The following is a 67,147-nucleotide window of genomic DNA, read 5'->3' on the forward strand; positions in this document are numbered from 1 at the left end:
ATCTACGTTACAGACAAGCACACTGTGGAATATTTGGATATGTTGCACAGCTGCAGTTCTTTGACAAATAAGAAATGACTCATGTGAAGCTGTCATGGCAGAGAGATCCAAGAAGAGATCTGGCACATGAGAAATGGCTTAATATGTTCGCCAGACTGTGGATAAATATGTAAAGGAAGAAAAAGAGAAGTTTAAGCTCCAGTAAGACAGAATGAAGCTGATGAAGGATGATTTGTGGTGGAAGTGCAGGATCAAAGGGGGAAGCTTCCTACATCGCCTTCGAGAATGCAGTCAAAGTTAGTGAAGAGCTGCTGGTTCTACAGTCCCTTTGACTCCTGCATTATGTTAAATAGGAGACAGATCTCATATACCAAATATCTCATAAATCGAAATGTGCATTTTCAGTTATTATGGTCAGAGTGAACAGCCTGCAGATTTAATGTGAGGCATTGGAAAACAGCTAAAGCTCCACATATAAAAGACTAGCTAAATCCAGATCTTCTGACTCAATGCTCAGTCGATTAAAAGGTTGTTTGGAGGATGGGACGTCCTCCTGAGACCTTTTTTGGACCTGCTAAAGATCAGTGAAGTGCCTACTTGGCTTTCACGCATAGCCAACAATTTCCAGTGTTTCATGGTGGACTGAATCTCTCACTTCTTATTCCTATTCGTTTTACTTTGTTTCATACATCATGTCTTGTCCCTGAAATTCTATGAAGGCTTCCTTGATGCCATGTGCCAACCCTGTCTGTAAAAAACAATGAATTGTGTTACGTTATGACACAAAATACATGAGTGGGTTCAAAAACATGACAGTGCAGTTAGCAGCACACTTTGAACTACACATAGGAAGCAGTACTGGGAACAACCAATGATAATTATTGATAATGAACAGATTGTGTAGCATGTAAACAAGATGATGTGTACCAGCTGCTGACTAACTCTGACTATGAGTTACTTTGCTCAGCATGACTGACAGAATGGTGACTTTGCCATCCTTGTAAACTGTTGCTATAAAAGTTGCATTAAAAATGATTTCACATATTTAATGTGTTTTTTCCTATTACAGTTTAGTATGTCTGTAAATAAGTGTCAACAAGCAGCATTACAACAACATCTGTTGAACAAACTGCTGCTGTTGGAACATCAGATATTCAACAACATAACGGTGCCTCTTCTGCTTCGTAACATGAGGCGGCACAGAGCAGTCAAATGGAGTACAGCCAGAACACACATGTGTGTCACAGATACGTGACAATGTCATGTGAAGAATAAATGTAACTGAAGAGCTTAAACATACAACTGTTACAGACTGAGAAAACTGAAGCGGTTTAAATAAGGACAGCCACTTTTGTTTTATGTATTTTGTCCGAACAGCAGGTGGCAGTAATGAGCGTAAACATTGGGTAGGCAGCCTTTGAAACAGAGAGATCACACTGTTAAACAAGCATGGCGGAGAAGGAGGCGAATGACCACGGTGATGCCAGCGGGTTGACAGATAATGGTGATAATTCAGCAGGGACTGAGTCACTGAAATCACCTGATGGTGGAAGCTCGGAGAGTCCTGCGTCTCACTATGCTCAGGACCTCAAAAGCGTCCTGGTCACCAGCGTTTTAAACCTGGAGAAGCTCGACATAGACCTGTACAGGTAACGTTTGGAGTTTGACACTTTCACTTCGCATTTGGCAATCGCCGTTTCCCAACTCGCGCTGACGTCACCGCTAAGGTCGCCACCACGACTGGGAAACAGAGATATTTTGAAGGAGCTAAGTTAGAGATGACCTAACAATTCATAACTGCTCGAACAGGATGTGTCTTAACACAGAGGCTGCTGGTCGAGGGGAGAGAAAAGTCACGCAACACATCACAGATTTGTAGTTCCTGCAGCACACTGGACAATGCCAAGGTGCTATCCGTTACAAATACAGGAAAAAAGTCATCACCAACAAAGTATTGTTTACTTACTATCGCTAAAAAAGTACAATACGGAAATATTCCCCACCCATCCCAGTGTGGTTGAGCTCAGCTCAGCTGCTTCAGGTGCTGTGTGTTTGTTTTTGACAGGCTCCTCAGGGCTCAGTGTTTTCTGAGACAATGGAGCCACTGGGCTGGTTAGCTCCAGCTATTTTAGTTTAACAGTTGGTGCATCTAATTACACAGATTAAATAAAAGAAAATTAGCAAACTGTAGCTCTTCCACTGTGTCACATTTACAGTACATTTCTCCTGCATGCAGTGTGCCAAACTCTGAGGTACTTGTACTCAAAGGTAAGATAGATAAAGTTTATTAATCCCCACTTGGAAATTCACAAGCAGCTCATAAGTCAAAGGTGGAGGAAGAGACTGATAAGTAGATCTGATAAACATCAGATATAACCATGATGGATACTGGCACAGAACGATTGCACGTATCATTGTAATATACACATGGTGTGAAGGACTTTACTGGAAATATAAAAATATTGTCCTCTAAATTCAATAACTTCAACATTTTTTTTATTATGCATTGAACTGAATATTTAAATTGTTTGTTTTTCATTTTATCGTGTTTTGTACTTCTATTTAATATATTTCAGAGGGAAACTATTCTTATTTTTTAACTGTTTATGTAGCTGCTATAGTTTCTGTTTGATTTTCCATGTGAAACCTATGATCAGTATCTAAAATATGATGCGTTCTTATTGATCAAAGGCACTGAACACAAACACAGGCACTTTCAGCTGAAATTGGGCAAAGATATGCTGGGATTTGCGTGGCACCAAAAGGAATAAAAAAACAAAAAGAGACTGGGAGATGCTGGTCCAGCCCAGTCTGTACATGTCCACATAGGACTGTCAACAGATCTACATTGCAATAAATGTACCTGTTAGACCTCAAGGGTGGCGAGTAAAACAGAAACTCATCAAGAATTACATCCAATATAAAAGAATCTACTTGTTCCTGAGCTGTATGTTGTGAAAAAACTTTTGATGAAGCTGTGGTGCTGCTGTGTTTGCCTGCAGTATGTAAGTAGTACTTACCAGTATGCTTATTCTTTCATTTCAAAATAAAAAAAGAGTGCCTGTCCAGTTATTTCTGCTTCCACTGGAAGTTTAGGAAGCTTATTGTTCAGTTTTTGTTCTCATATTTACACATGAGGGTAAAACCATATTAGAAACTCCCATCGCTATAATGTCTAATTATACACAGCCTCAAAAAAGCAGACAGCACCTTTGTGGTGAAGAAAAACTGAACATTATTCATTTCACAAAGGTTGGATCTATTATATGGCTACTACGTTTGATCACAACTCAGTGTAAAAGACCATCCATTCAGTCAAAGCTACATAAGCATCATCGATGAGACTGCATTGCATATGTTTCAATTGTTTCTCCATTTTTCCCTAGAGGGACGCACCACTGGGTGCCCCGCACCCAGCGTTTGTTTGGGGGTCAAATAATTGGGCAGGCCCTCGTAGCAGCAGCCAAATCTGTCAGCGATAAGTTCTATGCCCATTCTCTCCACTGCTACTTTGTACAAATAGGTAAGATGTTGCATCAGTTTAAAGGTCGTGGATGCTGCAGCTGAAATATTCAAAAATGATGAGCCTGCCATAATCAATGCTGTGATCAGAATCAGTGATCTGATGTGGCCTCAGTCAGTCCCAGTGAATGTGGTCTTGTGGGTGTGTTTCAGGGGATCCCAAGATTCCAGTGTTGTATCAGGTGGAACGCACAAGAGATGGTCGCAGTTTCGCAGTGCGCTCTGTCAAGGCCATCCAGCACGGACAGCCTATATTTATCTGCCAAATGTCCTTCCACATGCAACAGGAGAGCCCCCTGGAGCACCACTTCACCATGCCGGTGGTCCCTCAGCCTGAAGAACTCCTCACTGTAGAGGAGCTCATTCAGCTTTATCTCAGGTAAAGCTGCTACCATTAGTCAACTGATCAATCAGTCACAGTCTGCAGTTCCACCTGCAGCAAACATGTCGACTCACGCTGTAAATCCAGTTTTCCACGAATGACCATGAAGTGCTTTGCAGACGGGTGTGCTCAGCCACGATCTGTATTTCCTCCTGTCATTTCACAGTACACCAGATCTAGCAGAGAGTGCAAAACAAGGCCTCAACAAACTGCTGGCCAATGAGGTCCCCATTGAGATAAAGCCAGTCAACCCACCGCACTTTTACAGACTTGCCGCAGTTGAGCCCAAGAAGCTGTTCTGGGTGCGAGCACGAGGATATATTGGTAAAATGCAGCCAAAAATATTCTGTAATATGAAAATAGCTGAAAATGTAAATGTATATACAATCAGAGCGGTATGTGTTTGTACATTTCATGTGTGTGTGTCTGCAGGTGAAGGCAACATGAAGCTGCATTGCTGCGTCGCTGCTTACGTGTCAGACTATTCCTTCCTGGACACAGCGCTGCTGCCTTATCCCAACTACAGGGCCAAGTTCGTGGCCTCCCTGGACCACGCCATGTGGTTCCACAGCACTTTCCGCAGTGACGAGTGGATGTTGTACGAGTGCGAGAGCCCGTGGGCAGGTCAGCACGTTTGCTTCCTGTCTGCTGTTCTTTATATATTCTGTCTGCCAAGTATCCTATCAAAGAAATCTTGAGCTGGTGAACTCCAGACTGAAGAAGGTTCAGAGGACCTTGAGGTTTTATGTGAGTGGAGGTAACAGTACAGGAGAATCTCTCTGTTTCTTGCCTCCCCAACTGTGCTCCGCTTCCTCGCCTTTCCTCACCCTTAACCCTTAACTGGACCTATGAGGTTGTCTTTGTGTCCAAATAAGATTTTTAATTTACTTCCTGACACGCCTGACACTGAGCGCTGAATCTGCAGTTTACACAGACAAATGCAGAACATTGCAGCAAAACACACATGTTGGGTAATCTCGCCTGTAATTTGAAACAAACTTCATTCAGTGTTTATCCAAACACTTGTCCTTTGTTAATAATTGTGCTGTTTGCTGTGTTGCAAACCAGCTGTTTCATTCCTTCCCCTGAGAGTGGCTGGAACTTGGATTTAGTACGACACCCTAAGCAGTGCTGAAATGTAGGTTCAGAGTGGGGGGAGACAGTGGAAACAAAAGCAGAAAGTGTGACTGTGGCTGCACCTGAAGGGTCGTTCAGGCCCTGTAGGAGAAAAAGGATCCACATAAAATGAAATGTCGCTCCACAGTGTTTTGGTTGTTGATTTGTCCAGACACTGATTCTTTCACCGTGCTGTTGTACTCTGCTCGTTTTGATGCATCTCAATGTGATTTCATCATGTGTGTTTTTAACCACACCTGCAGTTCAACAACAACAACCTTAAGAATGTAAGGTTCAGGAAGCTTGTGTGTTTCGTGTGTCACATTTACTATCAGAATATTTATGTAGAAATACATATTTTCAGTTGTTAGTATGGATGCATTCAACAACAGGTTCAAGCTTTGAAACATATTTTTGAGCCTTGACCTGTATTTGTTTCATAATGAACAATCTCTAGAATATTCTGCTCCCTAACGTGTGCTTTGCGTTGTGTCCCATAGGGGGCAGCAGAGGGCTGGTTCAAGGCCGACTGTGGAGAAGAGATGGGGTGCTGGCTGCTTCATGTTCCCAGGAGGGTGTCCTGAGAGTGACACCTGTCACAAAGCCCAGCAGACTATAAGCACATTTCTCAAATTTTTCTTTTTCTTTTAATTATTTGCAGACATGCAAAAATCAATTGTTTTTCCAGTAATTAATGAATGAAATTGTTGTAATAGAGCTGATTTTGAGGGCCTGTAGGCTCTCCTTGCTCAGTGACAGGCGCTGCTGGTTGTAGAGTAACAAAGATCTCTCTGCTCGGGCATTTCATGAACTGTATTTGAGGAGTTCATGGATGACTTAACATTTCTTAAAACCACAGCCGTTACACACAGTGTCTGCCTGGTGAGCTTGCACTTTACAAAACACAAGGAAACAGTGTGAATAATTTATAGAGGAGTGTGAACAATGAAGTACACTGACATCAACAGACAGGGACTAGCAACTTCACTCAGTCATGGTTTGAATTGCTTTTTAATTTTCTGTTTCTCTGTAATTTACAGTACATTGATTATTTCTGTGTTGCCACTTTTCTTTTGTCATGCTGCCACTTGCAGATTTCAAAGCCGAATGTGAGGACTGTACTGAACTGGCACGACTGCAGCAAGTCATTGTTTAAGGCTGGCCTAAGGTGAGGAAGTCAAGTGATGTACAGCCATATCTGTTGGTGCAACATTAACTTGCTGTTGAGTCGCCACTGAGTACACTCAGCTCATGTCTGTCAGTCATGTGGCAAAAGAGACTGTTCCTGCCCCACTGCAGCCTGTTGCGTTTCCAGGGGCCCTTTCCAGCATGTGGCCGTTGACATTGTGGGTCAGTTTGAACATGGGGACTGTGACTGCAGAATTGCCATCACCATCACTGACTATTTCAGCAAATGGTCAGAAGTAGCCTTCAATGGCAACAACAGCTACAGTCATAACGTTCCTGGCCTCCATCTTTACCATTACTGAGACATGAGACTGTGGGTAGCAGAGAGAGACTGCTGTAAGGCAGGAGAGGAGAGGTGGGACGAGTAGAGTGCGAGCGGGAGAGTCGAGAAAAACTAAAAGAAGAAGCCGTGTACGTGACTGGTGTGAGCTGCTGCTGAGAGTTCAGCAAAGTTGATTAAATGTTCGTTTGTCTGCTTTGATAAATCATAAACAGAACACATGTATGTAGAATTGACCTCACTTTGCTCCTCAATCTCTTATGAAAGTATATCTTTTAATGTGATCAAGGCAGTTTAGGTTAAATTAATCTGGCTCTGTGACCATAGGACTTTATATGTATACACACACATTCAGAATAAAACTGCTGCAATTTGACTCCTGTGATTCTTCGTCACTATGATGCTTCTTCATCTTTCAATCTTCATTCAAGTTCTTTGCTGTAGTTTCCCCAAAATAATTCAGGGCTTCTGTGCTTCTCCAGCATCTTTCCTTTTAGCACCCACATACTCTTGTCCAAAGGTCAGATGTGGTTAGAATGGAGCAGGTGGGTATTCAGTGTTCACTTTAAGTTTGACACGTTGAAAGAAAAACGTTTTGATATTTTAAAAATACTTTCAAAAATATCAATTAAATAAATTAAAATTACGAAAAAAAAAGCTGTAAATCCTCACATTTAAGAAACATGAAATGTTTGTCATTTTTCTGCAAAAATGATTTAAAATACTGATCAACATATTAAGAGTTAATGTTTCTGTCAGTTAACTTACTGACTGATGGACTAATCCTTTCAGCTCTACGTAGATATACTGCACTGCATCATATTCGAGAATATTCCTAAAATGAATGAAATGGACATTTTTAGGTAAAATACAAATACCTCAATGTTGTACTTAAGTACGGCACTTGAGTAAATAATCTTGGTTTAGTGTGAGAGGGTAAACTCTATTTTGAGCCCTCCAAAATGTGTTCAATTTGAATGTGTGTTTTCATACAGTACACCATGCTGGAAGTGATGACATAAAAACCTGTTGGTGTCAGTGGTGGAAGACGTACTCTGAAGTACTTGTTTCACAAAACAATTCCAATCTGACTGATGTAGTATTAAATATGACATGCAGAGGTTAATACTGATGTATCAGTAAACATTATTTTGGGTAAACAGTATTTAACTGCTGTAGCTGGTGGAGATGGAGAGTGTCTGTACAATCTATCGAGCATCGATCATCGATCATTTCTCTGCAGATTTTTTTTTGCTGCATATTTTGCACTGTTTGCAGTTTCCGTAGTGTAGTGGTTATCACGTTCGCCTCACACGCGAAAGGTCCCCGGTTCGAAACCGGGCGGAAACATCTTCTTTGATCTTAAACGTTGCTTTTGTGACATAACTCACCAATTAAGCGCGTAATAGGCTAATTGGTGAGCTAATGAAATGTTGCAGTCGTGATAAAACTCACCAATTAGGCTCAGAACAGACAGACTTATGTACTGTACCGTAGATCGCTGCAACTTGTTTGCGCTATCGTGGTAAAAGCAGTGTTGTCATTTGAACAGTGACCTTACGTCGTCTTTTCTTCAGCTACTTTTTCTTTCTCAGTGAATAAATAGCAGCAGGAGAAAAGAACTCCCCGTCGGGGAATCGAACCCCGGTCTTCCGAGGGATTGAATTTGTTAATATGATAACAAATTCAGGATTGTCTTATGAAGGACATGCAAAAATCAATTGTGTTTCCAGTAATTAATGAATGAAATTGTTGCAATAGAGCTGAATTTGAGGGCCTGTAGGCTCTCCTTGCTCAGTGACAGGCGCTGCTGGTTGTAGAGTAACAAAGATCTCTCTGCTCGGGCATTTCATGAACTGTATTTGAGGAGTTCATGGATGACTTAACATTTCTTAAAACCACAGCCGTTACACACAGTGTCTGGCTGGTGAGCTTGCACTTTACAAAACACAAGGAAACAGTGTGAATAATTTATAGAGGAGTGTGAACAATGAAGTACACTGACATCAACAGACAGGGACTAGCAACTTCACTCAGTCATGGTTTGAATTGCTTTTCAATTTTCTGTTTCTCTGTAATTTACAGTACATTGATTATTTCTGTGTTGCCACTTTTCTTTTGTCATGCTGCCACTTGCAGATTTCAAAGCCGAATGTGAGGACTGTACTGAACTGGCACGACTGCAGCAAGTCATTGTTTAAGGCTGGCCTAAGGTGAGGAAGTCAAGTGATGTACAGCCATATCTGTTGGTGCAACATTAACTTGCTGTCGAGTCGCCACTGAGTACACTCAGCTCATGTCTGTCAGTCATGTGGCAAAAGAGACTGTTCCTGCCCCACTGCAGCCTGTTGCGTTTCCAGGGGCCCTTCGAAGTAGCCTTCGATGGCAACTGTAGCTACAGTCATGATGTTCCTGGCCTCCATCTTTGCCATTACTTCCTGTGCCTTCGCTGAGTTCCTGAGAAACTGGGACATCAAGCACATCAGAATGTTTGTGTACGCAGGCCTTCAATGTGGGGATGGGAGAGAGACAGTAAGAGACTGTGGGTAGCAGAGAGAGACTGCTGTAAGGCAGGAGAGGAGAGGTGGGACGAGTAGAGTGCGAGCGGGAGAGTCGAGAAAAACTAAAAGAAGAAGCCGTGTACATGACTGGTGTGAGCTGCTGCTGAGAGTTGAGTAAGTTGATTAAGTGTTTGTTTGTCTGCTTTGATAACTCACCAACAGAACACATGTATGTAGAATTGACCTCACTTTGCTCCTCAATCTCTTATCCATGACAATGGAAATCTTTATGAAAGTACATCTATTAATGTGATCAAGGCAGTTTAGGTTAAATTAATCTGTGTCACCCACAACATGACCAACCAATAATGTGACCATAGGACTATATATGTATATACACACACACACACACACACACACACACACACATTCAGAATAAAACCGCTGGAATTTGACTCCTGTGATTCTTCATCACTATGATGCTTCTTCATCTTTCAATCTTCATTCAAGTTCTTTGCTGTAGTTTCCCCAAAATAATTCAGGGCTTCTGTGCTTCTCCAGCATCTTTCCTTTTAGCACCCACATACTCTTGTCCAAAGGTCAGATGTGGTTAGAATGGAGCAGGTGGGTATTCAGTGTTCACTTTAAGTTTGGCACGTTGAAAGAAAAACATGTTTTGATATTTTAAAAATACTTTCAAAAATATCAATTAAATAAATTAAAATTACGAAAAGAAAAAGCTGTAAATCCTCACATTCACATTTGTCACTGTTACTGTGACTGCATGTCTGTCTCTCTGTCTCTGTCTCTGTCTCTCTCTCTCTCTCTGACTGCATTTCTGTCTGTCTGTCTCACTCTCCCTCTCTTGCTCTTCCTCTCTCAACCAACCGGTCGAGGCAGATGGCCGCCCACCCAGAGTCTGGTTCTGCTCGAGGTTTCTGCCTGTTAAAAGGAAGTTTTTCCTCGCCACTGTCGCCAAGTGCTTGCTCATGGGGGAATTGTTGGTTTCTTTGTAGATAAAAGAGCTTGGTCTGTACCAGCTCTATATGGAAAGTGTCCTGAGACAACTTCTGTTGTGATTTGGCACTATACAAATAAAATTGAATTGAATTGAATTGAATTTAAGAAACATGAAATGTTTGTCATTTTTCTGCAAAAATGATTTAAAATACTGATCAACATATTAAGAGTTAATGTTTCTGTCAGTTAACTTACTGACTGATGGACTAAACCTTTCAGCTCTATGTAGATATACTGCACTGCATCATATTCGAGAATATTCCTAAAATGAATGAAATGGACATTTTTAGGTAAAATACAAATACCTCAATGTTGTACTTAAGTACGGCACTTGAGTAAATAATCTTGGTTTAGTGTGAGAGGGTAAACTCTATTTTGAACCCTCCAAAATGTGTTCAATTTGAATGTGTGTTTTCATACAGTACACCATGCTGGAAGTGATGACATAAAAACCTGTTGGTGTCAGTGGTGGAAGACGTACTCTGAAGTACTTGTTTCACAAAACAATTCCAATCTGGCTGATGTAGTATTAAATATGACATGCAGAGGTTAATACTGGTGTATCAGTAAACATTATTTCGGGTAAACAGTATTTAACTGCCGTAGCTGGTGGAGATGGAGAGTGTCTGTACAATCTATGAGTGCATCGATCATTTCTCTGCAGATTTTTTTTGCTGCATATTTTGCACTGTTTGCAGTTTCCGTAGTGTAGTGGTTATCACGTTCGCCTCACACGCGAAAGGTCCCCGGTTCGAAACCGGGCGGAAACATCTTCTTTGATCTTAAATGCTGCAGTCGTGATAAAACTCACCAATTAGGCTCAGAACAGACAGACTTATGTACTGTACCGTAGATCGCTGCAACTTGTTTGCGCTATCGTGTTAAAAGCAGTGTTGTCATTTGAACAGTAACCTTACGTCGTCTTTTCTTCAGCTACTTTTTCTTTCTCACTGAATAAATAGCAGCAGGAGAAAAAAACTCCCCGTCGGGGAATCGAACCCCGGTCTTCCGCGTGACAGGCGGAGATACTGTCCACTATACTAACGAGGAAAGACAAAAAAAACATATGGACATCCAAACAGAACGCTGGAGCTGTTCCAGCATACAGGGACGTCACGGTGAAATATTTTTGTTGATGTTCAGCTGACCTGAAGCTCCCACTTGAGATTCTGCGTGGCGATGATGATGCTCAGGTAGCAGAAGGACTCACAGTGTCTGCTGAGGAGTCAAACAGGGTGGTGGGGCTGTGCTCTTTCTGAAACTCACAGCCATCTCCAATGTCTTCAGAGTTTGGAGCTCCAAGCTGTTCTGCAGGTTCAGAGTGGGGGGAGACAGTGGAAACAAAAGCAGAAAGTGTGACTGTGGCCGCTCCTGAAGGGTCGTTCAGGTCCTGTAGGAGAAAAAGGATCCACATAAAATGAAATGTCACTCCACAGTGTTTTGGTTGTTGATTTGTCCAGACACTGATTCTTTCACCGTGCTGTTGTACTCTGCTCGTTTTGATGCATTTCAATGTGATTTCATCATGTGTGTTTTTAACCACACCTGCAGTTCAACAACAACAACCTTAAGAATGTAAGGTTCAGGAAGCTTGTGTGTTTCGTGTGTCACATTTACTATCAGAATATTAATGTAGAAATACATATTTTCAGTTGTTAGTATGGATGCATTCAACAACAGGTTCAAGCTTTGAAACATATTATTGAGCCTTGACCTGTATTTGTTTCATAATGAACAATCTCTAGAATATTCTGCTCCCTAACGTGTGCTTTGCGTTGTGTCCCATAGGGGGCAGCAGGGGGCTGGTTCAAGGGCGACTGTGGAGAAGAGATGGGGTGCTGGCTGCCTCATGTTCCCAGGAGGGTGTCCTGAGAGTGACACCTGTCACAAAGCCCAGCAGACTACTATAAGCACATTCCTCACGTTTTTCTTTAAATTATTTGTAGTTATCATCATATACATGACCAGTCATGGTTTGAATTGCTTTTTAATTTTCTGTTTCTCTGTAATTTACAGTACATTGATTATTTCTGTGTTGCCACTTTTCTTTTTTCACGCTGCCACTTGCAGATTTCAAAGCTGAATGTGAGGACTGTACTGAACTGGCACGACTGCAGCAAGTCGTTGTTTAAGGCTGGCCTAAGGTGAGGAAGTCATCCCCCATTGATGTCTTGAGGTGATTCATGCGAGAGGAAAGAAGAAAAAATAAAGTTCTGATGCGACGTTCTGTACATCTGTTTGATTTTCAGACTTCTCTGAATTCGTCAGTGCATCGATCATTTCTCTGCAATGTTTTTGCTATATATTCGACATTAATTGTAGTTTCCGTAGTGTAGTGGTTATCACGTTCGCCTCACACGCGAAAGGTCCCCGGTTCGAAACCGGGCGGAAACATCTTCTTTGATCTTAAATGTTGCAGTCGTGATAAAACTCACCAGTTAGACTCATAACAGACAGACTTATGTACTGATGATCACTGCAACTTGTTTCCACTTGACTCAAGTGTTAAAAGCAGTGTTGTCATCTCAACAGTGACTAGGTCGTCTGTTGTTCAGCTCTCTCTTTCTCTGTGAAGGAAGAGAAGAAAAGAACTCCCCGTCGGGGAATCGAACCCCGGTCTTCCGCGTGACAGGCGGAGATACTGTCCACTATACTAACGAGGAGAGACATAAAGAACACATGGACATACAAACAGAACGCTGGAGCTGTTCCGGCATACAGGGACGTCACAGTAGAATAATTTTGTTGAGTTTTAGCTGACGTGAATTTACCTCACTTTGCTCCTCAATTTCTTATCCATGACAATGAAATGTTCATAAAAGTACATCTTTTAATGTAAACAAGGCAAGTTGTATCAGGTGGAACGCACAAGAGATGGTCGCAGTTTTGCAATGCGCTCTGTCAAGGCCATCCCACACAGAAAGCCTATATTAATCTGTCAAGTGTCCTTCCACATGCAACAGGAGAGCCCCCTGCAGCACCACATCAAAAGCACATCTTTTAATGTGATCAAGGCAATAACTGCTGTAGCTGGTGGAGTTGGAGCGTGTTTTAACTGCTTTATGCAGTTCAGTTCAGGGTCACAAGACAAATCTGAGGGGTCCTGAGATGATTCATGGAAGAGAAAAGAAAAAGCAAAGTTCTGATCCAATGTTCTGTGCATTTGTTTCCATTTGCAGACTTTTCTTCTTTTCTCAATTTTTGTCAGTACATGGATCATTTCTCCTTCGCAGATTTTTTCTGCTGCATATTTTATGCCATTTGAAGTTTCCGTAGTGTAGTGGTTATCACGTTCGCCTAACACGCGAAAGGTCCCCGGTTCGAGACCGGGCGGAAACATCTTCTTTGATCTTAAATGTTACAGATATAACTTACCAATTAAGCGTTTCACACCCAGACTTTACTGTACCTTAGATCGCTGCAACTTGTTTCCACTTGACGCAATCGTGGTAAAAGCAGTATTGTACACTGACCATAGCAGTGTAGAAACTGAAAACTTAAGAGGGATGACACATGAATGAGGGGGAGCGCTACATACAATGTCTTAAAAATACCTGCGTATACAGGTATTACAAACTAACTTGGCCATAGAACATTAGCCAAAAATATGTTATTGACGTTTTATCATTGTCAGATTTATCAAGGCTTTGAACCCTCCAAAATGTGTTCAATTTGAATGTGTGTTTTCATACAGTACACCATGCAGGAAGTGATGACATAAAACCTGTTGGTGTCAGTGGTGGAAGACACTTGTTTCGCAAAACAATTCCAATCTGACAGATGTAAATATGACATTATGAGATGTATCAGTAAACATTATTTCTTGTAAAAAGTAAAGGGAGAGGAAAGAAGACATAACAAAGATCTGATACAACGTTCTGTAGGAGACATCTGTTTTCGTTGTCAGACTTCTCTTAACTTGATCATTTCTCATTTGCGGGTTTTTTTCTACTGTAATTTGCACTACTTGCAGTTTCCGTAGTGTAGTGGTTATCACGTTCGCCTAACACGCGAAAGGTCCCCGGTTCGAAACCGGGCGGAAACATCTTCTTTGATCTTAAACGTTGCTTTTGTGACATAACTCACCAATTAAGCGCGTAATAGGCTAATTGGTGAGCTAATGAAGTGTATTGTAGATCGCTGCAACATGTTTGCGCAGTATTATCATTTGAACAGTGACCTTACGTCGTCTTTTCTTCAGCTACTTTTTCTTTCTCAGTGAATAAATAGCAGCAGGAGAAAAGAACTCCCCGTCGGGGAATCGAAACCCGGTCTTCCGCGTGACAGGCGGAGATACTGTCCACTATACTAACGAGGAAAGACATGGTGAGAAAAATGGACATCCACCACGAACGCTGGAGCTGTTCCAGCATACAGGGAGGTCACGATGAAATATTTTTGTTGATGTTCAGCTGACCTGAAGCTCCCACTTGAGATTCTGCGTGGCGATGATGATGCTCAGGTAGCAGAAGGACTCACAGTGTCTGCTGAGGAGTCAAACAGGGTGGTGGGGCTGTGCTCTTTCTGAAACTCACAGCCATCTCCAATGTCTTCAGAGCTTGGAGCTCCAAGCTGTTGGCTGTTCCCAGTCAGTGCGCTCTGTCAAGGCCATCCAGCACGGACAATTTATCTGCCAAATTTCCTTCCACATGCAACAGATCAAGGCAATAATTGCTGCAGCTGGTGGAGGTGGAGCGTGTTTTAACTGCTTTATGCAGTTCAGTTCAGTTCAGGGTCACAAGACAAATCTGAGCGGTCCTGAGATGATTCATGGGAGAGGAAAGAAGAAAAAACAAAATTCTGACCCAGCATTTGTAGTGTAAATTTTTCTAACAGATATGTGATGATGTCATGTACTCACTGGAGAAATAGAATATAGTGTTATAATCAATGGTAGCAAATGACTGAAGAAGATAGATTTGTTGAGCCTTATAGTAGCTCTGATGAAGTGTGTTATTGTGATGCACTGTCCTCAGAATGACACCTGGCCACAGCTGATATACTGTGTGTGAATCTGTGATACACTGTGACAGAAGGCGGAGTGATCATGGATATGACAGAAGGAGAATGCTCATGGTCTGAGATTTTGAGGATCATGAAGATATGACAAGAGAGTGCTCGTAGTCTGAGATCTTGAAACCCCCCTTCGTGGCCTTGCAGGTGTTCGGGCAGCTGCTACTCTGTGTGACCTAACATAACCTCTGCTACTCTGTGTGACCTAATATAACCTCGCTGTCCTGAAGTAACCTTAAAGCATGTATTCTTTATAACTGTGTGCTTAAAAGTTGTAAACCTTTTTCTTACTTTAGTATGGAAAAATACCAAAAGGTCATGATGTAATTTGGAAAGAATAGAGAGAAAATAAATGGACTGCATCCTTGGGATGCACCTTTGATGTAACCATGCAAATCTGGGAAAAACAGGGGATTTTAAGGTCAGAGCGGCAGCCCTGAGATGACCTTACGGTGTAAGATGAGAAGCAACTCACAAAAAACAAAAGCTGCCCTCAAGGCATGGTAAACACCTAGCTGAAGTGTATAAAAATAGAGCACTGACCATTGTACTTCGGAGTTCGTCAGGACTGCACTTTGTGTGTTTCTGGACAGGTTCCCCTTTGTTGTTGACAATAAAGTAATTTGCGCCTCGGACTTCTGACTCCCGCAGAGTTTTATTCTTATCGGACACCTTTTTAGTCTATTTGACACTTTTTATTGGACATCCTCTATTTTTATTCAACTCCCTTTATCTTTATTGGATTTTTGCAATTTTTATCTTTATTGGACATTTCTTTAAAAAAAAAAAAGAAGATTTCTCTGAAAGCAATTGGACGGCTGTTTTTGAGTGTTTGGGCCTGATTGTGGTTTGTGCATTTGGCCTTCACATTCCATGACACGTTATGTAGATTTGTCGTCATTTGTCAAATGTTGCAAATTCATAAGAAACATCACAACACAAATTGAAGGCAACACACCTGTCTCACTGCAGCAGTCTCAGTCCACATAAACAGCATCTGGCTCTGGCTCACCAGCTCTGGCTCACCAGCATCAAGGCCAGCCCCCTCACCAGTGGTTAGGACAGAGTTGAGAACTTGGCCAAATTCATTCCCAACATTGGTCATCCATGTGGCTGGGTTCTCAATGCCACCTGCAAGATTTTGGTGATCTACAGACAAAATTAACATACATCTCAAAAATTATTAAGCACGTTAATAAACATGAATGAAATCAAGTTTACATGTACCTTCTTAGTGGAGTCAAGCTTCAAGATTCTGCCAAATGTTTAATTAATGACTGTTACGGCCGGCTCATAGGCCGCAACAAATAAGGGAGATGCAGACAGGCGGCTCCAAAAATTAACAAAAGTTTATTAAATACTGCAAACAATAGATAATGCGATGGGGTGTGGAAATCAGTATCAGTGGTGTGTGAGGGTGCATGGATGTGTTGTATGGTATGTGGTGCATGTTGTCAGTGCAAAACCAAAAGACAATAACTCAAAACGCAAAAGGCAGCATGGCGTGGTGGAGACCGACAAGAGCGTGGCAGCAGCCCGCTGCTGCTGCTGCGGTTGACGAGCACGAACCCCCACCCCCACGCGGACTGGGCAGGCGGCTTAAGTACCCTGGGAACACTGGCCAGGTGTTCCCAGTTACTTGATGTCTTCCTAGCTCCACCCAGATGAGTACCTGCAAGACAGAGCACACACAGTACCCTCAAAGGACTAAGGCCCTGGGGCCGTCACACACCCCCCCCCCATAAAGTCAGGGTCCCAAAGGGAACCCTGGCACAGACCAGTCCACTACTATCATTACAGCTATACTCCATAATTACAACCATAACCATAACTGCCTTTTAAATAAACCCTGAATATAAACAAAATAACAGAATCCAAACTCTTAACATAATATAATGCAAAAGCAATCAAAACACCTCACCGCTTATGTTCCCCACAACCCCCTCAGCTTCCACTCCATCCCCTGCAACTGGATCCGTGAAGCTTTTAAGGAGAAGGAAGGAAACCTAGGAGGATGGAACACTACAGAGAGCACATAAACAACACTACACAACACGACTAAAAAGGAGCCCGGGACAAGGCATCCGCCACCACATTGTCCTATCCCTTGATGTGGCGAATGTCCAGGCTGTATGACTGGAGGAACAGAGCCCAACGGACGAGCCTTTGGTTAGGAGTCTGCAAAGAACTGAGGAAAGTTAAAGGATTATGATCTGTAAAGATGCATTAATCTCTTTCTCTTCAACTGACATTTCAGTTCCTTTCAATGCTGACAATAAGATTTACTGACACAATATTACTGACAACAACAACAAAAATGTTTAGAGATCAAAAAGCCTGCTTACCTATCGGAACTGAGTGGAAGGTCATTAAATATATATTTAAATATATATTGTCTTTGGGCAGCAATATTTCTCTTGTTTGTTTTCATGCCATTGCAGTCCAGCAGTTGACATGAGAGGAAGAAGTTTCTTATATGCGTAGTCAGTCTAAATAGAAGGATGAAAATGTGCAAATTAATACAGTTTAACAATTTGATGTGGCCTCAGTCAGTCCCGGTGAATGTGGTCTTGTGGGTGTGTTTCAGGGGATCCCAAGATTCCAGTGTTGTATCAGGTGGAACGCACAAGAGATGGTCACAGTTTAGCAATGCGCTCTGTCAAGGCCATCCCACACAGAAAGCCTATATTAATCTGCCAAATGTCCTTCCACATGCAACAGGAGAGCCCCCTGCAGCACCACATCAAAAGCACATCATTTGCAGACTTTTCTTAATTTTTGTCAGTACATGGATCATTTCTCCTTTGCAGATTTTTTTCTGCTGCATATTTTGGACCTTCTGAAGTTTCCGTAGTGTAGTGGTTATCACGTTCGCCTCACACGCGAAAGGTCCCCGGTTCGAAACCAGGCGGAAACAACTTCTTTGAACTGTGTAACACACGGACTTCACTGTACTGTAGATCGCTGCAACTTGTTTGCACTTGACACAATCGTGGTAAAAGCAGTATTGTACACTGACAATATGTCGTCTTTTCTTCAGCTACTTTTCTTTCTCGGTGAATAAATAGCAACCAAGAGTAGTACTCAATAAATTGTGAAGTGACCCAGTCCAAAAGGATGAATGTAGCTGAACTCCTGAATGAACTTTGAATTCTGTGTATGTATGTTTGAGAGAGAAAGAGAGAGAGAGAGAGAGATTTAATTATTGGTGAATCTTCAAGATAGAAATAGCAGTGTAGAAACTGAAAACTTAAGAGGGATGACACATGAATGAGGGGAAGGGCTACATACAATGTCTTAAAAATACCTGCGTATACAGGTATTACAAACTAACTTGGCCATAGAACATTAGCCAAAAATATGTTATTGACGTTTTATCATTGTCAGATTTATCAAGGCTTTGAACCCTCCAAAATGTGTTCAATTTAAATGTGTGTTTTCATACAGTACACCATGCAGGAAGTGATGACATAAAAACCTGTTGGTGTCAGTGGTGGAAGACACTTGTTTCACAAAACAATTCCAATCTGACCGATGTAAATATGACATTATGAGATGTATCAGTAAACATTATTTCGTGTAAAAAGTATTGCTGTAGCTGAGTTGGAGCGTGTTTTAACTGCTTTATGCAGTTCAGTTCAGGGTTACAAGACAAATCTGAGGGGTCCTGAGATGATTCACGGAAGAGGAAAGAAAAAGCAAAGTTCTGATCCAATGTTCTGTGCATTTGTTTCCATTTGCAGACTTTTCTCCTTTTCCTAAATTTGTCAGTATGGATCATTTCTCCTTTGCAGTTTTTTTCTGTTGCATATTGTGCGCTATTTGAAGTTTCCGTAGTGTAGTGGTTATCACGTTCGCCTAACACGCGAAAGGTCCCCGGTTCGAAACCGGGCGGAAACATCTTCTTTGATCTTAAATGTTACAGTCGTGATTCAACTCACCAATTAAGCGCGTAACAAACAGACTTTACTGTACTGTAGATCGCTGCAACTCGCTGAATCAGAGAATCCTTTATTGCCAAGTACAGTTTTACACATACGAGGAATTTGCTTTGGTGAAGTTGGTGCATGAAACATCTAGTAAAAAAAAAAAAGCTGTTAAAGTAGTGAAAAAAAAAAAAATAGCAATATAAATATATATACACAAGTCAAGTTTTTTTTTTTTTCTTTTCTTTTTTGGAAAACACAGTTTTCACAAACACATCACAGTCTGTTTTTCCAGAAAGAGGAAAGAAGACATAACAAAGATCTGATACAACATTCTGTAGGCGACATCCGTTTTCGTTGTCAGACTTCTCTTAACTCATTTCTCCTTTGTAGATTTTTTCTGCCGCATTTTTCCCATCTTTTAAGGTTTCCGTAGTGTAGTGGTTATCACGTTCGCCTCACACGCGAAAGGTCCCCGGTTCGAAACCGGGCGGAAACAACTTCTTTGAACTGTGTAACACACGGACTTCACTGTACTGTAGATCGCTGCAACTTGTTTGCACTTGACACAATCGTGGTAAAAGCAGTATTGTACACTGACAATATGTCGTCTTTTCTTCAGCTACTTTTCTTTCTCGGTGAATAAATAGCAACCAAGAGTAGTACTCAATAAATTGTGAAGTGACCCAGTCCAAAAGGATGAATGTAGCTGAACTCCTGAATGAACTTTGAATTCTGTGTATGTATGTTTGAGAGAGAAAGAGAGAGAGAGAGAGAGAGAGATTTAATTATTGGTGAATCTTCAAGATAGAAATAGCAGTGTAGAAACTGAAAACTTAAGAGGGATGACACATGAATGAGGGGAAGGGCTACATACAATGTCTTAAAAATACCTGCGTATACAGGTATTACAAACTAACTTCTTCAGTAATTGTTCCTCTCTTTTTTCTTTCTCCCGCTGCGCTTTCCTCTTTTGGGCCCCGCTATATTTTATATTTTATTTTATGTTACATTTTGCCGCTGTAGGACTGTGAGTGACAGCATCAACGGCCGCTGGTGACACAAGTAAACAAATCGTTGAGCGCTAGCACCTATTGACTGGATAAGAGTGACCCATGTCTGCCCAATCAGGTGCTTAATTTTTTGTGTCTGACCTTACGGACCAATAGAGGCCAATCCAATTTTCCATTGAATATATTTAAATTTAATTTTTTAAATTTAGTATATTTAAATTTCCGAAAATAGTCTGACCAATCAGAGGGCCCCTTCACGCTGCAGCCTAGAGCAGGGGTTCCCAACTTTTTTCTGATGCGAGGTTCTGTAGAATTGTCGTCATTTTCAGACCTCTCTCTAATGTACATCGATCGTTTTTGTGCAGATTTTTCCTGCTGCGTTGTATACCCTGTCATAAGTTTCCGTAGTGTAGTGGTTATCACGTTCGCCTAACACGCGAAAGGTCCCCGGTTCGAAACCGGGCGGAAACATCCTCTTGTTCTGATATAATTCACCAACTAAGCGTATAACAGACGGATATGTCCTGTACAGTAAATCGCTGCAACTTTTTGACGCAATCCTGGTAGCAGTGAGAAATAACTGTACGTCGTTTTTTCTTCAGCTGCTCCTCTTTCTCAGTGATTAAATAACAGCAGAAAACAAAGAACTCCCCGTCGGGGAATCGAACCCCGGTCTTCCGCGTGACAGGCGGAGATACTGTCCACTATACTAACGAGGAAAGACATAAAGAACACATGGACATACAAACAGAACGCTGGAGCTGTTCAGGTGTCATACAGGGACGTCACAGTGAAACATTTTTGTTGATGTTCAGCTGACCTGAAGCTCCCACTCTCAGTGTCTACTGGAGAGTCAAACAGGGTGGTGGGGCTGCGCTCTAACTGAAACTCGCAGCCATCTCCAATGTCTTCAGAGTTTGGAGCTCCAAGCTGTTCTGTTCCAGGTCTCGCAGTCGGTGTGATTGACGCTTCAACTGACTAATCTCTACTTAACTGCTTTCACTTGTCAAATGCAAAATGACCTTTCAACTGCCCTCTTCTCTCACTCTTCAAATGACAATACTGCTTTCAACACGTACAATCTCTTTTTCTTCAACTGACATTAATTCCTTTCCTTTCCTTTCCTTTCCTTTCCTTTCCTTTCCTTTCCTTTCCTTTCCTTTCCTTTCCTTTCCTTTCCTTTCCTTTGTTTACAATAAGACACAGTATTACTGACAACAACAACAACAACAAAAATGTTTACAGATCAAAAAGCATGTTAACCTTTCAGAAGTGGGAGGTCATTAAATATATATTTAAATATATTTTTTCTTTGGGCAGCAATATTTCTTTTGTTTGTTTTCATGCCATTTCAGTCCAGCAGCTGACATGAGAGGAAGAAGTTTTGTGTATGCATAGTCAGTCCAGATAGTAGGATGTAAAAGTGCAAACCAATACAGTTTAACAATTTGATGTGGCCTCAGTCAGTCCCAGTGAATGTGGTCTTGTGGGTGTGTTTCAGGGGATCCCAAGATTCCAGTGTTGTATCAGGTGGAACGCACAAGAGATGGTCACAGTTTAGCAATGCGCTCTGTCAAGACCATCCCACACAGAAAGCCTATATTAATCTGCCAAATTCACATCTTCTGTGGCAATTCTTTTTACCTGTCTGCCTTTTTAAATCTGATCCTGTGGAATGACGTTTTGAAGCAGTCAGCATTATTTATTTCTAATGTCATACTGGATTCAATTAATACATTTTAAGAAAAGTCTGCTTCCTCTTAATTTCATAAATAGGAGCACAATTTGCAGAAGTAAATAAAAAAGACCATATCACTGCACTCAGAGGCCTGAGTTTGGTTTTGACCTACCACCTCGTGGATGCACTCAGCAACTCAATAGAATCACATATTTGGAACATCACATCTACCACATATGAGAGAATTTTTATTCTCTAACTTCAGTAAGAGACTAATTATTCTCTGGCCACTTATAACCAGTACAGCAACCAATTAAAGCATGTGTCGATATCAGACATATTTCTAGGATGATGTGATAATCAGTCAAAGAAAAACTATTGATCAGTCATCTAACTGACTAGATATAAACATACATCATAAGTCTCTTTCGCCTGTCAGATTAAAAGCCCTACACTCAAGAAATGAATGGGTTCCCCATGATAATGATAACAATAATTAATAATCCTAATAATTATTATAATAATAATGTTTTTCCCACTTCTCATCTAAATCTAGCACTTAACCCTGCCACCAACATATGAACTGAATAACAATCATGTAGCATTAAGTGAAAGTCCATTCTTCAATGTGGCAATTTGAAGTTTGATACCTTATGCACTGTAATAATTACTAACATAATGTATCAGTAGTAGTGGCATGGTATTGTAGTAATTTTGACCGCATGCCACAGTAAATTCTTTCTGTTAATTGACATTGCATTTGTTTTAACACTTAATGGCCATACTGTATTTACTTTAATTCCCTAATTTATACAGTATAAATTTGTGTTATAAATGCTGTAGCTCCAATCACGGATATCTACTTTTTTTTTGGGGGGGGGGGGGGGGGGGGGGGGGGTTTCTGTCTTACACATCAGATATGTTTCTATGGACCTTTGCAGTAGGCTACTTGCCTTTTTTTTTAATTTTAGCTTTTTTTTTTTTTCTTTCCATTTTACTGTGTCTAACACTATGGCAGATTTCTGCATGTGAAAACCTACATGTCAGTCCGCTCTACTAATGTTAGTCTATAGGTGATGAGTTACAAAATAGTTTACATTTGTTTTGCAAAGCTCATTATATAATCAGTCACTAAATTAAAAATGCGCCCAATAGTTCTCCTTTAAGTCCTTTTCTGTGTGCTCGCTATACACCGTCCGGATGTAGCACGGTGCCCTCGCAGTTGAGTTCCGCTCTTTATCGTTCCGTCAACATAACGTCAATAACTATCTAACGTCATTACAAATATCGGTTTTCAGCATTTCTGAATCAGTTTAGAATTGTGGATAACTGCCGTCCTTGTGTGAATCCATGTCTTCACCCATCCCTGACGTTCCTGGTTTTGCCACAGTGCTGCACGAGCTGTGTGGTTGTTAAGCGGTTAGCGCCCTTGGTTACCACTTTTCACCCATCATGCACCACTGCTGGGAGAGCTTTGAAAGGTAACTTGGGCAACGTCAACCTGTTAAAATAAGACAACACAGCGGAATTGGTGGAAATTAATGTTATAGGTGAACAGTCAGCGTAGCTTTCTACTATCCACTTTATTAAATGCACAGAAAAGAGAAACATTATCAGTAAGCCTCCACCTCCGACGGAAGTTAACGACGCCTAGCTATTAGCTACATGGCTAGCTAGCGTCGATGAACGCAAGCCGTTACTTCAGTGCCCAAGAATTAGCTCGTTTGTGAGTCAATACTGTTCGAATATTCATGGGAATGTCACCATGCTAACTCGATCACAAATTAGTTAAAGTAGTTTTAAAGTACTGAAGACTATACTTAGCAAATGACTTTGACTTTAACTTAATGTCACAACCTGTTTCAGGGTGCATGGATGCAAATAAGAGCGAACGTTGGTAAGTGAATCCAATCAAAGAATGGAGAAGGAGCAGTACACGTCTGTTGTCTTCAATTTTTCGAAAAGAGAGCTCTTTTCTACGAACAATGGATACAAATCCCTGCAGAAAAGACTAAGAGCTCAATGGAAAATACAAAGGTATGATGTTTGGGGTATAACTCTACCCTGTCTCTACTCTCTCGGGCAACTTTCTTTGACTTAATTGACATAATTTTCCATAGTTTTACAGTACTTTTGAGGAACCCCTCAGTGGCTAATTATAGCTATCTTACCCAGTATGAAGGAAGAGCTGTCTTTGGAGAAGCTGAAGGGTGTCAAGTTGTGGATAACTGCAGGCCCGAGGGAGAAGTTCACAGCATCAGAGGTGATGTATCAAAAGAGAAACAAAATGGCATTTTACAGTTAAAAGTAATATCATAAATGTGCTAAAATACATGTTGTTAATTTCTTTTTAACAGCAATTGACATGGGAGATGGTAGACATGGTTAGCTTACCAGCCACAGCAAAATGAACTTTTACTGTGCTGCTTTTAAATTCTGCACATTTCCACACTGTTGTCCCGCTTTCTCTCAGCTGGAGGTACTGAAGCACTACCTGGACGGAGGAGGAAATGTCCTGGTCATGCTCGGTGAAGGAGGAGAAATGAAATATGACACCAATATCAACTTTCTCTTGGAGGAGTTTGGAATAATGGTCAACAATGGTGCATATTGGGATTTGTTGAAATGACAGTTGACATCATCTGTGCACTTTGGTGTTTGTGTATTGAATTCTGTGCTGTTGGATTTCTTTCTCTCCATCGCTGCTGCAGATGCTGTTGTGAGGAATGTGTATTACAAATACTTCCATCCTAAGGAGGCGCTTGTGTCCAATGGTGTGTTGAACAGGTTTGTTATCACAGCATGTTTTCTTTTTACAACACACCCATTTTGTACTGAATATTCCAGTATGCCTCTGAGTGTTTGTGCCTATAAATATGCATTCAAATTTAGTCTAATTAACATACTTCACTTAAAGTCACAATGTTCTGCCTTTTTTTTCTTCAGAGAGATTAGCCGGGCTGCTGGTAAAGTGGTCACAGGAATCATTGAAGATGAAAATGTTGGAAACAATGCACAGTAAGAGATTTGCTTTCATTCCTGTCTTCTATGTGATGTACTGCAGCTAGTGTTTTGCAGAAGCTTTGAATGCAAACTGTGGTCTTTGTGTAGGGCTCTTACATTTGTGTACCCATATGGTGCCACACTGAGCGTGATGAAGCCTGCTGTGGCTGTTCTTTCGACTGGCTCAGTTTGCTTCCCCCTCAACAGGCCCGTCCTGGCCTTCCATCAAGGAAAGGTCAGAGGCACAATGTTGTTTTTATATTCATTCCCAGACTGTATAATACTACTTAGGACGTGATGTTGGAAGATGTTTTATCTCTTATGAAGGGTGCTGGCAAGCTGGCAGTGTTGGGTTCCTGCCACATGTTCAGTGACCAATACATAGACAAAGAGGAGAACAGTAAAATCATGGTGAGTGCAGTTAACATTTAAATATGCTTGGTCCACTAATATATCAGACAGGTAGAAGAGTATTCTGCTCTGTTGTGGAGCTTGTCAAGCGTAAATGTGCTTTTACATTCCAGGATGTTGTGCTCCAGTGGCTCATGACTGAGAATATTCAGCTCAATCAGATTGATGCTGAAGACCCAGAGGTAAGGAAGTGTTCTTGAGAGGAGAAAGCATCACTAATATTGTCTTTTAAATAAGCCAACACCCATCTTGTCCTTTTGCCCCTTAGATTGCAGATTACACCATGTTGCCAGACACCGGGTGCTTGTCGGAACAGCTCAGAGTGTGTTTACAAGAGGGTGATGAAAACCCCAGGGACTTCACCTCTCTCTTTGATATGTCTCTGTTCAATTTGTCAACTGACACCTTACCCCAGGTCATCAGGTGAGAATGCAAAATACACCTGAGCATGTCGCTGCTCTCTGATTCTTTAACACTGAAACATTTTTAAAATGTTTTCTGCAGTGCTTATAAGCAGCTTAATGTCAAAAATGAGCCACTTCAGCTGATCACACCACAGTTTGAGACCCCTCTGCCTCAGCTTCAACCTGCTGTAAGTTTCAGTCCCATCGTTAACATCCATTTCTCCAGTCATATGCAGCTGAAATGTTAAGGAAGTAAACATTTTGCTCTTAAGTCCAAAAACTTTAAACACAAGAAGTGGGTGTCGTCTTTTAGGTCTTTCCACCAGCCTTGAGTGATTTGCCTCCACCCATGCTGGATCTGTTTGATCTAGATGAAACGTTCTCTTCTGAGAAAGTGCGACTGGCACAGCTCACCAATAAATGTAAGTTCAATGTTTTACTTAGCAAAATGATTCACTGGTTAGATTTAAACAGATGATAGAAGGTCCTACTACATATATCGGTTTCCTTTTTTTTTTTTTTTTTTTTAAAATCGGTTCCATTCACAGGTACAGACGATGATCTAGAATTCTATGTGCGAAAATGTGGGGAAATTCTGGGGGTGACACCAAAGTTGGATAAAGATCAGAGGGATGCCAAGCACATCTTGGAACATGTTTTCTTCCAGGTTGTAGAGTTCAAGAAACTCAATCAGGTGAGACATTCTGAAAACTCCTGCCATTAAATTGTATCTTGTATTGAAGGCCTCCTCTAAATGTAAATTTCCCCCCTGCAGGAACATGACGTTGACACAGAGGCACGATTCACTCCGTTGTGATTGGATTCATGAAACATGATTTTCAACTCTGCCTTTCAATACAGTGTACCATGACCAAGCAGATGACTATATTTTTTAGTAGAGGAGGTAAAAAGACTGTTGTTGTAGTAGTAGTAATTGAGGACTGTGTATCAACATGGCACTGTGCAGATTAGGAGCTGTATATAAGTTCATCTTTATATCTTCTGTTGTATTCCATTTTGGAAAGAAATTGTAAAATACATTTAAATAAAATAATACTTTTATTATTGCTTGCTTTGCTAAAGACATTTACATGAATCTTTGTTGTCAACTAAACAGAGCATCTTAGCTTCATGTGTACATGCAGAGTTTTAAAATCCATGTCAGATTATCCTCAAGTATGGTGGCTGCAGAGGCAGACAATCATGTACGCCTGATAACCTCCTACGTCTTCCTTCCAAACCTTGGAATTCTTCCATGTTGAGGGTTGTGTAGAGGGACATTCTTGGCCACGTCAGGGAGAAACTTCAGCGACTGAATGCTGTGAAGACTGGGGTTTTGGACTTGAGGTTAGCTCCACAGCGCTGGACTCCATGTAGGGTTTGGGGCTGTTGCTCTCCGGTTTGATCAAAGACACATCCCATGGCATTTGAAAAGCCGGGACATCACTGTACAGCTGGTCAAAACAAGCAGCATTTTTCTGCTTTTGAAGGAGCATGAAGGGAGTGGAGGACTTTCCCTGTGAAGGCACAGCCAGGAGACAGTTGTTCATCTCTTGAGCGTTGAAGCTGCTCATTGAAAAGGCCTGAGAGGGAGAAATGGCGTCTGATGACAGGCAGAGAGAAGCCAGGATGGACTGTCTGCCGTCAGATCCATCAGCCACGGTATCATTTGCTGCTCTTGTGGTGGACAGTTGTTCCAGTGACAAAGCAGACAGCAAACTCTGTTCCTCAAAAAACCTTCTGTCAAGCACTGATGGAGATGAAAACTCAAAACTTTTCATATCTGGGAGGTAAAATGTTTCATACCAGTTGGAATTAGATCATTTGATAAGACTATAAGAATGAATAAATACATTTCGGGAATAAAACCAGTTTTCTTACCTTTAATAGCAAAAGCTTGCTCCATTGTTTCCTTTGGGTCTGTGAGTGTCGGCTGAACTCCAGGTGGGTTTTAAACTGCAGAAGCTGCTTGTTAATTGACCCAGCTGGAGGCTGAGCAGGTCATCAGACTGGAGGAGGAGTGGAAGCATTCAGCCTGGTGGAGCTGCCACATTTCATTTGTGATCACTTTTTGTTTTCATGTTTTTTTGATTAACATTTTAAATAAAAAAGGTATTTGGATTATATATGTTACGTTTTTAATTTTTTGTTGTTCTAATAAACCTAAACTTTTGGCTGAGCACTCAAGTAAATAAATCTGGGACTCAGGACAACAATTTATATAACATTATCAATAAATGAGATTACTGATTTTTCGTAATCCTAACTGATATTATAAACATTTAATTGTTTCTTTAAATTGTTTTCCATTTTGCTCATTTTACCTAGTTTTTATTTAGTGTGTGTGTGTGTGTGTGTGTGTGTGTGTGTGTGTGTGTGTGTGTGTGTGTGTGTGTGTGTGTGTATGGGGGGGGCGTTATACATGGAAATGTATAGGACTGAGCATGTCAATATGTCGTAAAAGCAAAAGTAGAGCTATGACGCAGCATAACCCTGCCGAGTAGTCCTTGGAAATTTAACTTTTTTGTCAGGACAATAGGACGAGCATTTTTTAGTGAAGATTTTATTTTGAAGCTCGTACCGGAAGTTCTCTGTACAGCTGCTTGACCCTACGCGCACATCTAGTGCGCATCGACGTCACTATCCGGTTTCGACGATAGAGAAGGGCGCGAGATAGGAATCCAGGAGCGCGGACAAACTGGGCGCTCCTCTCCAGCAGGGTACAAGCAGCAACATTACCATTCAACACCACAGCTCCGAGAATCCTTCACCACCACTGACCTCTTAAAGACGAGAAACCCGAGGAATACGACGGTATAATACCGAATGTACATGTACATGACGGGTAACGGCAGCAGGACAAATTACCGTCTGACCGTAAACAACAGAAACAGAGGGAAATGTCTTGGTGGTCGCGCGGGTAAGATGTTGATCTTTGTTATCCGAATTGACAGTAACATGAGCAGTGTTTATTTTACCACAGACGAGTTTAACGTTAATTCATGTCACAGTGTTAGTGGCAGTCAGTTGGCTCAGGTGAAAGGTTTGCTTTTTGACCCGTTCCTGTAGCTTCTGACGACTTCACGGACTGTGCCGCCCTTTTCCGGAGAGTCACGATCAGCAGGATTCAGTGGCCGATTTAACGCAGACACTCTTTGTGTTAACTACAGTTTTCTCAATGACCACGTTACTTTGTCAAACGGAAGTTCATGGCAGGGATCGCCGCTAAAAAATAAACCTGATAGTCAACTTTTCCTCGCCGCACCACAAGGGCGGGTCACAGGCTAGTCTCTGCTTTCACTGTCAGCTTTATCGGGCTCATCACAGCTGTGTGTTTCTCAGAGAGGATGGAGAGGAGGCCATGAATCAAGACACCGACTCTGATGTGGCAGAACAGAGAGATGGTGGGAAAGTGAAGGTGAAATGGACACAAGAGGAGGTGATTTACTTGTCTCACTCGTTTGCATGCCTGTCAAAGCAAGTACTGGCTCAGTAGGACAGCAGACATAAACATGCACATTTGTTTGTGTTTACAGGATGACAAGCTCAAGGCACTGGTTCAAAAACTGGGAACAAATGATTGGAAATATATTGCCAGCTACATACCAGTGAGTTTGATTGCCTTTTTGTGGTTGCTCATAGTAAGCTTTATAGCTTAGCTACTTTCTAATCCCATCCCATTTGTTTTTCTCAGAGTCACACTGAGCACCAATGCCAGCACCGTTGGTATAAGGTCTTGGATCCAGAATTGATTAAAGGTCCTTGGACCAAAGAGGAGGATGAGAAGGTAGGTGACATGTTAGCTTAGCAGTGCGGGTTTTTAAAATCGGACTGAGAACAGCAGATCCAGCGCGATTCATCAGGAGTTGTGACTCAGATGTCTTCCCCTCATTCCTCAGGTCATAGAGCTTGTGAATCTTTATGGCAACAAACAGTGGGCAATGGTAGCCAAACATCTGAAGGGCAGACTGGGGAAGCAGTGTAGAGAGCGCTGGCACAACCACCTCAACCCCAGTGTGAAGAAGTCATCGTGGACGGCAGAGGAGGACCTCATCATCTACAAGGCTCACTGCCTGCTCGGAAACCGCTGGGCTGAGATCGCCAAGCTGCTCCCTGGAAGGTAAAAACTCCTCATCGGTGCTATGGTCAGCTCAGAGGATGCCTGTGGAGGCGTTGCCATGGTTTTGTGTGTGTAAAAAAAAGCCTCGCCTCCTGCAGAGGATTCATGTTCCAATATTTATTCACAGGACTGATAATGCAGTGAAGAACCACTGGAATTCCACCATCAAACGCAAGTTAGAGATGGGCTTCTATGCCGGTGAGGTCTTCAGGCCAAATGAGCTCGAGGAGCTGTTGGCCCGTGTTAATAAAGACGTGCAGGTGAGCTGTCTCTCCACGATGTTCTCCTCCAATATTGGATGCATTGTTAAAACGTACTGATAGAAAATCTTTTTTTTTATGTAGATGCCCAGTTGCTCTCAAGATGGAGCAGAGAAGGACCCAGAGCAGCAAACACATCCTTCAGTAAGCAAACAAGCACAGCAATTTGAAAAATATCTCAGTTTATACACGGGGTTTAGATCATTTCATCTCTGCCAACAGGCTGGTTTGAATGAAGTCTACAGAAAGACTGCCTGTGCTACACAACAGTGATCATGTCTTTAATGTCAGTGTTATAATAGATATCTACCCTTTTCCAGCAGTTGCAGGAGCCGCCGGTCTCAGCCTCTGTTAAAGTCGACCCAGGCGAGGCAGGACCGTCAAAGTCTGTGTCCTCCCCAAAGGACAGTTTAAGCCCCAAGAATGAGACGGACAGCACAGGCGAAATGAGCTGCTCCAGCTGGACGGTGGACAGCTCCGGCTTTCTCTCCCCAACTGGCCCAGCGCTGAAGGAAGTGCTGGAGATGGTGGATGGCGTAAGTATCCCTAATAACCGACCAATAGCACATGATTTAAGTATGTATGCTGTGGCTGATACTACTCATCGTTGCTGCTGCAGTGCAACCTCTTTTTACCCATCAATGACAAATGGTGCTCGGATACAAAAAGGGACTGTTTACTAGTTTGTGCTGTGCTAATATATTGCCATTATTGCAAGATGCAGTGGCATGAAAAAGTTTGGGCACTCCTGGTGAAAAGCATAAAGTTAAAGATGAAACATAACCTCTATGCTTTGGTCACAGTCATCATCAGGAGAGGCCAAGTGATGCAAATTTCGAGGCTTTAAAAATACTCCTACTCCTCAAACTCTGTCCCAGCACTCAACAGCCATCGGCCCCTCCAAGCCGCTGCCCAGCACCCTGACCACTCTCACCACCAACTGGACTGGAGGGTTTACTGCAGGAGGGTTACATGTGATTGTTCACAGTTAGCTGTGAGTTACTTAACATTATGGTAAATCGCCCTCAGTGTTCTAATCTGTCAAAATGATGGAGGGCTGTCAGGTTTTTGTGTCGCTGTTTTAGAAAAATGAATCACTGGTGGAATGTATTCAGTTAACATGACCCCTGCTCTGGAGTGGTGGTGCACTGTTCTGTGAGGCAACACCTGCACGAGTATGTCCTTCGTGGGAGAGTCATCAGGAGAAAACTTTCCTGCATCTGAAGCACGAAACTGAGCAGCAGATGTCTTCAAAGGAACACCTTTTGTTGGTGTCAGTGTTACTGCGCACTGGCCATGCAGGGTGCCAATACTTTAGTTTTCTGTTTATTTGAAACTGTAAAAGATGAACATTAACTTTTATGACCTTTTACCTTTTACTTCCCCACATTTATCTAAGCACAGGAAACATGTTAAAACACAAAGCTGTAATATTCCAGAATAGTGACCAAAAGTCCAACTCACAAGTAAAATGTCTCCTCTGCTCTCAGGACTTCGATGGTTGGTGCAACCTAGCAGCCTTTGACCTGCCTGAAGACAGTCCGAGCCCGGAGCGCCACCAGTTCCGCCTGGAGGGCAGCGCCTTGCAGGAGCTAAGCAAAGGCAGCAAGGGGGAACTCATCCCCATCTCTCCGAGAGGGGTCACACCGCCCTCCATACTGAACCACCGGAGCCGAAGACGCATCGCCCTGTCTCCTGATGCCAATAACTCCATGACTCCCAAGAGCACTCCTGTCAAAATCTTGCCCTTTTCTCCATCTCAAGTAAGTCCTTTAATCCTGTAGCACTGACTCATTGCTCATGATGTCACAGGAGATGGTCCTCTAACTAATGTGTTTTTTCAGTTCCTCAACATGTGGACCAAGCAGGACACGCACGACCTGGAGAACCCGTCCCTCACATCCACACCAGTGTGCAGCCAGAAAGCTATTGTTACTACACCGCTACAGCGTGATAAGACTCCGCTCACTCAGAAGGAGAACTCAGCGTGAGTGGTCTCTACCTAGGGCCTGATTCCACTTTGAAATCTCTGATCAAACCTCCGGTCTCCTCTCATTCTTCTTTATTAGCAAAGATCAGCTGAACATCTCATGCCAGTGTATTTCATATCACATCAACATCTGAATGTGATCAGCTTCGTACTTCTGAATCAGGATGTGTTGCTTGTGATGTGCAGGAAGCTACAGCTGCTCATTGAACGTGTCGGATACATTTCATACATTAAGCTGCATTTTGAGGTTGTAATGCAGGTTGTGGACATTAGTTACTTTCAAGTGTCTAAAGGTGAACCTAATAAGATTCACATTTTGTTTTCATGTAGATTTGTTACACCCAACCACAAGTCCGAGCTCTGTACGACCCCACGAACTCCAACGCCATTCAAAAACGCCATGGAGAAGTACGGTGCTCTGCTGCCTCTGGTGAGTGCCTGCGACCGTCAGTGAAGAGCAGCGAGTTCAGTTTGTTTTCATCAACCCTGCGTTAACATGGTTTTTCTGTGTAATTGTAGCCTCAGACTCCGAACCTTGAAGACGACATAAATGAGGTCATCCTAAGAGACGCTGGGATTGACTTGGTTGTCGTACGCTCGACTCCACCTGAGCAAAGGCGCAAAACAGCGGTAACTATGACTCTACTGTAACACTTAACAACAAGCAAAGTGGTTCAGACTGAGCTGCACATCACTATCTCAGCCAATCAGCAACAGGTGGTGTTCATGCTTTTGTTCAGAACAAGGGGAGGGCGAGGAGAGACAGGGGAGGGGCAGATGGAAATATCATCTCTCACTAATGCTGTTGACGGTTTGTAGATGTTGAATCGGAAAGTTTGACTGCTTGGAAACCTTGAGCGCTTGCTGATTTTCAGCTCTGTACAGCTTCACACCTTGGAGCTGTACATTACAATGACAGTTTTCCACTGCTGATCAGCAGGCGGCTACACGGGAGCAACTCAGTGAAATCCTGATTTCACACACTTAACCCAACCAGATATTTCTACCTCTCTGCTGCCAGAGCCATTCACAAATGCTTTGAGCTAATATGTGTTAGTTTCCACACCAGAACACTGATGAAGCTAACGGGAACAGCTCAGTGGCCTTGCTCCATTTTTGCCTGGACAGAATTTGTACCTTAGTATTGCTTAAGCTGTTTATTCATATCTCCGTTTTTTCACCATCTTTGTCCCCAGCATCGGCCTCCTATGAAGAAAGTGCGTAAATCGTTGGCCCTAGATGTCGTGGACTGCCCGGTGACATCTACATCCAAACGCAAATCCCTCAAAACTGAGGCCAAATACAGCATCAAGGTAAACAGCGTGGAAATGTGTTATTCGTCTGTCTCGAGGTTGGATGCAGCCTAATTCTTTTTTGTCCCACTTCTTTGGCCACAGGAAGAACCTGTGATAGTATCCCTCAGCTCCTCCTCATTTTGCACTAAGCAGCATGAGAATATTTTGGATCAGGGCTTTCTTTTGGGGCCAAGTGACAGTGCCATATTTCCCAGCATGGGGCCCCCGATTCTGGTAAGTTCCACCTTTAACCTTGACTAATCCTCATCAATGGAGTATTTTAACATGACTTTTCTACTTGAACCTAATTCTGTGTTTTTTTTCTCTCTCCTCAGATGTCAAAAGAATGGGAGACAGTCGTTTGTGGACAAACTAAAGACCAGCTCATAATGACGGAGAAAGCAAGACGCTACCTTCGCTCGCTAAAATCCCACGCTCCCAACCGGGCCCTGATTCTGTCCTGAGACACCAACATGTTCCACATACACAGCTTCATCTTGTTGTTTAGTCTCCCTGCTGTTTGCTGTTGTAATCTGTGGTGGAGAAAAGAACATGCCATGTGTAGGTTTAGTAAAGTTTTTGAACAAGTCATCAACAATCAAGCTCTGCCACTGAGAGAGAGAGAGAGAGTGATGCTTTCAGGTTTAGTCTCATTCCTGTGGCGTCGTGTGAGACGTTAATCACAGGTCATGGTATTGTTGGCACCTAAACATGTTTGAAAAGAGACGGTAAAATTGAAAAATCACGGTTATGTACTTTTGCTATCATTGAAAAGACGTGCTTTTACATTGCATAATGTGTCTGTAATGTAACAGTTTTTTAAAGTGTGGAGAGTACAGACCCCCCCGGTTGCACCTCTGTATCTAAAGTGCTGCTGTAAAACTAGAATATGGAGTGTGTTCAGCCTGGTTGATCAGTAGTGCGTCTAGAGATAAGGGATCCATGTTGAAAATGTTAAGTGAACATTGTCTTGTTGTAACAGCAGTTTAACATGTGTATAGATTTATATGTCTCAATATACATTTGGAGCAAAAGCCTCACATGGGGAAAATTAGACATCTTCTCCAGATAGTAAGTGCAGCACACGTCAATAATCCATCAAGGTGGCTTTCTAATTATTGAGGTCAGTGATGAATATACTGGGAACAGTTTTCTGCTGTATCCAAGTAGCTGAAATGTAATGGAGGCATGAAAGCCTGATTAATGGGGTGCCCAATCTTTTCCACTTGTATTGTTATGATGTTATGTGGTTCCCTTAACTGACCGACTTCCTGTGCAAAGTGTCACTGCCCGCTGTGCTGGCATTATGAAAAATCATTAATAATTAGGAATTTGACATAAAGAGCATTGCACCTCACAAAAAAATAAAACAGCATGAACAGCAATTTATATTGTATTTTTAAGTTAATTTTTATGTTTTTTGTTGTTTTTTTCTGCTAGAAAAATCTAGCAGGCCAAATCAAACCTTATGACATATTTCCCGCTGGCCCAATCTGGTCAGTCCTGCTCTGCCAGTATTGATTTTGAGGGTATTATGTTCTTTGTCACTGTTTGGAAGTGTCTAGCGTTGTATGTTTTTACTTGATCTTACAACATTTTGTTAAAAACTTTAATAAAATGCCAATATGTCCAATACACATTTTCCCTCCTAATTATGAGCACAGAGCAGCTTAATAATTACTGCATTTTAAATGTAAACCTGCCATCTGACATTTGAGTGGTTGTGTTATAACAGGCTCAGCTAAGTGAAATGATGTGCTCAACAGGTGAATGAAGACTAACAGGATTGTCTTTGACAAGACTAGTTTTCCAGCTTTTAATCAGCTTTTTTCAGAACCCGTCCATACTTTCCATCCACATGTGATTTGAATTCAACAGACACTTTCTTCAGAGAGATTTTTTATACAGTACATATAATTAATGTATCACAATTAATCACAAATGGTTCTTAACATAAAACATTACGCCAGTTTATCAAATGATTCACGCTATTACCATCTAATTATCATAATAATTATGGCAATAAATTGGTAATACAATTGCGATTAAATCATCATTCTTATTTTTAGATGGCACAGCCTGATGTTGTGTGTACGTGTACTTAAATCGCTTTTATTTTGAAATGTCAAATATACAACCGGATATTACACTTCTGGTGACAGCTCGCTCTGTGAGACACCGGAAGCAATCGTCGGTTTTGGTGACGCTGCATAAGACGGGAAGACATGGACCGGTTTAGTAAGTGAATTATTTATTAAATTTTTAATATAACGATAGATAGGCGTTTTCGTCGTGCTATTTAGATATTATATGATATTACGGAATTGCCACTTTTAGATTTGGTGGACAATATCCCTCACGGCGCAGTCTGTTGCCTCCTGCTGACGGTAGCTAGCTTGCCTCGCAAGTTAGCTCAACCTGCAATGAGCTGGCGATCGTTATTTCAATGAATGAATACATATCGTAATAAGAGAGTGCAAAAGAAAAATGCATTATTGTTCCCTTTTCTCTGTGGTAATAGATAAATACACCTTTCGACCAGCCCGAAAGTTAAACTGTGTAACTGTGACCGCAGGGCTGTTCGGGTTGTTCCTCCTCAGCCTGGCTCTTGCTGGAGCTCAGGCGCTCACACCGGCGCACTACCTCTCCCTGTCTGATGTGGCCCGACTGCAGAACCTCCTGAGCCAACAGTCCACCGACCTGGAGTCCGCATACTACTCTGCTGTTGGACTGACCAAGCTTGGAGCAACTGTTCCCGATCACAAGGTAAGAAAGTCACGCCATTATGCGGGTAGTAGTTCTGATTATAGAAGCGTGGTCTCTTAAGATGAACACTAAGGCACCATTCAATAGTATCATTAATGCATATAACACGAAATGTTGATCTTTTTTGCCTTAAATATGTGGTTTTTGTTCGTAGGGAGTATGCCAGTTCGTCAAATCCCAGCTTGACCCCACTAGTATTGACTCTCTGTTCTTTGCTGCTGAGACCAGTCAGGCCATTTCAGGATGTGAGGTATGAACATATTGTTCCTGCTTTGGCCTTCATATCTGTCCCACTGCCATTCATTATATTAAAACGTGTTTTTTGGTGTAGATAAGTCTTTGGTTTGGGCAATATAGAAGAATTTCATTTCACAATATTAAGAAGACCTTGCTCTCATATGTAATTGCTTCATGGCATGAACGTGCAGTGCTATATTGCAAACCCATAAGGGCCAAACTTTGAAATGAGATTTTTGTTCACATAGATCCCTGTGTCCAATGAAACCCGTGACATCCTCCTGGCAGCAGTCAGTGAAGACTCGACCATGACTCAGATTCATCGGGCCGTGAGCGCAATCAGCTCCCTCGGTCTTCCTCTGGCCTCCCAGGAAGTTGTGGGTGCCTTGACGGGTCGCATCAACAAGGAGGACAATGTTATGGCGTAAGTGTTAGTGGTGCTGGTTAGGCAGTGCAGTAGCATTCTGTGTAGAGGGTCCTGCAGTGGTCACGAGCAAATAATCTGAGCAGTTTAATTTACAATTATATGTTCTCTTTGGACAGTATCACTTTGGCTCTGCACACAGCTGCCCGTCTCTCCCAGCAGGCAGAACTTGGAGGAATACTGGAGGAAATTGAGGTGAGCTCTTTAAATTCCAGCAGGTGGTGCTGTGTCACTGTTTTTTGATTTACAGCAAGATAATTATGTACAGAGGTGTTTTTTTTTGTTTTTTTTTTGAGCATAGTCAAGTTTTGACACATTTTTTGCATTTTTCTGCTCAGGACCTGACGGCTCGTTTGGATGATCTTGGTGGCATCTACCTTCAGTTTGAAGAAGGACTTGAGGCGACTGCCCTGTTTGTGACTGCTGCTTATTCCCTGTCAGATCATGTGGATATGGAGCCCCCTCTGAAGGAGGTTTGTTATTTGTTCATCAGATGTTACTTCAAGTTTTGGCTTTTCTCTGCATGTATTCTCTTTCTTTGAAACTGACAGAAGATGTATTTTCCACACAGGACCAGGTCATCCAGCTGGTGAACTCTATCTTCAGCAAGAAATCCTGGGACTCTCTGGCTGAGGCCTTCAGTGTGGCAAGTGCTGCAGCTGCACTCTCCAACAACCGCTTCCATGTGCCGGTCATCGTCAGTGCTCAGGGACCAGCCACAGTGTCCCACAGCCAGCCAACCCTGCAGGTACGGATGTTGCATCTGGGCCTAGCGACAGTCCTCTGCATGGTTTCTAATCACCTCATAGTGACACTTTTCTCTGTCCCATTCACAGCTCCTTGTTACTGATGTCATGTCTCAACCTCTGGCCTCTGCCAACGTGCTGGTGGAGTCTGCGTACGCTGTGGGCTCCAAGAGCGTCATACTCAGCCAAGCACCTTTCACACTTAATGAGTATGTATCATTAGAGAGACAGCTGTTAGCTTTACACTATTTACCCTGAAAATGATCCCAAAAATGAAGAAATATACACACATGACCATTTGTACCTCATTGCACAGCCCACAAAATGTTCTCAGAGTTCACACATCACATAAAGGTTACTGTTGATCCATTCAGATTATGTTTAAAGGTATATTATGTTTAAAGGTATATTGTACAGGATTTACCAAAGGGGGCGGGGGGGGGGGGGAGCATAGTATACCTTTGAACCAACCACATTCAGTTACTACAAGATATACCATTGATCAGTACTTCCTGGTTTTAATAGAACATACACTATTATTCTTTTTTTCCCTGATTTTCAGTGGCATCTTTGAACTGAACTTCATGTCCAACCAGCCAGCCAGTGGGTATTACCAGTTTACTGTCGCAGTGACCGGAGATAGTCGGCTGGTTGCCAATCATGTTGAGGTGAGGTGACAGTCGATATCAGAGACATAACAATAAGTAAAGTGGAATCTTTCAGCCAGTGGTTCACTGGATACACAGTGCTTTTTGTGTATGTGGTCATACTTACCTTTTAAAGTGTCTTTGGTTTGAATTGCCTCTGTGTGGAAAATGATGTAAATGAAAATATGCCATTCATCACAGGTCAGAGGTTGTGGCTGCATTCCATTCTAGAATGGCGGTCAACCTGAAAATCATTGTAGTCAGTCTTTGTTGAGGGATTTCTATGCCTCTGTCATGTACTTAATTTTTTAAATTTGTGTCATGACTCTGTCCACCTGTAGCTTAAAGTGAAGGTGTCCACTGAGGTGGCTGTCACTAACATGGACCTGTCTGTGGTGGATAAAGACCAGAGTATCGGCACAAAGACCAGCAGGTAAGGAGACAAGTTTTCCATGTGAAGCCCTTCTCTCTGACCCCGCTTAGCATGAAAACATTACATTAAACGCTTTTCTTTTTTGCAATGACTCAGGGTGGACTATCCCTCCAAAGCCAAGAGCTCCTTCACAGCAGACAGCCACCAAAACTTCGCTATGTCCTTCCAGCTGGTTGATGTCAACACTGGAGTGGAGCTTACCCCTCACCAGGTGTGTTATCATCATCAGACATCAGCACTTCATTTGGTTTCATAATCACTTTTACCTCCATGCAGTTGTTTTATTTTACACGCGGTTGGCCAGAGCAATCATGAAAACAGCAAACCACTGTGACCAGTTAGGAAATATTGAGCTCTATTTCAGATTATGACCTATTTATCGTCTCTGTCCCAGACTTTTGTCCGGCTGCACAATCAGAAGACTGGCCAAGAGGTTGTGTTTGTGGCTGAACCCGACAGCAAGAATCTCTACAAGTTTGAGTTGGACACAGCAGAGCGGAAATCAGAGTTTGACTCCATCTCTGGTACCTATTCCCTCTACCTCATCGTTGGGGACGCGACCCTGGAGAACCCCATCTTGTGGAATGTGGTGAGTGTGTGTTCAGACGTGGTGGTGGTAATGAGGATCAGGCGGCTGATGTTTGGCTCTAAAATTGAGTTGTAATCTTTTAAAAGGCTGATGTTGTCCTGAAGTTTGTGGATGAAGAGGCTCCAGCTACCGTTCAGCCCAAGACTCTTTATGTACCCAAACCAGAGATCCAGGTAACACTCACATACTCCTTTATATCAGAATTTCTGCATGCTGATGGGAAATCAAGCCGCATGCGGGAGCTCCCAGTCCAGCAGTTTAATGTCTCCTCTTGTCTCTGCAGCACTTATTCAGAGAACCAGAGAAGAAGCCTCCCACGGTGGTTTCCAATACCTTCACTGCACTCATCCTGTCTCCCTTCCTGCTTCTGCTCATCCTGGTAATATTGCAGATCTTGTGCACAGTGGCTTCCTGTTTTAGTTAACTGTCGGGCAACTTATTTATGGACATTATTTAGAAATTAATTGTATTTAGAGGCACACCTAAAAACAAACCTACTTCCGTTATTGATCAAAAGCTGTTTTAATCGAGCGTTAAGCTTTGTTATTACTGTTGTATGCACTGTGTTCCCAGAAAAGCTCTTCAGTCAGAAGCCTTCATACGCAGTGAATGAGGCTCCAGTACTGTGTGAATATAATGCTTGTTTTAATTTGGAATCACAAAAGCTACGGTGTGTTCTTTTCTCTGGCATTTGCAGTGCTGAGTAATAGTAATTGTTGCAGTGGATCAGTGCATTGTGTGTTAGGTGGTAAACAATTTTTCAGCCCTTTTGTTTGCAGCCCTTGCAGGGGATGAAAATCACATTGTCTTTTATTCCCCCTCTCGTCTGTAGTGGTTTAAGCTCGGAGCCAACATCTCCAACTTCAGCTTCTCTCCCAGCACCATTCTGTTCCATGTAGGACACGCAGGTTAGTCCCAATCTCTGAGATGAAGTGTTTATCACAGACGTGATGAATTGCAGTAATGACCGTGTTTGACATTGTGCATTATCATAATTAATTTCAGAAATACATTATTCATGAAATTCCACAAATTAAGTCTCGTTCTGAATTGTCCCCACCAACTGCAACCTCTCACAAACAGCTGAGCTTTCAGCCAAATTTAGCAAAAATTTTCACAGAATTTCCAGAAAATCTGCCAAAGAAAAATGTAATTAATGTATGTTTCCGTTCGCTATACATATTCAAATCATTATGCTTATTCTAGAAATGATTAAAAAGTTATTTTCCAGCAGCTGTTTCGTTTGGATGTTCATGCTCAAGCTTGCTGGGTTGTTTCTTTTCAGCCATGCTCGGCCTGATGTACGTCTACTGGACCCACCTGAACATGTTCCAGACTCTGAAGTACCTGGCGATTATTGGCGGTGTGACCTTCCTCGCTGGGAACCGCATGCTGGCCCAGAAAGCAGTCAAGAGGTATGTCTCCCGATGGCGCCTGGCACAAATAGTTCCTTGTGATGTTGTCACCATACCAGAAAAAGTATCAGTACTTTTGACAACTGTAGTTCCTCGAAAGTCTTAATCCCAGAGAGACAGCCTGGCCCCTCTCAGACGATGAGGACTCTGGTGCTTTGAGGCCTCTTGGTCGTTGTAGCCTTAAACCTGAGTCAAAGTGCCTATTCCACATCGGCAGCTCCTCAGTGGATCCCCAGAGACTGATTTCAATGCCAGGCTCTCTGCCAGGAGAGCTCATGCGTACTTGTACCAGGAAAGAAGTGCAGCAGCAGGATGTGCAAGAGTGATGATCTGAGTGGGCAATTTCTTCACCATCAATATGTAGAGCCCTCACAGAGCCAGAGTGAGCAATTTGCAGCCTCTGTCAGAGACTCCCGACGTCACTCTGTAATTGTTCGCTTTTACTTCTTGCTTTTACAACAGCCCATTTAATCCTTTCAAGCAAGTCGAATATTGCAATTAATGATTTCCCAAATGTCATTTTGCCAGCGAGGACTTTTTGTCCCTTATGTCCTGCTAATCTCTGTCTCCGTGCAGCTGGTGCCAGTGTCTTTTTAACCCCTCTATCCACACCTCGCTGTCTCTTTATTCCTTTTTCAGGATTGCTGCAGAGCAAAGTAGTAGGTTGGCAAAGTATAGGAGCCTACGATAAAGCCCTCATTTGTAACAAATGAGTCGGTCGTGCTTCCAGGCTGAAGTAAGGGCGCCCTCATAGACTGCATCCACAGTGCATATCAATATTGGCTGGCAGCGTGCATGGCTGTGCGGTGCTCACTCATTCTAACACCGAGTGTTCACATGTACTTGCCGCCTCCCCCCAGTTTACCTCTCACTCATCTCACCATGATCATTACAGCCATAGCCATGCCAGCACTTCGGTAATCCCTCCATTGTGGTCTAACACCCGTGGTCCTGGCTGTGCCATTACATTTGAGTGTGATGTTTTGTGTTCATGAGTCAAGCTATGCATCGTCCAGATCCGAGACATTTGTCATGACACTTTCCTCGTGTGCAGTTTCGTCTGGATGGGTGCGCATTAAAATGCATGGTCGATCCCTTACATGACATGTCGAAGATCAGATGTTAAATATAGACACAGAGGTTTTCGTTCATCTGCTGTTGTCACTAAAGTTTGTCTTTTTTTCTGTCCTCCACAGAATTGAGAAAAAATAAGGGCAAGAAAATTAAAAGAGGACACTGACAAAGCTCATTATTTGTTTCCAAGGAGTCATTCAACAATGCATCAAATCAGACTTTAAACATGGTGTTGCAGTTCAAGAATCCAATCGGCAGTCTAAACTCGCAGTGTGTCTGTTGCCAAACGGAAGAAATCGAGACATCACAGCGTCTCCGAGGACAAGCGCTCACTGACAGATACTCCTACTGAGGGCTGTAAAGCTACTGATCATTGCACTTCATCTTCCTGTGAGATTTGTTTTCTTATTGTCCAACATGCCAGTGTTTTCTAAGTGAGCTGGGATTTTTATTTGTGGTCTCTTGATGGATTTTTCGTTGACTTGTGGTTCTCTTTTTTTGTACATTCCTCTCTGTTGTCACTCAGTGCCCATATCACCTCATAACAGAAGCTGTTGGTCAGCGTGTTTCAGCTGATAAAAACCATTGGCGGTAGCACTGATACCTTGATCGTTACTAACTATGCCAGTGTGTTTGCCTGTTTGGTGCATCAGATGTGTAAGGGAGGCATTAGTCTCCTGTTTGATACAGATTTAGTGTCCCCAAGAAAGATTGTTAATAATGAAATATGGGCAATTTGAGGGTGTGATGTTTTTGTAATGAAGGAGAGGAAATAAAGAATCTGAGGTGAATTTAAGTTTCTTGTCTTTTTTTGAAGTAGAGAAAAATAAGAACCCAGTATGTTTTCTGTCCAAGGTTAATGACATCCTGAGTGTTTCTTTTAAAGGGACTGAAGCTGTGAAGGTTGAGCTGCAGGAGAATACGTATTGAGACTCTTGAATAAAAATTCCAATAACTGTAGAAGTTCCCTCTTTGTGTTTCCTCAGTGAGGGGCTAACTAAAAAAAAAACAAACAAAAAAAGACCGTAACTTTTAAAGAGCCACTTGATTTGGAGAACCCAGACTGCTGAAGTTTCATGTCAACTTCATCTATACTTGAATACATTTTTTCACTGAGTGAGACTTGTTTTGTCTCTGTGTCAAAGTCACATTAGGAAATGATGCATCTATGGCCTGTATGGAGTGGCATGGACAACCACTAACAGTGTACATGTAATACAAGTGTCAGGGCACACCCACACTTATCCCTGCTCATATGACTGCTCAGAAGTGACAATCACAGGGTAATGTTAACAAGTAAAGCACAGAGCAACAGCAGCATATGTAGAGAAGAGTCATAAAGTAAGCAAACTGACTTGATAATGCCTGTTAGACAGCAATATTGAGATCTAAAGTTTTTCATTTAGAAGTGCAAGCAGGGCAGCACATTCTCAAAGTGCTCAGAGTCCTGACAAGAGGTCAAATGAAGCAACGTAAGTACAAACACCTGTGTGTAGGAGCTGCAAAGCTCCTGAACACTTCCTCAGTCAGCGTCTTTCTGTCGCTGATGTGCTCCTCTGTTTTCTGTTGAGGTTGGAACAGTTTGGATCATTTAACATAGAGAGTCCTGTCCTGGCCAGAAGGGGGCGGGGCTCAGCTGGAGAAAGTGATGTCACACACATGGGCTTCAATCAGGAACTGACAGCATGCAAATCAGAGTCTGCTGACTGTGGGTGCGCTGTGGGTCAAACTACACCCAAACACTTCTGATGAAGCAGATTAGCTTTTGAACCTAAAGATGCTTTTTTTCTTTTTTCTTTTTTTTTTTTTAATCTTTTGATTGCTGCTTATGTTGTTCAAAAACATATACACATTGTAATATTAACAACAAGTACTTCGGATTTGAAGCAAAGTTTTCAGAGGCTTAAAAAAATCATGAAAACACTGTAAAAGTACACACACACACACACACACACACACACACACACACACACACACACACACACACACACACACACACACATATATACACTCACATATATACACACACACATACATACGTTTGTGTGTGTGTGTGTGTGTGTGTATATATATATATATACACATACACATATATACATACATACACACATATACACACACACGTGTATGTATGTATGTATGTATGTATGTATGTGTATATACACACACACACATAAATTCATACATATGCATGCGTATGTATAAATATGTATATATGTATAATATACATATATACACATATTATGTATATATGTATATGTATGTATGTGTGTGTGTGTGTGTGTGTGTGTGTGTGTGTGTGTGTGTGTGTGTGCGTAGCAGGATGTACCCATGTATCTAGTGTGAAAATATTCATGCAGAATGGTTTCTTCCATACGTTGTTCTATTATCATTTATATTGTTGGATAATTATCACTGATGATCACATTTTGTTTTATTTATTTTGTACACAGTGTCCCAACCTTTTTACACTTGTAATAACTAGCTGTCAAATACACACATTGCTGTAAAAATGTGAAAGTTGGTGAAGAATAAGTTTAAGTTTCCATAAAATGGAAACATTCAAGTCATTCATGATACTTTCCACCACTGCTCAGGTCAGCAGGGCCACGGTGCTTTTCAGAGTCTTGACTGAAGATTGTTTCATATTGGTATGGGAGTAAAAACCATTGGCATTCTTTCCAAAATCATGAGCTGGGCTGCAGGTTTTCTTCACAGCTTTAATGGCAATACAAAAATGACAGGATCATTTTCATGTGGAGAGAACAGGTAGGAGGAAGTGGGAGAAAAAAAGCAGTGATGTTATGAATGGTGCAGCGGCGAGGAGCTTCAACATGTCCACAATCTCAACTCAGCGGCCTGTAAAGAGGAAAGGTTCAGGTCAGTGAAAGACTAACATCACTATACTTGAAAAGTCACTTATTTCTGAGTGTTTCCATGAGAGCTGTGCCATGTACCAGGCTGAAGGGTATTGATTAACCTTGGCCTCAGGACCTTCCCGTGCACTCCTCTGTATCTCTGGTTGCTCTGGATGGATGTGAGATCTTCTTTGTACATCCCTTCATAGATATCTGACTGACGTTTCACGTAGCTCTCACTTTCCTCTCTGTGGGAAGAAAACATCAACAATTCACCCCTCACTGTGCGTTCCTGTGGGTAACCTGCAAACACACAGCGCTGCTGGTTTGCAGACTGAAGCAACGTTGCGCCTCTTGCGTCACCTACCCCAGCCGCTTGCCCATGATCGTCTGAAGGAACTTCCTGGCAGAGATTTGGCCCAGGACTTTCCTGTAACTGTTTGTAAAGATGGCATCAGCGTGGCGTCCTGAGCTAAAATCAGAAAGTGGACCATTTACATCTGTTCAGATATTACACAACAGTACTCTGTAGTAGCTTTCAAAAAATTGTCCAGCTTTAAGGTTCAGTTCACCTGAATTAGAAAAAAGCACATTTCTTTTCTCAAGACTGACAGTGCAGCTGTGGTGATCGTTTTGGTCTTAATCGTCCAGGTGTAGAGAAATGCTTACTGTCCCACAAATAAATAAAGAGCAGTTCTACTCCCCTCTCCTTTGTTGGGGTGGAGGCAGAAATCTTGGAGGCTGATATCTCATAAATCAAATCTATCTGCATTGGTAGATACAGCTAGAGGGAAGAAACAAATTGTTTTGTTTTTTGTTTTGTTTTGTTTTTTTTTTGGAGTAAACTGATCCTTTAAGCAACATTTGAGATCAGCGGCTCAGTCCATATTAAGTAACTGACCGTAATTCTGCCAGCTCCCTGGGAGGACTCGTGTCTTCCTCCAGCTGCTCGGCTGGATTCTTCATAGAAGATGTCATCAGGATGGATGTGTCCCTCTGGCCAAACCTGCAAAATCCCCGTATCCCCGTTAACTCAATGAATATAGAATGTCATATTCTAATATCTCCACATATTATACCATCCTGATATATAAATGTATTCAAATTTCTGCCCCGACCACAAACTGATTAAATTATTACACAGAGTTCTGATGGTGAAGATAGATTTTAGATAAAAAAGAAAAAATGATCCACAATCTTACTGCAAAAAGCTCTTGTAAAATTAAATATTCTGATGCTTTGGCAGAGGACACTGTGATGAAGGCACTGAGTGGAAATGTAACATGGTGACTAATGCAGACATCTTGACCCTTTTTAGCATAACAAGTGCAGAGGGCACAGCTATGACATGCAAAGCAACCAGTGAAAGGTCTGAAACATCGTGGGCTACGTGCAAGGATGTGGCCATTCTTTTCACCCGACACGTGAATCAAGTCAGAGTTACGTCCTGCTTGTAAATGTTACAATAACTTCATGCTTTCCATTTCAGTTGGTGAAGCTTTCTGACCATTTCAGCAATATTTCACGATACAGAGGATCTATGCAGTGAGTTTTAATTTGTCAGAATTCCATGTAAATTCTTATTATTCAAAGTAGCAATCGTCAACCACTTTTCAGTATTTCTGCTGCCATCGACAGCCGTGTACAGATCTGAAAAAATGAATTGACCAGCCATTAAACATTTAAATAACTTTAAAAATATTCTACTAAAAACTACCACTATGTAAATGAAGACCATGTAAGAAATTTTAGTAAATCTGGCAGGACTTACCTAATGGATGGGTAGAGGGGGGAGCCTGATAAAGACATGACCAGGCAACAAAACAGCAGCAATGCAGATCTCTCCATCCTCACAGCTAGTCCTGGAGAAGAATGGACGGCTAGAATAAATGACAGGAGTAGAAATTACATTAGAAAAAAAATGCTGAAACCACACTTCCCCACAACCAGCCTCATCGCTCTGCAGAAGGCACTGAAGTTGCAGCAGGCAGAGATGTATACTATGACGGAAAACATCAACATTTCATTCCAGATGTTAAAAATGATCAAAGCACAGATATGAAATGTCAGTATACACTTCATATTTGCACATGTGGTGGAAGAGTTACCTAGATATGTTGTGAGAATTCTGAGTGTCCCTGCAGTTCCTCTTTATTTGGAGCCCTCCACTCTCATCATCTCTCAGTGCCAGGAAAGGACTGGACCAAAGAGACACTGGAACAGTTGTGTTTGTCATCCCTGCATGCATGGTCAGTTTATACTGAACCTGTAGCTCCCAGTCACTCCCACATCACACATGATCTGTGTGTCTCCCTCTCTCTCTCTCCTCGAGCTCAGCTGTCCGCATTCTCTCTCCTCCTTTTTGTCATTCTCTGGCTTTCTCAAATAAAAGTTTGCTATATCGGCATGGCCATAATTAAACACAGACATGCCAAACTGTGTTGTATTAGGTTTTGCAATGCAAGCATAATAATTCAGAATGTAGGAAAAAAATGACAGCAACTGGTGGACATATTGCTGGCCTACATAGTATAGTATAACCAAAGAAAAACAATTGCTGCAAACGAATAATCAAAAACAAACAATAACATAATATATATGATAGGATGAGATATAGTTTATGGTATAGAAAAATAAATGTAATATAATTTATACAGCCATTATGCTAATTATTCTCTACAATAGTGTCTACAACTATTGTTTGTCAAGAATAGAAAACATCTACAGACCTTCATTTCAAAGGATTGTGTTCAATGAAATATGGTGGGGAAAACAAACAACAAAAACAAACAACAAACAACAACAAAAACGAAACAAATACCTTTATAGACAAAAGTATTCAGTGTGTTTAAAAGCTGACATTCTGTTTCACGAACTATTATTAATTGCAAGGCTATGGGCTGCATTGTTTTAAAGGCTGAACCTGGATTTTGAACCATAACGTGACGAATAAGTGTTAACTCTCCCAAATTGGTGTCCGGCTTCACCTCGAAGCTGTCGGCGATGTCCGGAACGTTGTTTTACGTGAAGAATGTTGTTAGACGGACCATGAAGTTGGACGTAACGGGAAGACTTTTTTTTTTTTTTTTTTTTTTCAAACGGAGAGTCGGAATGCAAGAGTATTCTCTGTCGTGTACGTCCATCTTTGCTGCTTGGGACAGTGTTTAATCCTTACCCATTCTTTTTTCAGTCATGGTCTTCAGAATTTAACCGAACAGTTCAAAAAATAAAAGCAGAGTAAGATAATGAATTGGCTCGTGACGCTCCGTCATATCTGTAACCTTAAATCATTGAAACAGACAGCTGTACGTGTTTTGCGCACGTGCACATGAATTCAGGCTAATGTCGAACACAAATATTCCTCATGGTAGTTTTGGCAGTTATACAGTAGCTGCTTTAATGTAGAATTTGTAGCGTTGTTCCAAAACTATTAATATTATCTCGCAATATTCATATTTTTGGCAGCTTAAGGCTTTTCCGGGTTTCTATAACGTTACCTTGGACTGGGGAGATACTGCTCTTGATATAAACACATCTTTGCCTCCATATGACATGAGTAGCAGAATGTCATTTACCCAACGTAGCTAGTACTTAAACAGCAATTTCTTCAGTAAGACAAACAAGGGACAACATGTTGGCCACTAAGTAAGCTAAAAGCGGATAACTACGGTGTAGGTTTGCACAGTTAGAGCCAAAGCCGACAGCCGACAGCCTGGGTTTGGTCTTGTCGCTGCCGAAGCATGGAATATCTCAGGACTTTCAAACCCTTGTTTACCATTGCCCCACATTGGAGACCCATAAGGTGTATCAAACCCAGATCTTGTTCTAATCTAGCTAACAGCAGTGTAACTTCAAGAGAGAGGCGGACAACTAGAGACAAGTTCAAGTCCCAGATTTCGTCTGGTCCAAGTTTTCAGGATTTCATCAAAGGACTTTCAGCTGGTCAGACGTCTGCTGCAGATGGAGAGCCCTCCCACAGACATGCTTATCTTTCTGAGGACCTGGACATGGGGAATTCACGGAAAGGTTGGTGTGCATCTCTGAAAACCTTCAAGTTAATTCTGATTGTTTGGGACAAATGCTAAACCGGTGTCTTGTTTTAACACTCCAGTGTATTTTGAGACTTATGGGTGTCAAATGAACGTGAACGACACAGAGATAGCCTGGTCCATACTCCAGAGGAAGGGATACCAGCGCACCATAGACCTCAGTGAGGTACAGAAGAGCTTTTTCTTTCTGCAGCTTTTACATCATTTATGTCAAAACAGTCACTAAAAGATCCATTGTGCTGACAGGCAGATGTCGTCCTCCTGGTAACCTGCTCTATCAGGTAAGATCACGTTACAAAGTCCTCAAAATATCTCAGGAATAACATGAAAAGCTGCAAAGTCTGCAACAGCTGTTAACCCAAAGTACTAAAACTGGGACTACAAGGTTGGAGAGACTTCACCTCTTCTCTTTCCAGAGACAAAGCTGAACAAACAATTTGGAATAGACTACAACAACTAACAGCTCTGAAGAAGAGGCGATTGAAGACCCACACACCAATGAAAATTGGGATTTTAGGTAAGTTAGTCCACTGATGTGCATGCTTTTGACTCAACAGAGGCTACAGTGATATAGTAATGGCCGTGTTTGTCCAGGCTGCATGGCAGAGAGGCTGAAGACGGAGCTTTTGGAGCGGGAGAAGCTGGTGGATGTTCTTGCTGGTCCAGACGCCTATAGGGACCTCCCCCGCCTCTTGGCTTTAGCTGACGGTGGTCAGCAGGCAAGCAACGTGCTGCTGTCGTTAGAGGAGACCTATGCTGATGTCATGCCTGTCCACCATGCTCCTCAGGGCCACAGTGCTTTTGTGTAAGTGTGGAAGTTGTTTACCACTCAGCTGTGTTTTTTTTGGAGAAAATTATTCACCACCTCCTATTGTCTAAAGACTGTGTCTTTAGATTTTAACCTTTGTCAACTTTGTGTGCATCTCTTGCGCTGGCAGATCCATCATGCGAGGCTGCGACAACATGTGTAGTTACTGCATTGTTCCATTCACCCGAGGCAGAGAGCGGAGTCGACCTGTCAGCTCCATACTAGAGGAAGTTCATGCGCTGTCTGAGCAGGCAAGTTAGAACCTCCAACACTACTCAGTTCAACTGCTACACCTGGTGGACACCAAGTGGACATGCTCTGATAACACTGGCAACACTAGAGTAGGAAGGAAGGCTTTTACATTGTCCACCATTCTGCCCATGTGGTGGTTGAAGTCAATGTACAACTCTGATTCCAAAAAATATCTCCCAAAAATATTTCTGTGTAAAACAGAAATAAAGCACAAAAACAATATATTTAATGTTTTACCTCATCACTGATTTTTGTAAATATCTGCTTATTCTGAATTTGATGCAGCAACTAAAGACTGGGAAAGATGTGGAATGCTCCAAAAACACCTGTTTGGAACATTCCACAGGTAAAGAGGTGATAGTATCATGATTGGGTATGAAAGGGGCACTCAGTGGTTCATAAGCAAGGATGGAGCGAGGTTCACCACTTTGTGAACACATGATTGTATAAAGGAGAGTAATACATGGACTAAGGGACACTTAAAACTGTTGTTGGTAAATACAGTTTGCTTACAAATGATTGCATTCTGTCTTTAATCATGTTTTATGAAAATGAATGTGTGTATTAGTGAATGAATACATCCAGCGGTCTCTAACTTGTGTGTGTCTGGTGTGTGTTTTGTTCAGGGTGTGAAGGAGGTGACTTTGCTGGGTCAAAATGTGAACAGCTACAGAGACACGTCTGAAGAACAGTTCTGTGGCTCAGACCTGACCCAGCTCAGCCGGGGCTTCAAGACCATCTACAAGACAAAACAGGGAGGTCTGCGCTTCTCTGACCTGCTGGACCGAGTGTCACGCATCAATCCTGACATGAGGATCAGGTTCACCTCCCCTCATCCCAAGGATTTCCCTGACGAGGTTGATTCCCAAATGCAGATGTTCAGTCTGCCTTTTGTCCGTGTAGAATTCCCTGTTTAAACTCGGCTGATTGAGGCCTGCTGACCTGGTCTGTGTGCTGCTGTTCACAGGTTTTGCATCTGATTGCGGAGCGAAAGAACATTTGTCAGCAAATCCACCTTCCAGCCCAGAGTGGGAGCAGCAAGGTCCTAAAAGCAATGCGCCGTGGGTAAGGGACCACTGCACTGTTTTCCTGTCTAAATCATCAAAGCAATTCAGTTTGGAAAGCTGTCTTAAAAATGAGAAATTATATTTTCTTGTAAAATTTCCAGCTACACGAGAGAGGCCTACCTTGATCTTGTGAGGAACATCAAGAGAATTATCCCAGGTAGGCTCCAAAAACTAAGTTCAGTGTATTCCTTTAATTCACACTGATGGAAAGAGTACTAGAATATCTTACTCACAAGTACTCTTACTTTAAAGATATCTTGCTAAGATAAAAGTGAAAGTGTTTGTGTAGAACTGTGTGTGTGGTCTGTGTTTAACACGAATGACATGTCTGTGTGTCAGAGGTGAGTCTCAGCAGTGACTTCATCTCAGGCTTCTGTGGTGAAACAGAAGACGACCACCAGCAGACTCTGTCTCTGATCAGAGAGGTGGGCTACAATGTGGGATTCCTGTTTGCCTACAGTATGAGACAGGTGAGCTCTGGTGTGTTTGTAATGTATGCTGGACCACAACAGCATTCTGTGTTTTAGAACTGAATCCAAGCTGCTCAGCTTTAAATGTCTCTGCTGTTTCGTCGCTCAGAAAACCCACGCCTTCCATCGGCTGCAAGACGACGTGCCGACAGAGGTGAAGCAGCAGAGGCTGGAGGAATGTATCAGTGTGTTCAGAGAGGAGGCTGCGAGGGTCAACGCTGCTCTCATCGGCGGCACACAGCTCGTTCTGGTGGAGGGAGTGAGTACTGCACGCATGACTGACGCACCCCTCAAAGGGTGTGTGGTTTAGAAAATGCATGCATGGATATTTATCACCTTAAACACGAGTATAGGACATTGGCTCAAACACATATTTTATTAGTTTTTCTCTCTATACAGATTCAAAGGCAGACGTGCTGCTGTCTCTGTACACCCACTGCAAAACTAATGACACTCCCATCAGCCTTAGCTGCTCTTTGTGTTTTGTGCTAATTAATATATGGTAGCACGCCAACGTGCTAAACTAAGATGACGAACATGGCAAACATTACACCTGCTTAGCCTCATCATGTTAGCACGGTAGCATTAGCATTAAATTCAAGCATCGCTCTACCCAGACGCAGCCGCACGGAGCCACTGGCATGACTGCACACTGTGATTGATGCTTTAACCTCATTCCAGTGTTTGAGGGAGAGTGGCTGGCTCCTATAGAAATGCATAAATTGAATTAGGAATGTGTAACACTGCTCACCATGGGTAAAAGTAATAGTCCTGTACCCCTACTGGGTTCCTGTAACTTGTTACCAGGCAACACCGCTCATCTCTGGTTTCCATTTTTATGCAGGAAAGTAAAAGATCTGCCAAGGACATGTGTGGGAGAACTGACGGCAATATCAAAGTGATTTTCCCCAAAGAAGATGTTGCTGTTCAGCCTGCAGAGTCCCACAGTGCACCGGTCAATACTGGAGACTATGTCCTGGTGAAGGTAGGGTTGGTTCGCATGAGTAGTGCTTCTTTAAAGAGTCAAAACAGAGCCTGAATGGACTATCAGGTATTACAGATACATTGGTATTGCTTGGCTGATAAATACAATCAGTGCAGATATGCCAAAGGTGTGTTTAAGGTAATTTAGAAACTGTGAAACCCTGAGCACTGACAAGTTTATTCAGCTGTAAAATGTCCCACTCAGTGTCAGCACAACATGTTTTCTCAGTCAGCTTCTTATCATATGTCCTAGACGAACACAATATTCTGCCAAAGTTAGAAGTTGTCTGTCATTTCGCAGGAGACATTTCTGCTTTTCTCTTTTTCTCTCTCTGGTTTATATGGCCGAGGCACCAATCAGCATATAACAACATTTGACTCAGAGGTGTTCAGATGTAGACACGTCTTTAATAACATCAAGTAAAACACACGTTGAGCTGTGACACACCACACATCACAAACAAGGTAACAAGATTCAAGCATGAAAAAAGTGAAAATTTCCTGCCAATCAGAGGTTCAGCAGGAGGACATCATTTCAGAATCATCACAGCCAAGTACTTAAAGGCATTATCTGAAACTGAGGTTTCTTCGTTCTTTTCATTCTCTGATGTTTTGTGTCTTTGATCCAGATATTGTCAGCCAACTCCCAGAGCCTGAGAGGCCGAGCCCTCCGTCACAGCTCCCTCAGAGACACGGTGCAGCACCGTGAGACTCTGCCCAGGCACCAGCTTGATGGACATGTGGCCTCAGGCTCGACCATGACTGAAACATGTCCTTGAGCGACCCAGGTGACACCACAGGAAACACACACACGTTCGTCTTCTCTTGAGTGACTTTGAAGGCACATGGAGACGGCTTTACGGGATTTTCGGTCATCTTACAGTCATACTGGACTGCTGTGAAAACTGCACTGTGTTATTTATACACAGCACTAACTGTGTGCATGTACATAATGAACAGCCTCAGACTGGGAACCCTGGAAGGATGATGTAAATTATAGTGTCCAATACAAACTGCTGTGACTGATTTGTTTTGTCTGAAGCTGTGGTACTTGATTGATGTCTTGGCGTTCTTTATGGGATTCTGCAAACTGCAGTAAAAATGTCAATGGATCAGCACATTTGTAGTCAAAAAGTTTGAGAAAGAATTTGCTCAAAGTCAGCAGTAGAAAGTGCTGTGATCTGCTTTGGAAGGAGCATGTTATTACAAAAAGATGATTGTGGTGACACGCAGCAAACCCTGTCCTTTTTCACTTTTAAAAGAAAAGAAAAGTAGGATAAAACTTCAAAATAACAAAAATATGAGGAGGAAACAAACAGGAGGTTTGTTTACATGTTTCTCAGACCTATAGAAGTACATGATTCATTTTTTTTACATTTCTATCAGGTAGTTGTGCTCTGGCTGTGACTATGTCTTCATGGTGCCATGCCTCTAGTGCATAAATGAATCCTGGGAGTTTCCAGAAATGCCATTCAATTCGTGAACTCAACATCTGTCCCAATCAGAATATAGTCCTAGAGAAAAACACAGCACAGCAGCAGCAGTTAATACAGCGTTCATCACCCAGACATTTAAGATGATTACATTTAAGAAGACTAAGTTCTCTGCCTTCATTAAAATCCATGTCGGACAATAAATGTCGCTCACTCAAAAACATGCAGTTTTATAGAAAATATCCAGTCTCTGACCTTCAGGACCTGAAGCTGGGTGTTCACAAGCTTCATCTTTCCAAGTGCAGGAAGCGGGTATCCCTTTTCAAGTTGAACTATGGAGCAAAATTCATGAATTTAGATAAAGTAGTCACAAAAATCCAACAAGGCAAACATTCTAATGATACTATTAGTGGTGCTTTCATGTTAGATTTTAACTAAAAAAATAATTCTATAATAGGTAAATAGAAGCAAGAAACACAGCAAATTCAACACACAAGATAATAAACATTAAAAGGAATTAATGAGGAATTGAAACTGGTGCGATCTCTTGACGATGAAAATGAAAAAACAAAAAGGGGAGTAATAGAGAAATATGGACACCAGCAATGTGCGTGGAGGTTATTTAAATATATAAATATCATGTGAATAGATGCAAAATTGTTTAAAAGGGGCAACCAAGTTTGCCTTTCTAATGTCAAATCCTGCAATTAACGTTTTTGTTAGGCCACTCGGGTGCAGGAAGAAGTTGTAAACCCAAAATTGACACATCATCAATTTTAACTTGATTTGGTAAACAGTTGCTTATTTACACATTCTGCAGTTACAGCTAACATTATCATTCACTTGGGGCTGTGTTTCTAGCCATCTGGAGAATCTAAGTCCAATTTTAATCTCTTTTAGCTTTTTTTGTCTCCACAAACTCCTATGCTGTGTTCAGCAGCTAGTTTCTAACTGTGTCTGTCTGCTGATTGGTGATGAGCAGGTAGTGTACAGTCAGTTTTTAGAGCTTTGTGCTGAAAACAGCTGCCTGACAGCTAAACAATGAGCTGAAAGTCACATAAACTCTGTAAAGCTGAGGGGAGCTGTAGATTCAGATCACAATTCTGTGCAGGTTTGTCGCTACTAATGCCCTCTTTCACATTGTCACATTGGTTTCACATTGTCATTTGACACATTGTTGTGATATATTGATTATAGCAGCTGTAAAGAAAGCCACATTCCCAGTTGTAGTTGGGGTGTAAGACATGAAATGATGATAAATCTACAATGTAGATTTGTCCCAGGCCATTTAGAGCTCAGAATGTAAGTGGGAGCCTTGGTACTCGGTAGCGGTCTTCAGATTCAGAGTTCTAAGTCAGCTGAAGCCTGGCAATAGAGCATTTAGTGACGTGGCATCAGGTTGTTAGAGAGTACAAACTGAAAGTGCCAGAACTCACCATTCAGTTTAGGTATCACGACCAGTTTGAGGACGGTTTGGAGGATGTTGTCCAGGTATCTGACCTGCAGGTTAGGGTTAGGGTTAGCCTGTTAGCTTGGTACTGATGGTACACATTGCGACTCATGTTGGATGAAAGCGTGTGACAAATTGTAATTATAATTGTTAGAATGCAGCTCTCACCTGAAACTCTCCCACATAACTTGTCCCCAGGGTCAGATCCATTCTGTGCAAATTAGGTAAAATTAGACTGTGATTTTCATCTTTGCAAGGACCTTTTGGCCCCATTTTTCTCTTCTGAGAGCAAGTAGTGATTTTTCAGGAACTCACTTGTTTAGGGAGATGGCTCCAGCCACCCTCGCTTCGCTGACGAACACTCGGGCGCTGACACTGGCCTCCTGTAAAAGACAAGATGGTGAGAAATTTTTAGTGTTTTTCAAAACCACACAAATGGCTTTATCATCATGCCAGCTGCATTACCTACCAAGTTTAGGACAAAGAGAGGGGTAAGTGTGGTGTTGGGTTGGATAGCGTAGGCCGTCACCGTGCCAGTTGCCTGAATTGTCATATTGTTGGGTTCAAAAGTGATGACGGGACTTTTCACAGTCTTCACCATCAGTTTCATCATCAGACCTGGGAAACGCTTGGCAATCTGAAAACACATGATGATATAACTGACAGGTTGCCAATGAAGGTAGTGATTGTTCTAAAAGCAGTGGAACGTCTGGTCACCTGCGGGATGAAGGCTCCAAACGTCCTGGTGTTGAGTCGGATGGGAGAGCTTTGTGGAATCTGTGGTGACAGAGCCAGGAAGCTTTTAGATCAGTGTGACTATGAAAGCAGATTGATTAGGGAGGTTGAAGCTCACCATGTCATCGGTGATGTACAGGCTAAGGGCTCCAGCTTTGTTGTAGACGAAGGCTGCAGAGTCGGTGGTGAAGGTGGACAGGCCGATGTACAACATGTTGTTGATCTGGGGTGGCAGGGAAAAGGCTGCCGGGGAGAACGGAGGCTCCTGATGCTTCCCAATGTTGTAGAATTCACCCTAAGTAACAAAGAAACAGCAGAGATAGAAAAGTTTATGTCGTGACCCACAACTGTCTGTTTTGATAACCAGACTGAGGTGTCAGATATTTCAAATGTGCAGTATAATAGGATAATTCTTTACCTTCAAGCTGAAGTCAATAGAAGAATTAGAAACTGTGGGCGACGACACCATGGAATATTCAATCTCTGCATACTGGTCCACCTTGGCTACAACTGCAGGAAGGTAGAGAGTCTCTCAGATATTCAGCATCAATGAAACATCCCAATACTTGATAGAAAGGCAGTGTTTTACCATTCAGAGTTTTCAGTTCAGGGTTCAAGTCTGATATGGCATTAACCACCAGAGGGCAGATCTGTAACAATAAAGAACAGAGAAGCTGTTTACCCAGACTCCACAAGAAACTGTGCTACAAGGTGATTTCTGACCAGGGAAGATGATTCTTAAATGATGTCCCAAAATGGACAGAGAGCACGTCAGAGTCAGTGAATGCTTCATCCACACTTATCACTATTTTGTTATTTTTAATTTTCAGACCAGAAGTTTCTTTCAGTAATTCTTTCAATATTGTACTTTTTACTGTACTACATTTATCTGACAGTTTTAACTCGTACTTACTTACAAAATACACTCAGTACATTAAGAAACTACATACATACAATACATTGCCTTGTACTGATTTCACCCCTAAGCTTTCTCAGATGGGTTCATTTGAAATAACTGTTCGAGGCCCAAAGAGGTAAAACTGTCCAAACTGTCCAACATTTTGCAAAAAGAAAGTTTGTTGACAAGCCTAAAAAATGAAAACAATTTTTGTGGTCGCACTTTGATTTCCTCCTTTCCCCTCCTCTTAATCATCGCAAGACCATTTATCATGTGACAGCCTAACCTCGAGGCTGGGAACCACTGGACTCAACCAACAAACGGTCTATAAAGTATTTAAAAGTAGCTCCACCTCAACCAGCTAGAGCAGTAAAATGCTACTCATGCATTAATGCATCAGTATTAACAATTGAATAACACTCTCAAAACCAGTACTTTTGATACTTTAAGCACATTTACTTGATAATATTCTGCACCTTTGCTTGAGTAAGTAATTTAACTTGTAAATAAGTATTTTTTCATTGTTACTTTACTTACATAAAGGACATGAATACTTCCTTACTTCCTCCTTGTGGTAGAATAAAATACTTTGTGAATACAACCCCAGAGAGGAGAGGCGATCATGAAAAACAGGTCTGTCAGGCTTTTCTCTCACCTGTTTCTGCAGTGAATTACGTAAAGCCTTTTCGATGAATTTTCTGAAGAGATTGTACAGCCAGCTGAAACAAAACCAAGCACTGTTGTTAGGAGATGATGCAGTACGTCAAGCATGATAAGTAAAACAGAAAATCACCATGGGTTCAAACGTAGTGCACGGGGCTTCTTTTACCTTGCTCCACCGTGGAATTTGATGCTCACACTGCTGACAGTGGCATCACAGTTGGCACTACTGACCTCAGGTCGGCCCGTCTCATCACTCTTGATGGCAATACTTGTAGCGATAGTGAGTCCGTTCACATTCAAATCAAAAGAGCCACTGTCCTTTCTGTTAAGACAGAGGGGTCACTGCTGCAGCAAAAATGTCCAAAAAAGGATTTAAGTGTACTATATGAGGAAGGAATGTCTTCTCACTCACATTACTCGGAGGTACTTGACCCTCCAGTTTCCATGCAGACCGATGAAGGCGTTGCGAATGGACAGTCTAACACCAGTCCCAGGCACCAGATCCACTGCAGACACTGGCAATCCCAAATTCACTATTTGCATACTGGAAGAAACAACGTGCTTCTTTGTAAAGACACTTGGGGGGAAAAATACCTTAAGTATTGCAGTTTCTAACAAAATGGACAGGAGTGTTTGATAAACAGGTGCCTTACTTTGACAGGCTGTACCGGACCTTGCCAATGGGAGACACCCTCTGTTTGCCTGAAATATCTGGGACTTTGATGCTTTTGAGTTTCTGCTGGATTGAAGCCATCCCCAGTTGTCTGCCTAGAACAAGACAAGAACATTTGACGATGAAACACTGGAGTGATCAGTATTATTCATCTCAAAGGGGAACCTGGTGCTGTTATGCTTACCATATTCAAGGCCCTTTGCTGTTAGTTTCACCTTTACCCCAGGATTGGTGCTCAGGGTTGTAGGAATCAAAGCCACCAGAGCCACCCACCAGCACAGGAACATCTTGACTGTGAAGAGATAAAAAGGACGCAGTCATCAGCTTTTTTTGAATTCTTTCCATAAGCCAGGCAAAGTGTCCACGTTTGTGTGCTTGGCATGCATGCTGTTAAGCAAGGAATGCTTGGGAAGCAAGAGATCAAGGCCTCCTTACCTATCGCAGTGTGTTGCCTCTTTATCACAAATGACTGGTTCCCTATTATTCATGGATGCATCCCATTCATGGATGAGAAGCATACCTTCATGTGTATTACTTAGGTCAGGGCCTTCTCCTTGAAGAACAGCCCCTTCCTTTTTTATTGATTGTCCACATTTACTACTCTCCATCATCAAGACCATCGAGGATGCATGCATCTTAGTTGCATGCTTAGGTTTTTGAAAGTATTTTTTCTAAACAATATGAAGACTTGAAGAGCCACAGTGTGCTCAGAATTACTCAGATTCTTTGCTTAAATAAATATAATAATATATTCTGCAAAAATACTCCAATGCTACTAACAAGGTGTACATGAAGTATCAAAGGTAAAATCACTTTTCATGAATCCATAAAACCACTGGTTTAACCTTTAGCAACAGATTGTTATTTTATAAGCTTATCATGTGTTTTCAAATATAAGATTTTAATATGAAAAGTAACTCTGTAGAAGTACAAAGTATTATAAAATGGAAATTCTCAAGTTAAGTGCAAACCTCAAAGTTGTAGTGAAGCACAGTACTTGAATAAGTGTACTTTCCACCACGTCCCTGGGTTGTGGATTCTTCTTCAGGGGAGGCTCGTGAAAGAGGTGACTGTCAGTGCTGTAGAAGAAACCACATGACCACATGATTCAATTAGGCTGAGATTAAAGGCTCAGGCCTAGTCCATTTTCAATATGGATGTCTGAATCTGAGTAGAAACCTTCAAGATTTTACAGACGGAAAACGTTCAAATCATTACGTTTCAAAGCATAATTACAGTATTTCAGGGTCAGCCAACACTTTGGCTGTCCTTTGCTATTTTCCCACAATCAAGAGCTCCATCAGGTGCTGAGGAATGAAAAACATCTAACCAGCTGTAGCTTTTGCTTTTTTCTGTTGGTGATGTTACTTGAACTTGAACAGTATGCTGCATGTGCGAAGAACAGATTTAGGCTCTGGACTTGTCTAAGAACAGACTGAATTGACAAAATGTGAGGCACGTGACCGCCAGTGGAAAGCTCTCCTGTGCATACCAAGACATCAGCTTTTCATTTAAATGTACAGATCATAACACTGATGCACAAAACATTAGGTACATTTTCTTAATTCGTGTTGCAGCCGCTTGACACAAATTCTCATTGCGTAATACTTGTTGACTTCTACATGTACCTAATCTGTCTGGACGTGCATTGTAAACAAAAACTATTCAAGTAGAGTGTTATAACCTTCACTAAATACACTTAACACCACAGCTGAAGCAGAGGTGGACAAGCACATCCTTCCCACCAAACACATCACAATCAATGGCACCTTAGTACAGCTTCTCCATACCTGCATTTTCAGATATGACAGTTCAAGGCTGGTTCACATATTGAGGTTAATGTGGTAAATATTTGGACCATCGTGATAAAGATGAAGTTTAAGATTAAGAAAATCTTGAAACTATGTGTAAATCTGGCTATGTGCAGTTAATGTATGCCTACTCTTACCTGAAGTGGGACCAGGCGGTTTCTGGTGTGTCGGTCTGTCTACCAACAAGGCAGAGTGAAAGGGGAAGGGCAGGCGCATGGCTTTTAATTCACTCAATCAGGAACTGAAGCTGGCTTGGGGATTGTCCCGGATGAAGCAACAATTTCTTTGATCAGTTTCCTCACGATTTCACAGCCGTGCACTTTCATCATTTCTTCAAAAGCACAAACTGCTAACAGTGTTCTTCTCTGAGTGTTGTTTGGTTAAAAATAAATTGAAAGCTACAGTTTTAAAAGCTTGACATGGTTTTGAACAAGTTCTGGCTTGTGTTGTGGCTAATAGGTTTGCTTTTCACTTCCTTGAGTGAATTTCCACTCATTCGTAATCCATGAGGAACTAAGCACAACACAGGGCGTTGTGTTATAGTATTTTACAATTTTTCTATTTCAGTGGTTTCCATCATTACACACAAAGCGGTGATAAAACATCCAGTCATACTCTTCTTCTTCTTCTTCTTCTTCTTCTTCTTTGAATGTCAAGCAACTGTATTGTTATAAACATAAATGCTTAATTGGGATCGTCATTACTAGTCTTGACTTCGACATATGATTTATATGATGCAATATGATGCTGATGAACTTATTCCATCTAATATGGAATTGCAATAACAAGTTATGGCTTGCACAGTTTCTTTTCATTCATTCTTTCATCGTGACAAACACACTTAAGCTTGTGTTTTATGAGCAAGTAAAATTTCTTGCAGAATCTAGTTTCTATTCAAATGCAGATGATCCCAGACTGGTTGATTCATCTGGGCGGGGAAGCTGAGAGCAGTGCTTGGTCCTGCTGTAAATACTACTGAGGTGCCCCTGAGCAAGGCCCCATACCCCTGTTTGCTCAGTGGCTGGTAGGTCAAACGGAGGTTGCTGTGGTTGTTCTTGGCAGCTGCCAGGTGTGAATGTTTGTGTGAGTGTGAACAGAGCATGACCGAGAACGCAACATTGTTTTCAGTGGTACTTCCCTAAAATACAGCAGTGTAAAAGAGCTTTGCTCCATGCTTTCTAAGGCTTGTGCTTCATCAACTCATTTGATGTGAAAGCAATGGAAAATCTTAAGAGGGAGAAGTTTAAGTGGGAGTTTAAGTGGGAGCTGTTTTTAATCACAGTCAGATCGAGTTGCTGCTGAAACTGTTGCAGTGTATTTCTCACTTATGACAAATCAACATCAACTTTGATCTCTGTTAACAATAAGGTCTTCTGTCTCTCAGAAGAAGAAAAGCAGACTGTGTTTCTGTCAAACTAAGCCATTCTTCTTCGTGTTTGTAAAATGAATTAGCTTAATTACTGTACAGAACATTAATGAGTACGTTGAGTGAATGTTGGCCAAATGCCCAGCAACTGTTGCTGTGTCTGCTATAATTTCAAGCTGCCATAGAACCAGTGGAGTAATCTTAAAGCTGCAATGTGTAAGAATTGGCCACCAAGAGAAGGAGGATTTCAGGCCTGGGCAGGGGGGCTCTAGAGTGGGAATGCTGGCAGGGAGCGACTCCACAATGGGCACCAGATCTGGAGCAGGGCAAGTGGGTAACGGGACCAGCCTCAGCAGCCTCCAAGTGAACATAGCCGGACCGTTACCAAACAAAACCTCCAAGAGAGCAACAGAGACCAACCAGTTTTATGACTGGGGATACAGTGCTGAGGTGTTTTACAACAGCTGCAACCAGGACTCTGACTCTTTGGATGATGAAAACACAGCAGGTTCCAGTGGGGACAGGAGAGAGGGGGAGGTTGGGCATTGCTCAGAGCCCACCTCCGGAGGGCTGAGCCTGCGTTACGAGGTGCCAGGAGCCAAACCTGGCAGAAAAAAACCACCTCAGTGTTGTTGGACTGAGGGCTGACTGGATGCTACAGTGACTCACTGTTGCCTCTTGAGGTACAAAATGGTATTACAAGAGAGGACGGATAGGGACTAGCTTGTTAGTATGCTCCAGTAGATATCTCTGCAACGCAATATATAGACACCTTTGATATGATATCAAAACTCTTATTTCGTCACATTCTGTTGATAATTTTGGTTCATTCTTGAATGTTTTAAACAAACACTCTTACATATTGCCCCTTGCTTGGGTGCCTGTTCTTGATCTTTGAACGGTTTATAGTCTGACACAATAATCTTAACTCTAGGTCCACTTACTTACTTGCTGATGACAAAAGGCTGATGTTTGCAGTCCAGAGTGAGTGAGCCTGGACACTAAGTCGGTTAATTCACACACTCAGAGACCTCCCTTAATTGTTCGGGCCATTTGGACACACAGCATTGTGAAGCCTGATGTGTGCCGACACACAAAGAGCGTTCTGTGCTCCGTGGGGAGGACAGATGATGAAATAGAGGCTGAAGATGTTCTGCAGCTCACTACAGAGGAGGTGGAAGTGCAGTCCATGAGGAGTTCACGCAGAGTTCACATTCAGCGCCATGCTCTCCTCTGCCTGCAGGCTGTCCACACACAGACCTACAGCAGAGAGCCTTTACCTTCCTGTCTTCACCAGTGAGTTTGATTTAGCCAGTAAATACATTTTAACTATGTGTTCTGCATTTGTAGATTGTTGAAATTCAATGTTGTCATCCTGATCTGACCTTTTGAATATTCTGTTGCAGATGAATCAAAGTATTTTAAACGTATGTCCATTTTTAGACTTAGAATCCACGTCACTCTTGCACTGTTGCTACTGCCATTATCTAACATGTCTAACATGTCATGCAGGGTTTCCAACTTAATGCCACATATGAAGATCAAGCTGATTGTTCCTCCTGAATGAGTTTTTTTCCCCCCAAACATATGTTAGTGGTGCATTCCTGCCCCCTTTAGGCTAAAGGTTGTATGGCATCAAACTGTGTCAATAGAAATCCAGGACCTTCCTGCTGGATCAGTTCAGATGTACTTCTTGACGGAGCAGAGGAAGGCCTTTAATATCAGACTGTTTCTAATGTGGTGTGTTATCAGGAAAAAACAATCACAAGTGCTGCCGGCTATTTGAGGATCTGCAGAGAAAATCTCCCCCAATCTCCTCCACGCTGTTCTTAAAACAAGCATCCCTTTCATTTTGATAACCCTCTCAGTGAGAGCATTTAAGTACTCTTTTCACCTTAAAATGACCTGTTTGCCAGAAAGTATTACTCATTTCTCAGTATTGCAAAATAAATATCTCTGAGCTGAAACCGTAGAGGATTGTGCAAATTAGGTGAAACTCACACCAGAATTATATTTTAATCAGAGAGGGGGATGCAAAGAGAGGTCTTTCTGTATGTATGTGGGTGTTCTCATTTCATTTGCACAGAGACCCAAAGCATTCAAAATTATATAAGACATTATGAGTTAGACCAAAGGAACAGCCAATCATATCTGCTGCACTTGTCTTGATTGACACATAAAGGGAGAATGTTGTTGTGAAATAAACAGATTTTGGCAAAGGGGATATTTTGTAATGAAAACAGCTAGAATGAGATACAAAATGACCTCACTGTGAAGAAGCATGATAGAATATCATTTCATAATAATCAGCTTTAAATTTTACTGGATCATTTTGAGAATTTCGTGGTTGGATATTTTGCCTGCATTCTTTCAACTGATTATTTATTTCACAACATATTATTCATTTACTTACATTTGACCTTTTCCTCTCCTTTCAGTTACTCTCTTGCAGAACACAAGCCGTTCCACACAGACCTTAAAGGTAATGATAATTATAATCATGTTATAGATGTGAAAAAAGTAAGAAGTATGTAAGAATGGCTGGTCCAGGCCTCAAACACATGATATCATCAAAGCTACAGAGCAAACAAAGAATAAGAACACTGTTTTATGCACCCAGCACGTGTTGAGCTTATACTCAAATGTAGTCTTATATATAGCAATGGGCTGACCTGAGACTGGATGCAAAACTGGATGCTCTATACTCCCTGATTTCTTGCTTACCCAGTTAAAATATTGACATTTGCGGAGGAAAAAAAAAATGCAGCTACTGAAAAATGAGTGTCTGTTTAAATTTGCAAGCTGCAGTGTGCAGCCAAGCCAGCTGCAAATGTCTTTGGCTGTTTATAAAAAGAAATATTGACAACAGCACCTTAGACATATTTTGAACGAGCTGTTTTCCATTTTTAAGTCGTGTTGCACACCCTTGGAACAAACCGTTCTTCCATGAACTCGTTATCTTAAAGGTAAACCAAGGGCAGAAGACATTGCAGATGCTCTAGCAGTGTAGTAATGGGATGACTCAGATGGCCTAGGCACCCTGTGGTCACACTGTGGGCATATCCATTACTGTTTCCTTCAGGATGGAAGGGCCTCAAGGACATCCTACTCATATCAAAAGAGCAAAAAAAAAAAAAAAAAGCTTTTCTTTTCAAACACAATCAATCTGTGTGTGTTGAGTGTTTACAGTCAGTTCAGGCTACAAATTCACATAAAATCCTAAAAAAAAAAACCCCAAAACAAAAACCTGTCTCATTAAAATGGATGGAAGTGTGTCAGATCACCAGTCAGTGTTTGCCTGGATGAACACCATAACATCATATTCACGGCAAGAATATTTCCATGATTTCCATGTTGGGCTGCAAGATTCACTCGGCAGCAATTACGCCACTGAAACTGACAGTTGATAGAATTTCATTTAATTTCACTGCTTAATGAGTTGTGTGAGTTATCCAATTACTCATGGGTAGAGGTAAACACTGGGAAATGCTTAAATGAGCAGTTTCCTCTTGCTCTCCTTTGGTAACCTCCTAAATTAATGGCTCCAAAATGGCAACGAGAATTAATTTAAACTGCTTTCTGAAATCATGCAGTGGGGGATCAGTAAAAGGCACGCAGCATGCTCATGATTACCACCGAGGTCTTTGATGGCTTAACACCAAAAGATGCCAAAGGGACAGTTTTAACATGAATGAATCTGGCTTTCTCCAAACAGAGTGTGTGCTCACTGCTGTGTAGGAGACAGTTTGGACTGATATTTCATATTTCAAATCTTCCTGGTGTGTGTCAAAGACGCCCTATCACTGATTATATAAAAATGAGACCAGTGTATTTTTATATGCATGGCTGCCTGTGAGGCTCTTGCTAATGCTACCATGCTAACATGCTCACAATGATAATGTGATGAGCAGGAATGATGTTTACCATGTTCACCATCTCGCTTTAGCATGTTAGCATGCTAACATTTGCACACTAAACACAAAGTACAGCCGAGGCTTCTGAGAATGTCATTTGTTTTGCAGGTATTTGGTCATAAACCAAAAGTAATGGACAAGTTCTAGTTTTGACCTGACAGTGATCGAGGGAGCATCAGGGGGGTCACCATAGTTATTATAATTCATCCTGCGGGAAACATGAATGTATGAACCAAATTTTATGGAATCCTGTCCAATAGCTGTCAAGACATTTTACTCAAAAATCACAAATTTATGGTGCTAGAAGAAAAGTCAGGGTTGCCAAAGTCAACATGATTTATCCTCTCAGGTAAATATCTTTACATGTTTTGAACCAGTCATAGTGGTTATTGAGGAGTTTCACTGGATAAATAAAAACTTCGAATTGCTGGTGGCACTATGAAAAGTCAGAGGATCATTAGAGACTGTCGGCACCATGAACGCCTGTACCAAAATTTCCCAGCAATCCATTCAATAGAGATGGAGATATTTCAGTGTAGGTCAAAGTGGTAAAAGACAGCGTTCTTTTTTAAAGAGTACTAATGCTGAATAGTATATTTTCTATAATGTATGTGAATCATATATTTTAAATGCATGTTGTTCTGTCTTGAATATGCTCTTGCATATAGGTCAGTTAATATTTTATCACTTGCTGTACTTGTTATAATGTCACATTAACCTGAAACTAAGACACATTTCCTGTGCGTGTTTTTCTCTTGGCAGTGATTCAGATTTAGAATAAGTAGATGTGATTAGGTCTCAGTTTAATCATCTTAAATCATGGCACATTGTGTGAATCAGAGGGAAATTTCAGTTGTTGAGCTAAATCAAACCTTTCTAATTCCAACCACTCTCACAGTAGTGAAGGACATAACAGGGGTGGCAAATAGCAGAATTAAAAATGTTGCTTTCCAAAGCCATAATAGCCGCGTATTGACAGGCTTCCTCCCACTGAGGTTGTAAACTGGTCAGTGCATTAGCCCGCGCAGAGTGCACTGAATATCAAGCAGGCAGCTCCAGGCCAGCAGAGTGATAGCTGACCACACAGAGAAAGGGAGACACAAAGAAAGAGAGGCTGATGGGGGGGGTAGATTGATTTTTTTTTTAATCGGAAACAGTTTGTAATAACCCTGCCCCGTCGAGTATTGACCAACTTTCTGATTTGACAGTTTGCCATGTAAAGCTTTACAGCTAACACACAGACCTATAAACTGTTATGCACACGTCAATTCATGTGGATTTTCTGGACAACTGTTGTAAATTATACTGTTATTTTTAATCGTTGACGTGTTACAAGGCTCCACTTTATGTTGCCTCAGTTTATCTCTAATCATTTAACCCAGGGAGTGTTCAGGACAGACACTTAATAGCAGCTGATCTGTCTGCGTTCGTCAATGCAGCACATGAGGCCAGATGGTTGACAGTTTAAGTGAGACTATGGAAGTTTTGAAAGAAGAAATAAACCATTCTTCCTCTTACAAACAAAAAATTGATTCATGTGCTCCCCAGTACAGTCAGGCTGTACTGACAAAGCATCACTTGGTCTGTTATGACTAATAGCTTTTGATGGCAGAGGTTAGCTCATGTTTATGGACTGCATAGCTGTTTAACTGACATTAACAAGTGAGTTTGTTGTAAAAAAAATACATTTTTGTCCAGAGTGTTGGTCAAAATCACAATTCACTTTATTAAATCTTTTATTAAATCTTTCTCTGAAGGCATAAGTTTTGAAATTAGGAACACTGTATTGCTCCCTGTCTTGACCCCATTAATACCACTGCGTGGTGCCTAAAATGGTCAAATTTTACATGCTGTGGCTTTAAATTGTGTTCAGACTGGATGCAAATCTTAGAGGTGGGGGGACTGCATATAAAGTGAGGTGAAAATAGGCTGTGAAAATGTCCTGAAATGCCTTTTCACTATCACTATAATGCAATTAAATTGTGAACTGAAGTGGAAAATGGGCAACACTCCAATAATAAGGAATACCCCAACGTATCCATCTGAAACATCCAAAGTATCTGACAAAGTATTTACTTCTCACTCTAAGCTGCACTGATGTTTTGGCTACTTGGAGACAGTGGAACAAGCAAACACAACATTGACATTATGACCTTAAAACGTTGATATGGTCAACTTGTGAGCAAACAGTTTAATATTTACACATACAGCAGATATGGTGCAACTTTAGCAACACCACGAATATATTCTTTCTTTCTTTCTT

At 41.8% G+C, this 67,147-nt stretch overlaps 7 protein-coding genes and 12 non-coding genes across 22 annotated transcripts; 14 read left to right on the forward strand and 5 right to left on the reverse strand.

Moving 5' to 3' along the window:
* The first annotated feature begins 1,433 nt into the window (after positions 1-1,433).
* On the forward strand, positions 1,434-6,872 carry acot8 (acyl-CoA thioesterase 8). The gene is made up of 6 exons (XM_070959047.1): positions 1,434-1,649; positions 3,387-3,523; positions 3,676-3,901; positions 4,071-4,228; positions 4,337-4,528; positions 5,521-6,872. Exons 1-6 carry the CDS (start codon positions 1,450-1,452, stop codon positions 5,637-5,639), a joined length of 1,032 nt encoding a protein of 343 aa, XP_070815148.1. The 5' UTR covers positions 1,434-1,449; the 3' UTR covers positions 5,640-6,872.
* Positions 6,873-7,765: 893 nt separating this feature from the next.
* On the forward strand, positions 7,766-7,838 carry trnav-cac (transfer RNA valine (anticodon CAC)). Its single transcript has one exon. It is a non-coding gene; the product is annotated as a tRNA-Val (tRNA).
* A 2,868-nt stretch (positions 7,839-10,706) lies between these two features.
* Positions 10,707-10,779, forward strand: trnav-cac (transfer RNA valine (anticodon CAC)). Its single transcript has one exon. It is a non-coding gene; the product is annotated as a tRNA-Val (tRNA).
* A 208-nt stretch (positions 10,780-10,987) lies between these two features.
* On the reverse strand, positions 10,988-11,059 carry trnad-guc (transfer RNA aspartic acid (anticodon GUC)). Its single transcript has one exon. It is a non-coding gene; the product is annotated as a tRNA-Asp (tRNA).
* A 1,271-nt stretch (positions 11,060-12,330) lies between these two features.
* Positions 12,331-12,403, forward strand: trnav-cac (transfer RNA valine (anticodon CAC)). The gene has a single exon. It is a non-coding gene; the product is annotated as a tRNA-Val (tRNA).
* A 197-nt stretch (positions 12,404-12,600) lies between these two features.
* trnad-guc (transfer RNA aspartic acid (anticodon GUC)) lies at positions 12,601-12,672 on the reverse strand. Its single transcript has one exon. It is a non-coding gene; the product is annotated as a tRNA-Asp (tRNA).
* Positions 12,673-13,275: 603 nt separating this feature from the next.
* trnav-aac (transfer RNA valine (anticodon AAC)) lies at positions 13,276-13,348 on the forward strand. Its single transcript has one exon. It is a non-coding gene; the product is annotated as a tRNA-Val (tRNA).
* A 633-nt stretch (positions 13,349-13,981) lies between these two features.
* Positions 13,982-14,054, forward strand: trnav-aac (transfer RNA valine (anticodon AAC)). The gene has a single exon. It is a non-coding gene; the product is annotated as a tRNA-Val (tRNA).
* A 3,812-nt stretch (positions 14,055-17,866) lies between these two features.
* trnav-cac (transfer RNA valine (anticodon CAC)) lies at positions 17,867-17,939 on the forward strand. The gene has a single exon. It is a non-coding gene; the product is annotated as a tRNA-Val (tRNA).
* A 910-nt stretch (positions 17,940-18,849) lies between these two features.
* trnav-aac (transfer RNA valine (anticodon AAC)) lies at positions 18,850-18,922 on the forward strand. The gene has a single exon. It is a non-coding gene; the product is annotated as a tRNA-Val (tRNA).
* Positions 18,923-19,374: 452 nt separating this feature from the next.
* On the forward strand, positions 19,375-19,447 carry trnav-cac (transfer RNA valine (anticodon CAC)). Its single transcript has one exon. It is a non-coding gene; the product is annotated as a tRNA-Val (tRNA).
* A 912-nt stretch (positions 19,448-20,359) lies between these two features.
* Positions 20,360-20,432, forward strand: trnav-aac (transfer RNA valine (anticodon AAC)). The gene has a single exon. It is a non-coding gene; the product is annotated as a tRNA-Val (tRNA).
* A 176-nt stretch (positions 20,433-20,608) lies between these two features.
* On the reverse strand, positions 20,609-20,680 carry trnad-guc (transfer RNA aspartic acid (anticodon GUC)). Its single transcript has one exon. It is a non-coding gene; the product is annotated as a tRNA-Asp (tRNA).
* Positions 20,681-23,061: 2,381 nt separating this feature from the next.
* Positions 23,062-27,582, forward strand: ift52 (intraflagellar transport 52 homolog (Chlamydomonas)). 2 transcript variants are annotated; one of them, XM_070959713.1, is made up of 14 exons: positions 23,062-23,120; positions 23,506-23,676; positions 23,815-23,902; positions 24,113-24,242; positions 24,351-24,426; positions 24,586-24,657; positions 24,751-24,877; positions 24,970-25,053; positions 25,167-25,235; positions 25,322-25,476; positions 25,558-25,645; positions 25,771-25,879; positions 26,006-26,151; positions 26,233-27,582. In XM_070959713.1, the coding sequence occupies exons 2-14, from the start codon at positions 23,558-23,560 to the stop codon at positions 26,272-26,274; spliced, it is 1,305 nt and encodes a 434-aa protein (XP_070815814.1). In that variant the 5' UTR covers positions 23,062-23,120; positions 23,506-23,557; the 3' UTR covers positions 26,275-27,582. The 2 variants fall into 2 exon arrangements, with proteins under 2 accessions (XP_070815814.1, XP_070815815.1); XM_070959714.1 differs by having other exon boundaries at positions 23,078-23,365.
* Positions 27,583-28,140: 558 nt separating this feature from the next.
* Positions 28,141-34,505, forward strand: mybl2b (v-myb avian myeloblastosis viral oncogene homolog-like 2b). Of its 2 annotated transcripts, none has more exons than XM_070959186.1 (15): positions 28,141-28,377; positions 28,800-28,896; positions 28,994-29,065; positions 29,152-29,244; positions 29,357-29,577; positions 29,705-29,837; positions 29,922-29,981; positions 30,158-30,373; positions 31,328-31,600; positions 31,682-31,824; positions 32,158-32,257; positions 32,347-32,457; positions 33,024-33,140; positions 33,225-33,356; positions 33,458-34,505. In XM_070959186.1, the coding sequence occupies exons 1-15, from the start codon at positions 28,358-28,360 to the stop codon at positions 33,584-33,586; spliced, it is 1,917 nt and encodes a 638-aa protein (XP_070815287.1). In that variant the 5' UTR covers positions 28,141-28,357; the 3' UTR covers positions 33,587-34,505. The 2 variants fall into 2 exon arrangements, with proteins under 2 accessions (XP_070815287.1, XP_070815288.1); XM_070959187.1 differs by having other exon boundaries at positions 28,263-28,377; positions 30,161-30,373; positions 33,458-33,734.
* Positions 34,506-35,292: 787 nt separating this feature from the next.
* On the forward strand, positions 35,293-42,249 carry rpn2 (ribophorin II). Of its 2 annotated transcripts, XM_070959037.1 has the most exons (18): positions 35,293-35,360; positions 35,698-35,888; positions 36,043-36,138; positions 36,374-36,549; positions 36,669-36,744; positions 36,888-37,022; positions 37,121-37,297; positions 37,386-37,504; positions 37,858-37,963; positions 38,284-38,375; positions 38,472-38,586; positions 38,770-38,964; positions 39,051-39,137; positions 39,248-39,343; positions 39,797-39,872; positions 40,250-40,379; positions 41,019-41,115; positions 41,576-42,249. In XM_070959037.1, exons 1-17 carry the CDS (start codon positions 35,348-35,350, stop codon positions 41,068-41,070), a joined length of 1,932 nt encoding a protein of 643 aa, XP_070815138.1. In that variant the 5' UTR covers positions 35,293-35,347; the 3' UTR covers positions 41,071-41,115; positions 41,576-42,249. The 2 variants fall into 2 exon arrangements, with proteins under 2 accessions (XP_070815138.1, XP_070815139.1); XM_070959038.1 differs by lacking the exon at positions 41,019-41,115.
* Positions 42,250-44,153: 1,904 nt separating this feature from the next.
* ghrh (growth hormone releasing hormone) lies at positions 44,154-46,183 on the reverse strand. Its single transcript, XM_070959532.1, has 5 exons — positions 46,083-46,183; positions 45,213-45,317; positions 44,679-44,783; positions 44,434-44,559; positions 44,154-44,312 (listed from the first exon to the last, which is right to left on the reverse strand). The coding sequence occupies exons 1-5, from the start codon at positions 46,157-46,159 to the stop codon at positions 44,300-44,302; spliced, it is 426 nt and encodes a 141-aa protein (XP_070815633.1). The 5' UTR covers positions 46,160-46,183; the 3' UTR covers positions 44,154-44,299.
* Positions 46,184-47,838: 1,655 nt separating this feature from the next.
* cdk5rap1 (CDK5 regulatory subunit associated protein 1) lies at positions 47,839-53,227 on the forward strand. Its single transcript, XM_070958530.1, has 13 exons — positions 47,839-48,337; positions 48,423-48,526; positions 48,607-48,641; positions 48,777-48,877; positions 48,955-49,165; positions 49,299-49,419; positions 50,047-50,277; positions 50,388-50,485; positions 50,589-50,644; positions 50,827-50,957; positions 51,067-51,216; positions 51,802-51,942; positions 52,571-53,227. Exons 1-13 carry the CDS (start codon positions 48,052-48,054, stop codon positions 52,718-52,720), a joined length of 1,815 nt encoding a protein of 604 aa, XP_070814631.1. The 5' UTR covers positions 47,839-48,051; the 3' UTR covers positions 52,721-53,227.
* LOC139328648 (bactericidal permeability-increasing protein) lies at positions 53,181-58,081 on the reverse strand. Its single transcript, XM_070958531.1, has 15 exons — positions 57,978-58,081; positions 57,774-57,888; positions 57,533-57,664; positions 57,287-57,442; positions 57,113-57,176; positions 56,149-56,209; positions 55,978-56,069; positions 55,678-55,854; positions 55,542-55,601; positions 55,294-55,461; positions 55,140-55,207; positions 54,993-55,035; positions 54,811-54,874; positions 53,630-53,706; positions 53,181-53,455 (listed from the first exon to the last, which is right to left on the reverse strand). The coding sequence occupies exons 1-15, from the start codon at positions 58,078-58,080 to the stop codon at positions 53,414-53,416; spliced, it is 1,422 nt and encodes a 473-aa protein (XP_070814632.1). The 5' UTR covers position 58,081; the 3' UTR covers positions 53,181-53,413.
* Positions 58,082-67,147: the final 9,066 nt, after the last annotated feature.

Source organism: Chaetodon trifascialis, chromosome 3, assembly GCF_039877785.1.
Source record: "Chaetodon trifascialis isolate fChaTrf1 chromosome 3, fChaTrf1.hap1, whole genome shotgun sequence".
NCBI lineage: Eukaryota > Metazoa > Chordata > Actinopteri > Chaetodontiformes > Chaetodontidae > Chaetodon > Chaetodon trifascialis.

Excerpts from the sequence above, each read along its gene's own strand:
- ghrh (XM_070959532.1), bottom strand. The coding sequence starts at position 46,159 with ATGGAGAGATCTGCATTGCTGCTGTTTTGTTGCCTGGTCATGTCTTTA. Across the intron at positions 45,318-46,082 it reads CCCCTCTACCCATCCATTAG|GTTTGGCCAGAGGGACACAT; the intron begins GTAAGTCCTGCC and ends GGGATTTTGCAG. Across the intron at positions 44,560-44,678 it reads ATCATGGGCAAGCGGCTGGG|AGAGGAAAGTGAGAGCTACG; the intron begins GTAGGTGACGCA and ends TTCTTCCCACAG.
- LOC139328648 (XM_070958531.1), bottom strand. The coding sequence starts at position 58,080 with ATGTTCCTGTGCTGGTGGGTGGCTCTGGTGGCTTTGATTCCTACAACC. Across the intron at positions 56,210-57,112 it reads GTAATTCACTGCAGAAACAG|ATCTGCCCTCTGGTGGTTAA; the intron begins GTGAGAGAAAAG and ends TTATTGTTACAG. Across the intron at positions 54,875-54,992 it reads GTTATGTGGGAGAGTTTCAG|GTCAGATACCTGGACAACAT; the intron begins GTGAGAGCTGCA and ends CCTAACCTGCAG.
- ift52 (XM_070959713.1), top strand. The coding sequence starts at position 23,558 with ATGGAGAAGGAGCAGTACACGTCTGTTGTCTTCAATTTTTCGAAAAGA. Across the intron at positions 23,677-23,814 it reads GCTCAATGGAAAATACAAAG|TATGAAGGAAGAGCTGTCTT; the intron begins GTATGATGTTTG and ends TATCTTACCCAG. Across the intron at positions 23,903-24,112 it reads AGAAGTTCACAGCATCAGAG|CTGGAGGTACTGAAGCACTA; the intron begins GTGATGTATCAA and ends GCTTTCTCTCAG.
- rpn2 (XM_070959037.1), top strand. Across the intron at positions 36,550-36,668 it reads AAGGAGGACAATGTTATGGC|TATCACTTTGGCTCTGCACA; the intron begins GTAAGTGTTAGT and ends CTCTTTGGACAG. Across the intron at positions 38,587-38,769 it reads TGGAGCTTACCCCTCACCAG|ACTTTTGTCCGGCTGCACAA; the intron begins GTGTGTTATCAT and ends TCTCTGTCCCAG.
- cdk5rap1 (XM_070958530.1), top strand. The coding sequence starts at position 48,052 with ATGGAATATCTCAGGACTTTCAAACCCTTGTTTACCATTGCCCCACAT. Across the intron at positions 48,527-48,606 it reads GCACCATAGACCTCAGTGAG|GCAGATGTCGTCCTCCTGGT; the intron begins GTACAGAAGAGC and ends TTGTGCTGACAG. Across the intron at positions 48,878-48,954 it reads AATGAAAATTGGGATTTTAG|GCTGCATGGCAGAGAGGCTG; the intron begins GTAAGTTAGTCC and ends GTGTTTGTCCAG.
- acot8 (XM_070959047.1), top strand. The coding sequence starts at position 1,450 with ATGGCGGAGAAGGAGGCGAATGACCACGGTGATGCCAGCGGGTTGACA. Across the intron at positions 4,229-4,336 it reads GCGAGCACGAGGATATATTG|GTGAAGGCAACATGAAGCTG; the intron begins GTAAAATGCAGC and ends GTGTGTCTGCAG. Across the intron at positions 4,529-5,520 it reads GTGCGAGAGCCCGTGGGCAG|GGGGCAGCAGAGGGCTGGTT; the intron begins GTCAGCACGTTT and ends TGTGTCCCATAG.
- mybl2b (XM_070959186.1), top strand. The coding sequence starts at position 28,358 with ATGTCTTGGTGGTCGCGCGG. Across the intron at positions 29,245-29,356 it reads CCAAAGAGGAGGATGAGAAG|GTCATAGAGCTTGTGAATCT; the intron begins GTAGGTGACATG and ends CTCATTCCTCAG. Across the intron at positions 33,141-33,224 it reads AGGCCAAATACAGCATCAAG|GAAGAACCTGTGATAGTATC; the intron begins GTAAACAGCGTG and ends CTTTGGCCACAG.